The sequence below is a fragment of the Leptidea sinapis genome, chromosome 43 (genome assembly GCF_905404315.1).
Source record: "Leptidea sinapis chromosome 43, ilLepSina1.1, whole genome shotgun sequence".
NCBI classification, from domain to species: Eukaryota; Metazoa; Arthropoda; class Insecta; order Lepidoptera; family Pieridae; genus Leptidea; species Leptidea sinapis.
The window spans coordinates 4712493-4784581 of NC_066307.1; the positions used below are offsets into that span (position 1 = coordinate 4712493).

Sequence of the window (72089 nt, forward strand, 5' to 3'; positions counted from 1 at the left end):
TGAATGAACAATTGTGTTTAATATAATATGCAGGATGTTTGTTAAAGTGATTTATTAAAACATAAAACAAAGATATCGATGTTCCTGGTGGGAATCAGCTATAGCCGCTTAAGGCGACACTAAATGCTAGCGACCTTGAGCGATATGATTTCACGGCTGCCGACCCACCAGCTATCTAACAAAGCCAATATTTTCAAAATTCTTGGGTGTAAAACAGTTTATATGCTTACAATCCTCGTTATTTACAACTAATCTGAATAAATGAACCTACACAAAAAAGTACAGGTTATAAGAATAACTTTTCTGAGAGAAGTACCAAATTATGCGTCACGCCATGCCAAAAAACTTGTTTAACTTCAAAGAAAAGTGGAAGTTCGAAAAGGCTCGGCAGTGGTAACTATAACTAATAGCAAGCATTAGCAACCTACAAATAAGACTTAAGGATATGTGTAACAGGATGTAACAGGAAGTAGTGTTCATAGCTCCAAATGAAAACTTTCACCACAAAACTTGTCTAAAAACACCATGTTTGCGTGTTTTCTGCTTACTCTTCGCCTTAAGTAAGACCTGGGATACCTGTAGGTTTATTTGAAGCTTCTTTCGTTAAAAGAAAAATAATTGGTGTAAAATACATCCATCCAAATAGCTGGCGTGTAGTAATGAAAATAAGATGGTCTTGTTGTAGGATATATAAATTTGCCCTTTTGATAATATGTATAATATATGTATAGATATATATATCTCGGAGATTTTATTTGGATTTAAAATCGGGCGTCACGGTGTTGGTATCCTCCATGTTGTTTTAAGTCGATCAGTGCGCACAACCGGTGCGGGCGCTAGCTTGAAGACGAATACAACTTCTCAATGAGCGCTCTACTGATGGACAATAATAACTTCTATATATATCTAATAATAATTCAATCACGTTACCGACAGTGACAACTTCAAACACACTTTGAAAGATAACGTTCGCCATCAGTTTAGCCCAATACACAGAGTAGAATATAATCATACAGGCCATATTACTTTTATATTCTAATTCTCCGACATATAAATATACTAACGGACCCGACAGACGTTGTCCTGTGCACACGTGTTAAATTTGAAAAATCGGTTCAGACTTTAGTAGATCACTAACATACGCAGGCGAATTATATATGGACTGTATTGAGAATCTAAAAAATCATCAAAATCGGTCCAGCCATTTAGGAGGTAGTTCAGTTGTGAATCTGAACCATCCTAGAATCCACTTAAACACACACAGAAAAAATCACTCAGCTGTTTAGGAGGAGTTCACTGTCAACACATGTACAGAAGAATTATATGTATTAAGACTAGGTGACCCGACAGACGTTGTTCTATAGATAATAAAAAAATACTGTTTGATAGGAATTTGCCAATAATATTTCAAAACATAAAGAATTGTTTCGTAAAAAATGGTCACTGTTGTTATAATGAAATTGTTTCACAGAGGAACTGTCAAACCGTGCGTCACTAAATTCTCTCATAGAAAAAATGTCCATACAAAACAAATATTGAAAATAAAAATAATTAAATATTTTTTTAATTAATAAAAACTATCCTATCTCTCAAGTTGGACTAAACTGCACTCCATGAAGTAATCCCCATTAAAATCGAGGACTATTAAATTTAGGAGTCCATCGCGGACAAACAACGTGTCAGGTAATTTATATATATTAAAGAAGATATAGCACAAAGATGGTGTTGGAAATTTCATTCTTCATCAACCACTAGATAGGTACAGACTCCCATTATATAAATCCTAATACCGTTGTGTTTGGGTTTCTAAGTTGTCGGGATCAAAATTCTATTCGGGTCTAAGGCATATATTTTCAAATGAATTGGATTTCAACTTTCAATAAGCGATTTAAAATCCTAATTTGAATAAAACTATTTGAATTTGAATTAATTTAAGATTATCGTTGAGCGGAAATATTACTCCCTACACTATATTTATGCTAATAATTTTATTATATTATAAAATGCTTTTTAATAATATTTTAATAATAATTCTTTATTTGCATAATGTGTGTATACAAGTTAACAAAATAATTCTATACGAATCATTTACACATTAGCCAAAAAGGGCATGCAAATTACATTACCTCCATGTCATTATATAATAATAAAATTCTAAGATTACAGCACATAATATTTCATTGTTACATTATATTAGCATCTACACAAAATATACATGTCATATACATATTATGTAGTCAAAGTTAAACACAAGATTATAAAAAAAGAAAATCACAAATTTAAAAAGTCGGATACAGCATAAAAATTATAACTAATTAGCCATTGATATAATTGAGTTTTAAAAGGACCAATATTCAACATTTTAATAGCATCGGGAAGTTTATTAAATATTTGAATACACATGGCATGACAATGTTTAGTAAACAAAGTAGTCCTGGGTGCTTTTTTGTAAACAAGCCTATTTGGATATCGTTGGTCGCGGTCATACATTTCCTGGGCAGTGGTGAAAAGATATTTATGTCTCTTTACAAAAATGCAATGCTTCATTGTTCTTCGAATTGCCATGACTTTACATTTAGCATCTTTATCCATTTTAAGTAATACATGATAAGTAATTTGATATCGTTAAATAAAACTAGAAAGGTATCTTTGATCTCATATCGTTCAATAATAAACTCTAGATCTGAAAATGTTCCAAGATTTTAAACAAAATATTCGATACATTGTTGCACATGTTAAACTCATCACGCTTAAAGGTTTTATTCGGAGATTTAGCATAAAACCGATTTAGCTAAATGGTATTCAAAATATGTTATTACGAATATCAACTAAATTGGTTCGCTATATCTATGCTTTACTGTCTGTCGATAGCATATACTCTAAAATAAGCATATGAAGTATTTTAATCTCCTATACAATATGTATCTACGAGTAATAATACATAGAAAGCATTGTCGATTGACGTTCGTAGAGAACATATTACATGCATATCTCTATAATCATCATCATCATCATCGCCGGAAGACGGCCACTCCTGGACAAAGGCCCAGAGATCTCCACGACGATCGGTCCTGCGCGGCCCTCATCCAATGTATTCCGGCGATATTGACCAGATCGTCGGTCCATGTACTGCCCCAACGGCCATCTGTCCGCAGAGCTATGTGCCCTGCCCACTGTCATTTCAGTTTCGTTACGTCGGTGACTTTTGTCATCCTACGGATTCAAATTCAAATTCAAATATTTTTATTCAAAATAGGATGTGACATCACTTATTAAAAGTCAAAAACTACCACCCATTCCAAAATGAATGCCTCAGACCAGAAGAATGGGCGCAACAAACTCAGCGGGCTTTTTTTTTTCTTTTCTTTTTGATTGCCCTTGATTGATCTCTTTGATTGCCCTCTGAGCGACTATGAGCTTTCTCATCAGGCCCATAGTTACATACTTATATACATATAAATAAAATTGAGGACCTGTTTCTAAATAGAGAAAAATATTTTTACTAATGTAATATTATGATTGTTTACGCGCAATTAAATTTTTGTGTGTCTATATTTTTGTTTGTTCCGGCAAATATCCGATTTCACTGAATAAATTTGGACAATAGAAAATTGATGAGAGTAAATATAAGTTATGAAAATCTGTACAGGCAAAGTTCGGAGGACTTTTTGTAATATAGCGAAGAGTCAATTAATTGGATATTGTTAATATCCTCATCGTTTTTTTTGTTGATTTTCTGGGGCAGGGCCTGTCATACTCACTTAAATGGCACTGCTAGTGGCGTTGTCGTAGGGTAAGCCATTACCCGCCCTTTATATGCGTTCGAGGGAAGCACGGGTTGGTTAATTTTTCAGAAAAAAAAATTATGTCAATTTTCTTGAATTTTTGATCTTTCAAGAATCCTGAGCGGTACTGTATTGTAATGGGCAGGGCGTAACACTTACTATCAGTGGAACGTCTTGCTTGTCTAATAACCGAAGAAAAATAACGAGGATTATTATCAATTCAACCGTATATATTTTTTAAAGTCAGTTCGCAGTATGAACCGATTTTAATAACCTTTTTTTATCGGAAAGCAGATATCCGAAGGGTGGTAGAATGATAAGGAAACCAAGATCTGGTGATGGAATCCCAGAGAAATGGGATCCATCAAGAATCGTAGTGGTGATTAGTGTCGTTTTTTTATTAAGTATTTTAACGCATATTTAATGAAGGTCTGGAGTCGATCTGAGGGATCTGGGTGGATCCAAAAGACAGTCGAGGAAACTCTTCAATAATTTACAGCAATAGCCTGGTGTTTGGGCTTTAATTTTTTTTATTACTTATAATAATTTATTTTATTATTTTTATTTGTTTTGATGAGAACTTTACATCTGGATGGGGTGTGACTATCATTAAGGGTCTGATGTTTTATGGTTAATACTTTAAAGCAATTCCCTCAAGAGTTTTTACTCTACTCAGTACCACTCAGGCAGCAACTTTGAGCGTTATTAAAAATTTTGCATTTAATAAGTAGATTATCGTCACAAAAAAAATATTAAAATATAAAAAAAAACAAAATAAATAGTGCTGCAGGAATACATTTTCTAAAAAATACAGTTACACTATGTCCTTAGTTGATAATTAAAATAAATCATGGTAACAGAAACACTGAAATATTGATACTTATATAGTACGTTGAGCGAACATTCTGAATCCGTATCGATGGCAAAAGGTTTTCAGTCAGGAATACAATTATAATTCGATCTCCACTGCAGTGCAGCCCGACGCTATTGATTTCTAAAAGACTTTCAATTAAAAATAATCAGACGATTGAGTCTCATTCACGGTAACGTCACTCTGTGCTATTGAGCTTGTTGTAATGAATGCAATTCAATTTCACTGTAGTAATTTTAATCAAGAACTTATTTCATTGAATAGCTTACTAATTACTCTCTTGCAAATGGAAAAAAAATCTTGCAATTTTACCTCGAAGGGTTTTTTTTGCACAGGATGCCGGCTAGATTATGGGTACTATAACGGTGCCTATTTCTGTCGTGAAGCAGTAATGTGTATGTATTATTGTATATTGGTCTAATGGGCGCCGTAGCTAGAGAAATTAACTTAACATCTTATGTCTCAAGGTGACGAGTACAGCAGTGCCGATCAGAATGATTGGGTTTTTTAAGAATCCTGAGGGCACTGCCTTGTTGGCAGGGCAGGGCAGGGCTTATCAATTACCGTCACATGAAAGTCCTGTTCGTCTCGTCCCTGTTATAAAAAATGGAGAGCAGACAAGCCTATAGTTTTACTAAATTTCAGGTAATAAGAATGTTTAATTTAATAATGTACATACGAGTATTACTGCCTTTGTATATTATAATGTGTAACATCTGACATGTAATCTACTACTCTACTCTTTTGTCGATAATTTTGCATAATATATTCAGTTTTACCTATCTTTTCAAATCACAATATCTTGAAAATTTTAAATCTAGCCTAGCAAATATACGAGTATATTTATTCAAACAAAACAAATCTTATAACTATATTTACAATACTATAATAACATAAAATTAAAACTATCATAACGTGGAACCGTACCAAGAACATTGGTAAACGCTAATGCCTAGTAAATGTTTAATAAATTAGAAATATTAAAGAAAAATATATTACACGCAAACAGCCCGTTTATTCGCGAAAGTGACAGGAATTATTCATAATGTATACCTCATATAAATATAACCTCACATTTTATACACAACACTGTATAACTTAGGTACGTAAAGAGAAGCTTTCCCCTTCAGTATTTCCCTTTCTCTTTTTCGTCACATTACGTCACGTGCTTACACTAACGCTTTCCCCGATCACACTTTTCGTAACGCTCTCATCACGCATTCACCAGCTTACCCCCCAATTCAAATATGCGTAAAAAAGTTTTACTTCAACAACTCTCATGGGGCAATGAACTATCGTAAGGCCAGGAGCCGCGGATCTACATATCGGTCCCCAGTATTCGAAGTAAAATGAGAGATAATTGATGATTTAGTTAGAGCATCTTGCTGCTAGACAACCGATGAAAACAGGTCAGTTTTATTATTTTAGTGTGCGTGTCAAGCTACGTATTACACTCGCGATTTGTATGTCACTTTGTGTTAGTGTGATCGGCAGCGCTATTGCACTTGACTTCTTGTCATTTGAGACATGGATTCGTTAGAGCAGCGATTCAGACTCAGCAATTGGTGGCTACGGCGGCCTTTAAACCTAATCACAAAATAATGCCTTAACTTGCAGCCAAAATAAAGTCGAGATTTTGTCGGCGGTATTTTTGCTTGGTTCTAAACTTGTAAAAGTTTCATATTTAATCATGTTTTCGGTTTTGCGACAGGTATTATTCTAACTACTACTACAACAATCCTTCCAGTTACGTTAGAAGCCTACTGTTAGTGATCATGAAAATCATTAATTTTCGAAGCCTATCTGCAGCGAGTGAACCTTCATATAATAATTATATAAAATCGATACGATTATATTTGTAACTTTAATGTACGCGAATTTTTGTGCATTGGTACTGCTGGAAACACTAAGGTGTAATGATTGTTTCACTAATTTCAACGTCCTAGCTCATATCAATTTCTAAATTATTACTATAATAATTAAGCTCCTGCCCGTGACTTCGTTCGCATTAATATAGTATCGTGCTCCATCAGTATCTCTAGAATCCTTTTTCTTACTTGTGACATGTATGTAAAATTTATTATGATCGATTGATTGGTATTGAATTAGTAAAATACGTTTTTAAGAAGCAAACACACATTCTCACCTATAATATTAGCAAGGATACTCAATCTTAGGATTAAAACGATATTGTCATTCGTTCATTTAAAAGTAATTTTATTTTATCATCGCACATTGGCTCCGTGTGAATACTGTTGGATTCAATTACTTTTCCAATTTGCACTACGCGAGAGGCTTTCACGGATTTTTGACGATCAATGTTCAATACCCGATGTTTTATTTGTTTACTTTATTGCTGTATTCGGATTTTTTTGGAAAACCATATGGATTTTCTTTTTTCAATTATGTAGATAAAACTGTTATTATTTGTAACTAAATATAGTTTACTAGCTTCTACCCGCGACTTCATCCGCGTGGAATAATTACTTTGGGCAGCATTGTTTATATTTAAATATACTTACTTTCCATATAATAGGTTCCCACACAAACTGCTGTGGCTTATACATTTTTATAAACTAGCAACTTTAGAACTTTCATGTTCATCCCCACACAGTTCGAAATTTCAAAAACGCAAAACAAATATTTATTTATTTCTTATCAAGTGCCTAATACAATGTTTCATGGTGTCATATTCGGTTTTGACGATCTTCCATACTAACTCCACCCCTATGTGAACCCTTGCAAGCTTTTTACTCGCTATAAAAGGCCTTTGTCCATTCCCAAGCTCTATATTAAATTTCATCAAAATCGGTTGAGTGGTTTAGGCCTGAAAGCGTAACAAATAAACTTATATTCACATTTATAATATTAAGTAGGGATGACAACAAAGAGCGTACACTTTCCATCAAGTGGTCCACTTCCATTAATTTCCAAAATAAATATTTATCTTTTCTTTGATAAAGTATTTAAATAACTTGTATGATTAAGATGGTTGTCGTATCGGAGTTTGTTGTATTTCAAATGGACGCTCGAATATCACAACCATATCAGGTTACCACACACAGGGATAAAAATTTAGCCCAATTTCATAAACATGTGATCACTTGGCAAGATATAGTGTAATGTAGTCGGGGATCCAGGATCACTTCGCGTTGCGTAGAGACATTGCTGTGTTATGTTCCTCTTCCGAATTTATAACGGGGGTCGTTCCAAAGAGATGATTGTCCTGATGATCCTGTTATCGGGGACTCTACTTCATATTTTTTAAATTAAATTTATATTTATTTTCATAATAGTTATGAAAATGCTCGCATGATACCCTTATTTATTTACAGTGTGTGCGGATTGATGCTTCAACTGTACTGAATAACTCTTGTGTTTATTTATTCATTTACATACATTTTTTCGACTTACTCGTGTAAGCCATTGAGTAACTATTTGACTTTTTAGTATTTTTGTTGACTCACTCATGTGATTAAAATCATAAGATGATGAGTTTCTTGTCACTTACACTCGCTTATTAAAGCTCTACTTTTCCGAAGCTTTTGTTTCCATTTGCCACTAGCAAATGGTAACAAGAAAAAAAAACTTTTGACATTCATAAGGGTCATTTCTTTGAATCATGTCAATGAATACATTGAATTTGATTATAATTCCCATAAAAGTACTGAAACAATCTTGCAAAGTTAATTTTTGTAAACTTTATGGCTGCTCATAGATATAGAACGCCACGTCCGCACTTATGCAAGTCTAGATATCACGTAGCACTAAAACAGGAACAGATTGTTTCATGGAGCACATGCAATCGGCACTCCTCTTATATCTTCTTCTTTGGAAGTTGTACAAATTGTGGTTAAATATAATGGTATTCCTACGTAGTGACTTAAGTATCCCCCTCATATGGTTAGAGGTTTACGCAGTCCTAGAGATATGTCAGGTTTTAGTCGACGCCCCTCTTGGAACGTACAACTATTACAAGTCACAAGTGCAAACCTTTAAATCAAACTAGATTCCTTCATAAAACACCTGCGACCCGCGAAGTCCAGCACTATCAGTATGTAAATTTACTTGCAAGGAATTCTTTTTTTACTTTTAATGATCCCAATGCTCGTGCCGCTGCATTAGTCGATATAATCCAGAAGACCACAATTGTTTTTTATCCTAAACTTTCTCTAAAACCACAAATATTAGAATGTTAGAAAATGTATTATTGCCACTATGTCAACCAATTCAAATTCAAAAATATATTTATTTTCTCTCACAATAAAAACATAGTTTACACAGTTTATTAAAATCACTATTTAAACGTTGTTATAAATGTGGGAGACCGGTGCTTGAAATAGGTACGAATAATGTATATGTATATACGGTAAGTCACCGGGCCCCCAAATCACATGGTAAATATGTAAAGGATATACAAAAAATAAAGTATATTATAATAAAACTTAATTAAAAAAGAAAACGTATGAAAAAAAAACCTAATTGGTGTAAGTGTGGGTGATGGTTATGTGTAGGTGTGTGTGTTTATGTGTGTGTAGTGACTTGGTGTATGTGTTGTAGAAAATTTTTACTTTACAATATTAAGTAGGTTTTCAGTTTCAGTGTAGTCCAAGTGTTTCAGCCATTCAAATAGAAGTAAAGGAAAGAAGTAAATTAAAAAAAATAATAAATACTAGGCTGGCGCGTTCCTAAAACATTCTCATTCAAGTTAAAGTTCAGAAGAAAAAACTCAGAAAGCTGTGTCGTAGACACTGTCGTGTGTCTTACTTGTACGTATACATATCGATATTTTTATTGAGATTTGTGATAACATTTTCAACCACTGTCTCGTTTCGGATAGTATTACTTAGTGTTGGTGAGTGCTATCCTTTATTATCTTCAAAGAGCAGAGACAATACCTTGATTCTTTTACGTTTGCGGCAGTACTTCACTCTGTCATATTGTGTTTTATCGGTATTGCTAGATTAATTGACTAAATTGGCTGTTAAAAATTACAAAAATATATAAAAATTTCATGCTAAAATACACATTATTTTGTCTATAACTAGCTATATATAACACTTATAGTTTATGTACGTAGTAAATTATTTAGACGTGATATTGAAACATATACGAGATTCATAGCTTATTCAAGTAAAATGTGATCTGAACAGATATAATATGTGACGCAGTGAAAATATCATACAATAGCGCTTATCCCCCTTCTATGGATACTGCTATTTACAGTCTTGCTAAACTTAACGGTTTCTTTAATTCTTAAGATATAAAGTAGTAAATTTAACTTTGGGACATTTTTTATTTAAATTATAAATACCCTGATTTTGTGATTATCGCTTTTCTGAACTGCCTCCCACTTTTAAATTAAATTTAAATAATATGTTATTCACATCAAAAGTTCATAGTCTTTATCTAATACCATGGTATGGAACTTTTCGTGAACGAGTCCGACATGTGCTTGACCGATTTGTTTTAGAAACTGTTAAAACGTGTACTTTAGTTGTACTTTTTTGGTGATTGATAACAGATCACCGTTTTTTAGTTTTGAGACACGATAATCAACATTATGATTCGATTGCTGTACTCAGTGAAGGATCGAACTTACTTGTACCATCGATGCCACGTTGGTGGACACAATCTTCAACCACAATCAGCGGAAATGTAGCCCCCTCTTCCAGTCTACTTTTCCAAAATCCGAGATTTTGGAAAAGTAGACCTTTCTGTTGCTTTAACTTGCAATATTTTCCGAAAACGCTTAAAAAATATACAGTTGCGTCGTATAAACTAAATTAATTAATTTATAATAGCATATTTGCTGTTTTTATAATGTTTTCCTAAGCGCTATTTTCAAATGAAAATATTCATATTGAATAAATTACTAAATTGATACCTGATCATTTTTAAATAATAATAATTAATAAAGTAATATACAAAATAAAATCCATAAAATATAAAACACGAATCGCATAAGCAAACTTTTTACAATAAACTCTTTGGTGAGTTTTAAAGCACGGAGGTTGGTTATCAGTTCGAGATATCACGGGCTGGCACAATAGCGTCGACGATCGACAAACCCCAACTCAATTTGCTTTCTGTCAGTGATGGCAACTAGAGCGGTCGACAAAGCCAAATGGCGGAAAAGAAAATCATCGAAAAACGACGATGACAATGATTGTGCTAGCCTTGCGTGGCTTTTGAACTTTCGCTTGGACGAGATTGTCAACATTAACGTGGCTGATGACGAGCCCAGAGTGCCCCGTGTGAGTGAACCTCCGACATCTGCGAAGAAACCGCCCTACACATATCCGGAGTTAATTGAGAGGGCGTTGAGGGAAAAGGGAGAGCTCACTGTGTCGGCTATTTATCAGTGGATCTCGTAAGTACATTGTCTTTATTTTGAGTTACACGCCCTTACTTTTCTTCATACATATACCCCAAACTATATAAACATATTTTATTAACAAGATGAATAGTTTTCTTTTTAAATAACTAGTATTAATTTCGTGCATTAACATACTTATGTGACGTAGTCTTTTTAAGTTATATCCATCAAGTGAATTTTCATGAAATCTTATTTAGAATCTATTTTAAAATATTTAATTATGGTTCAATATACCTAAAATAAATTAATTAAGATAAATACTATTTTTTTTTTGTTCACCCGAGTGTTACATAATATGTAAAATACCTATTAAAGGATTAAAACGCGTGTAATTATTATAATTGTATTTTTTCATTAGGTTCTAACGTAAAAGTAAATTTTTATCGTTATTTTATTTAACCCCTTATGGTGAAGGTTCAGTTATCACGATACTATGTGAGCTAACACGTGAGCAGAGCACGACTTTTACGCAAAAACCTAATGTAAAAATACAGATACAATTAAAAGCATTTTAATCCTTTAGAAAATATTTTTTTTAAATTCTATTATCATTGTATAATAATATTCTATAAATTTTGAACTTTTAAGGCATAATATGCACTTACATTATAAATAGTCTTTAATAACATTACAAGTTTATATTTGACATTATATCAATTATCTATTTGTGTTGTTTTGTAATGTAATCTATTCTGCTATGCAACGTAGCCTACTAGATTCTGTGCACCAGATGTTAACCGTTCTGTTTCAAATTTTAAACTTCTGTTTATTCAGATGTTGCCGGCACTAGAGCCAACACTTTATTATTCTAAAATAATGTCCGGTCTGTGATAGTTATTAATGTTATCAATGTTGGTACGCCAATTAGTACTCTCGTTTTCTTCGAATGAATCATGCGGATTTTCAACACGCTATATATAAATATATACATGTACCGAAAGACTCAGTGTTGGTAGGCCCCCCACAAAATGAACCGACAATCTGGTCATGGATTGCAAAACTGAAGTGGCAATGGGCAGGGCACAGAGTTCGACGGACAGATGACCGTTGGTGCAGTAAAGTCCTCGAATGGCGACACGTACCTGAAGACGCAGTGCTAGTAGGCCCCCCACAAATTGAACCGACGATCTGGTCAAGATCGCCGGAATACGTTGGATGAGGGCAGCGCAGGACGGATCGTTGTGGAAATCTTTCGGGAAGGCCTTTGTCGAGCAGTGAACGTCTTTCGGCTGATACTGATGATATATAAATGTACCAGTTTGTGAGGTTTCGGACTCTTCTAGATTTAGCATAAGCCTATGGTTATCCATATGTAGTGGTATAACATAGTAGGTAGAGCTACACGCCTAAGCTGAAAACTATTCATAGATAATAATTTCGGCAAAATGATTATTGTTTTTAAGTTTCTCGGAGGTGCAGAAAACAAAATATATTGAATCATTTTTAGCATCCAAGAGGGAATGTAGAACAAAAATGAATGATTTCATAACTCTAAACTCAATATCGACGTTTTCATTGCTGTCATAGTCTATCTAGTATTAATGATCTAAGGATCACACACGTGTTGTAGAATTTAAAAAAGTAATTTATTTAAACTCATACTTCGACGAAACAACTCGACTCAGCTCAGTATTAAAATAAATTGAAGCCCTTGATAATTAGAACACCATAATATAATTCAATGATCAAATGCCACGCAAATGCCTAAGCGGGTAAATCCGCGGGCAGCGACTAGTATATTATAATGTAGTAAGCTCACCGTTGTTTACATATTCAGCACACGCTCATAATGCGATGATTTATGATTCGGCCCCCGTTCAGATAAGCTTCACCTTGTACTGTTGACATTTTTACCTCACCCGTGGGAAATGCGCCCTCGTATAACTTAGAGCTAAAATTGTTGTTTTTAATCGTTTCGCAAATTCTTTATCATTGTTTTTATTCTCATTTATTTCGAGCAAGCACAGTAATTTTAGTTAGTTTTTGCCGGACAATTTATGAGGGTTAAATATTCTTCATTTCGAACATAGTACACAATAATTATAATAAATAAGAATATTGACACACTTACACAAATTCTCTTGCCCCAAACTAGGCTTAGCCTGTACTATGGGTACAAGACAACGATGTATTTAATGGACTATGTTTACTTAAACATACATAAATTGCACCTACCGGGATTCGAACCCGGTACCTTTAGCTTAGTAGTCAGGCTTACTAGTAATGTTTCACAAATGAATAAGTTTAATTGTACAATATTACTTTGTAGACATATTTTTTCGATGAAAAAAATGCCCGCTGAGTTTGTTGCATTCGTTCTTGTGAGGTCTGAGGCATTCATTTTGGAATGGTTGGTAGTTTTTGACTTTCAATAAATGATATCACATCCTATTTTGAATAAAAATATTTGAATTTGAATTTCAAATTCGCTACGCACCACGGTTCATAAACGTACGAGCCGTGCATAGTGTGTCTCATCTCCTGTAGGTACTGGACGTAGATTTTAAGTGTATTTGTTTTAAATTATTAATAAATTAATGAACTAAGTGAGTCATTTTTTATTATTAACGTGAACAGGGAAATTGACTCCCATAGTTCTTAAGCAGGTAAGTGGATATTATTTAAGATTTTACAAGATAGATCTGAAGTATAGGTAGATTCGAACTTAGAAATGAAATGAAATTTTATTTGCAAGAAACATTGTACTTAAGATGTTAACATAATATTATCAATAATTCAATATGTTAATAAATTGTCTAAATACCAACATACTACTGTTATACTGAAAGATGTCAGATTTCACCTATTTTTAGTACCTATGTATAATGTTAACAAGTTCAATGTCATAAAAGTATATTAATTTTCATATATTATTATCAAAAGGCATAAAAGGCATCTATTTTCTCAAAATTGATTCCTTAAGAATTCTTTTTGATGTCATTTCTAATAACTACTAGATACTACTACCGCTTCGGAAACAAATAGCGCTCTGAGAGAGAAGAAGCGGCGCAAGAAACTCAAATCAAATAGACTAATTCATAATAATAATTCATTTCGTAATAAGTTTCACTTTCAATAAGTGAACCAAATATCCAACATTCAATGAGAATATTTGAATTTGTATAATCAAAAATCAAAAATAATATATTCTTGAATGACGGTGTAGATATTATCATTGTATTTTTAGCAATAAAATTTGACTTGATAGATCTAACAAAACTTTAGATATTAATAATATCACTTATCTATTTATTACAAACCGAACTCTATAAATAAAATACAATGGAAGAATTAAACTAAAAACTAAATTAGCACAACTTATTTTATTATTGTAAATAGACATGTTTTTATGTGTCTGACCACAGATAGTGAACTAGCTGTTATATAAGATCAATCCGATTTAGCTGGTTGTGAGTCGCTTGGCTGAGCCTAACAATAGGAGGTGACAGTAAAAATCTGTTTTGAAAAATGGAGTAGATAAGTTGTGTCGAATTTTCTCAAGATTTGTCTAGCAACAGAAAAATTAAGTAAAGCTAAGAGTCGACTACGATCAATATCACTCGATGAAATCTTGAATTGAGCCAAATTAAGATTAGAGTATGACATGGAAGGTCCAATTAAATACATCGTTTTAATTTCAACACGATACCTCCATGAGTTTCCGAAATAAAGGGTCTTGACAGACAGACAGATGGACGAACAACAACGATCCTTTAAGGGTACTATTTTTTTCTTTTTGAGATATGGCACCCTAAAAAGTAATCAAATTAAATTGGAACTATTAAAGTTGGTCTGTAATATACAGAAGAAGAAACATACAGATGAAAAGACAACAACATGCAACAATGCAGTGCCGCTCAGGATTCTTGAAAAACCTCAATTATCCTGAGCCACACTAGCGTTGCGCTCGTCACTACTGATCATTACTGCTTCACGGCAGAAATAGGCGCCGTTGTGGTGGTACCCATAATCTAGCCAGCATCTTGTGCAAAAGAGCCTCCCACTGGTTTGATGAAACATATCATATACAGCATGACATTATAAATACATTTAGCAGATGACCGCTCAAATGATATACCTCCCCCAAAGATCAGTTTCTTTAATGGCTTTAACGCTTTTTAATTTATCACATTAAACCTTGAAAAGAATTTAACGTGTATGACAAAGAGTCTATTGTCCGCATTGTTTGCGACGTGTTTTAAATAACTGTGGGGTAGCTTTAGTCGTAATAGCAATTTCTTACAGTCAATGAAATACTTAGCACGTTGGTATTAAAATGCACCGTCATAATTGTCTTTGTTAGAAATTAAAACATTTTTTAAGTAGAGTTCCCAATTAATTAATGTCGCGTTATTTATGATGTCTTTGAGGCTATTTAGGAATATAACTTGGATAATAGAACATAGCATTATTTGGTTTTCTTGTTAATGTAAATGATAATAAAATAAAAGTAATAATAATATTGTCACAATTCTAATCTAATTATCTTGCCCCAAACTACGCATAGCCTGGACCTATGGTTGCAACACAACTATATATTTAATACGATTCACATCCCTATTGTTATATACATAATATTAGTTATATACATAATAATTATTAATATTAATAATGTGAATGTAAGTTTGTTTGTTACGCTTTCACGACTAAACCACCGAACCGATTTTGATGAACTTTAGTATAGAGATAGACTATAGCTTGATAAAGGACATTGGCTACCTTTTATTGTAAAAAATAAACGGAGGGGTTGAAATAGGGGATGGCAGTTTGTATGGAAATGCGTCATCATCGAAGATAACACCATGATACTTTGTATTTAGGCATTTGATAAGAAATAATTGATAAACATTTGTTCGAGCATTTTTGATACTTTGACCTACATGTGGATGAAATAGGAGATTAAATTGCACAGGGAAATGCTATTAAAGACACTGTCCACAATGACATGGGAAATGAATCATAGAAGAGCGGAAAGAGCAGTTTGTATTTGAAAAGTATCCAAAAAGTTAAAAAAAATCCCAAAGTAACTGTTTAACGCGGACGAAGTCGCTGTACAAACTAGTATAATATAAATAAATAAATATGAACATGTGTAACTCGAAAATATATATCCATATTCATCATATTATAAATGTTTGTTTACACATACTGGGAATCAAACCCGGGACCTCTAGCTCAGTGGGCAGGTTCATTAACACGTGTTTTCCAAACTAGTCTATTTGTAGTGTTTATGTTAAGAGTTACAAATGCAAAGTTGTTCACGATTACAAATTTTAAGTACGGTGGTAGGTCATTGCGTCGCCAACAGCTGAAGTGTGTCTGATTTTTAGTCTTATTAATAAATAATATATTATATCTTTAAACGAGCAATTCTCGTATATATATATATGTATGTATGTAAATAGTCTGAATCTCGGAAACGGCTCCAATGATTTTCATAAAGGGGATTTCGGGGACGATAAATCAATCTAGCTAGGTTTCAATTTAAAAAAAAAGCAATTGTGTGCTTTTATGAAACCACGATAAAAGTGAAACTTCTTTCCACATAATTACTAATTTATATTATGCATATGTATCGAAATTATATATAATATATTATCTTTTAATCAATACACAAACAAAATAGCGTGGAGCACTGGCACAAATGAGTAAATGTCTATACACTACACGGTCAGCTGCTGGGAACTTTAGGCGCCGCCCGACCGTCACGTGACATGCAACACACTGACGAAAAAATTTGAGACGATGTAATAAAAGTTTCACTTTAAAATGTGGTTATATCCGTGTTTTATGAGAAACACCTACAATAACATTAGAATACAAAGGTAAATTTCGCCACTATATACAAGACTGTAATAGCTCAGACATAGACATTGTTAATTTTTATTTTGTTCAAGTTTTGTACATTCTTAAAAATCCGATCAAGGCTCGGTCATCCGGATATTTATATTGCGAAGCGCTGATTCTTAACAAGTTTCGTTCGGTGTAAAATTTTGTATTCTGTAATGTACGTAGTTGTGTGTTACACAAAGATGAAACCGTCTCAATGAAATATATCTCTGTTGATGAAATATTTTATAATAAATCTGTACTCACGAGCGTGTAGTTCTTACAGCGATACAAGACGTGCGCTCATAGGACCACTTTTATAAAAAATATATGGTAAAAAGTGTTATCTTTCCATAAGAGGCAAGCAAAAATGGTATCCTCGACTTATAGATGAAATAAACATTAATGAATATTACTGCTCCAAATTAATGACATTCCTAAAGCGGCTTTATAATTGTGGGTGCTTGTAACAAGCGAATTTATTAAGCACTAATCACCCCCATACAAACAGTGGTAATCACGAATGATAAGAGGCTTATCTGTTATTAGCCGTGTAATCGGATTTACACAGCTTCTACTCGAGGGGCACTTTTATTAATTTATTATTGGAATGGTAAGTTTATATCCTTATTTAACTAGAGCTGATTCTAACAAATCTAATCTAATCTCTTATTAGTATAAGCAAATTTCTATATTTTTTTCTCAAATTTTGGCGGCTCTTCGGTACACTGTAATAAATGCAATATGTATCTCTTATATTGCAATAGCATCTCATGATTAATAGTGTGGTATCTATATATAGTACTAGCTGACCCAGCAAACGTTGTATTGCTGATATTAAAATCGCGATACAAAAGAAACTGTTGATCGTAGATGGGTGAAAATTTGAAGTTGTATGTATTTTTAAATGTGTAAATTGTGTATGTATTTTTAATGTCAAAAACAATTTAAAAAAAAATCGTGTGGACCACCCTTAATATTTAGGAGGATGAAAAATAGATGTTGTCTGATTCTCAGACCTACCCAATATGCACTCAAAATTTCATGAGAATCGGTCAAGCCGTTTCGGAGGAGTTCAAAGTTTAACACCATGACACGAGAATTTTATATATTAGATAATACCTAGTAGGCTTCATAAGATACATAATAGCTTTAAGGGTAAATGTATACACTTCTATAATAAAGTCCCAGCCACTATTCAGGCAATATCTATAAATAAATTTTAATGTTTCATAAAAAAATGGCTCTGTCGTAAATCCTATTTATTACTCCACAGCTTAATATCTAAGTGATCGGACTGCCTGAGACTGAGAGAGATTATAATTATTTTATAGCGATGGAAATGACTGTACATTATTGTATATTTTTATTGAAAAGAGCGCAAAAAAAGGCCGGTGGGAGAGTTTCTTGCGCCGCTTCTTCTTTCTCAGAGCGCCATTTGTTTCCGATCGGTACTAGTATCTAGTATTTTAGAAATGACTCCAAAAAGAATTCTCAAGGATTTAATTTTGAGAAAATAAATGCATTTTTATGCCTTTTAATAATAATTAATTTAACTTAATTTTTAATAAAGTAGCTGAGGGGGTCGTTGAGATTGATGAGAACAATACTCTATATGAACTTCTAGAATTAGGGCCAAATTGAATTTTGCCTTAACTATCAGATGACCGTGATATTTGCAATCACAAGATATTAAGATGGGATTTTTTGAGAAAATTCAAGTCTCCTGGGAATTAAATTGAACAATGTTAAGTTTACCCATTCCTCGGTCTTCTCAAGAAAGAATTACAGGGAAGATACAAGACTGTTTTGGATCCCCCGAGAGAGACCTTTATGGCCAGTATTTTGTTCAAATCCAAGCATAGAACAACGTTTTAATATATATAGTTTTGGGCATAGTTTCAGAAAATATAAATTTATTCATTTAAATTCAGGTCATTCATTGAGACTAATAGACTTATAATTACAGACCTTATTCGGGTGCTACAAGTCATCATATTAAAATATTTCTAAATATTATGTTGGAATTTTTGTTTTTTCTTCTACTTGCTTATCAAATATTTTAAAGCAGGACTTGAGACCAATAATCTTAGAAATGACAATATGATTGACATCAAGTAACGAAAAGTAGCATAGCATACCGCGATACAACTTCGATAACATAACACTTCGAAAATTACTTAAAGAGTCAAGTTACAGTCAACAGTTACAAATCAAGCGTGCCCTGATTAGAATAAAGTCTAACCTGCCAATTCTGACAATATACCGATTAAATGATTAACGCAGGTGTACGTACACCCAATGACTCCGGATATATGGTTAATAGGCAAATTAGAAGGGTCGTGACTCGCGATCGGCGTGGGTGACGGTTCAGTGAGCATCGATCGGTGCCGTGTGGTGACGGGACCGCTCGGCGCCGTATTTCCATCTTGCGGCTTCACACCGACCCCACCGACACACGCTTCGACGAATTTACAGCCAACTTTGCGCTTGCTGGGTCTATTGTACTTTATAACCCCAGTATCATCGAGCAAGACTACCACTATCTCTCCATATGCCATATAACCTAAGACAGTAAATAAAATATTATTATGCGAACAATTGCATTTTTTATCTTATCCCGTAATATTGTTAAAATACCCCCCATTCCTCGATGTATCCTAGGTACTTTACTTGATCACCCCCAGGCTATTGAAAGAGCTTCCTAAGAAGTGCATAGCGTTTTTGACCATCCTTGTCAATGCCACATTGAGAATTTCGTATGTCCCTGCACTCTGGAAATCCATAAGCCTGGTAAACTATATACCGAAGTCTCATCTTATCGCCCTATTAGTCTGACGCATGTACTATTAAAATTGTGGGAAAGGACCATCCTGGCACGATTATCCCCTTATTATTTTATTATTTATTTATACTATTAATAATTTACAGAAAGAATCTCAAAAGCTTACATAGTCCCGCAAAACTGTTTGGACATTTTGTCTGCAGGATCAAGTCTCTTTGAAATACATTAATGCTTATTAGAACTTTGATTTTATACAAGTGTAATTAACTTGCCTAGATATGTAATACCTGACCATCAATTTGGCTTCCGGAAGCACCACTCTACCATAGAACAACTTCACAGATCGTATTCTACAATTAGACAATATTTGGAAAAGAAGGGCTGCTGTTCGGCGGCTTTTCTTACAACGTACAACTTAGCTTTCCACCGGGTTTGGCATAAATGACTACTGTACAAAATTAAAATGTTCCTTCCACACTCTTACTACCTACTGATGGAGTCTTCTCTTAGCGACAGAAAGGTTCAAGTCAAGCTCCGCCACGCAAGTTCTTCCCTTTTTAGCTGCAGGCCGGAGTACCCCAAGGCTCCGTACTTGGTCCAGTCCTCTACAACATATTTACTAGTAACCTACCCCAGTCACCAGAAACAGCTGTAGCAATATTTGCCTATAATGCGGCGTTCCTCAGTTGTTACAGTAATCCACAAGCAGCGACCCGACATTTAAAAGCTCAATGCTACTAATGGTTGGCTGACCAAATGGCGCATTAAAGCAAGCGCCCCGAAGTCTCACCATATCACATTTACCCTAAGATGGAAAACTTGTCCACCGGTCTATCTAGGCTCCAACTCTGTGCCGCAATCAACCTGCGTTAAATACCTGGGATTTTATCTGGACCGTAGGATGTTATGGAAAGACCATATTAAAACGAAATCAATCTTAGATTCAAAAACCTACTCTGGATTCTCGGTAGACAGTTTGCCTTATCCTTATCTAACAAACATAGGGTATATTGCTCCATAATAAAACCGATCTGGACATATGGAATCCAACTCTGATCGACAGCCAGCAAATCCAACATGATATGCCTCCACAGAGCTCAAAACATTATACTAAGGGTACTTTCATCGGCGCATGGGTACGCTTCAAACTCGGAAACCCATGAGAATGTGGAAATTCCAACATATTTGACGAAGTAAAACGATATTATACTATAATCCTTAAGGCTCGTTTGACAACTCACCCAAACCCGCTATCCAGCATGCTCTTACAGCTAAATCTGATAAGAAGACTCAGGTTAACTAAGGTTAGCGAGGGCAGTGGCTCCACCTCGCCAAATCTCAACCTCTTGTAACTCACCTGATTATAGTCTTAAAGTCTGATCGCAGGTCTAATTGAAAAAAAAAAATTAGTTTATAAACAATATTATTAGTATAGTAAACCTCTTACATTTGGAAGTATATTTTAAGATATCTCTTGTGCGCTAACTTTTTAAGATCGTACTATACACGGTGGCCTCATGCAAAGCAAATAAGATGTTAATGTATATAATATAATAGAATGCTGAAGACATTGGAGAAGTGAATGAAATAAAATGTTTTAATGGTAACATTTTAAGACTTGCAATGACTCTTTATTGAAATTTCTGGATTTGATTCATCGTTACAAGCAAAGGCTCCCAAACAAATTTATGTATATATATATATTATGTATATATATTATGTATATATATATATATGTATGTATATATATATATATTTATCAATAACTTTAATTTTTGATATTTGGAAATGAGATCTAATAAATGAATGGCTTTGAGTTAATATTATATTATGCTCCTCCGGTTGCATTATTCAGTAGGCAATCGTATCATTTTTGTATCGTTGTTAACTAATTGTCAGGGACCTAAATTATGTTATATATATATAAGATTATATCTTTAAAGGCCTTTGAACCAGTTACTAATGTTATCTTATTTATGACTGAAGTGGTACATTTATTTCCAGAGACCATTTTCCTTTCTACAAACCGAATGATGAACGCTGGAAGAACTCTGTGCGACATAATTTATCGATCAACCCCCACTTTAGAAAAGGTGCCCGAGCTACACAGGGCGCTGGTCACCTTTGGTCAATCGCTGCCAGCGCGATTGATCTGCTGCCGTTGAGGAATGAAGAGAAGACTGAAACAACAACACACGTAGAAGAAATGCACTATATTGAATGTCCCAAGGTACGTGGATGTTGTTTTTATGTAGTATATTTTAAAGGTCATTACGTTATATACAAATATATAATGACACGAGAGTGGGTCAGGGATTGGAAATAATACTCCCCTTATAGGAACGAGTCTTTATTTACGTTCGCTTTTTCTGAACTTGCACTTCGCCGGTCTGCCGCTGTTCCTCTTGTGGGCGGCGGTACCTTCAACGCGTCACACCGCACCGAACACTAAGTCTCTTCTATCTTCTTCTTCTTGGGTCACTTCCACTTTTCACTACTTCTTCTTTTCTTCGTTTTCTTCTTTACACTTTCGAGTCAGAACTAGAACTGCCGTAGGCCACGCTTAGTATGGCTTATATACCCCCGGATCTGTTCCATTTTCAAAATGATTCTCCCATTCCATCTTTAAATTTAAATTGTACTAGAAAATTCTTTTAACTATTTTTATCCTGCTTACACATTTTCCATGCCTTTTTTTTCTGTTCGATTTGATCCTGAACTTACTAGAAATTTCCATTTCCATTAACTATACGAAACCCAAAAAATTCCATACACTGGTAGTTGTATCGAACCCGGGTCTACAGCGTCTAAAGTAAACACTTTTACGCCAAAGCTACGAGTATTGCTGACGGAGCTGTTGAAATTATCAATGTCTTGAAGTTTGACAACTCTCGTCATGTACGATGCTGCACTATATGAGGTTTGACAACTCTCGTCATATAACGTCGAAGCGTTGCTACGCGACAATATTAAAAAAAATGTATGCAAGTAAATTCTGATCAGAAAACTTTTTATCACGCAGAAAATTATCCAAATCACGAAAACAAATGGTAGTCCGTTGGAGCAAGGTCTGGCGAATACGGAGGGTGACGAATGGTTTCTAATTTTAGTTCCTGTAGCGTGAAAGCGGTTTCTCGTGCTCTATGAGGTTTCGCGTTATTATGGAGCAATAATGGTGAAGATCGATTCATGAGTCGGGCTGTTGCACTGCTAGTTTTGCTATCATTGTTCGGGAGTTCGGCATAGCAGACATCTGCCGTTATTGCTTGACCAGATCGGAGAAATCCATAGTGAATTACACCATTCTGAGACCACCAAACAGTTACCATTACCTTTTTATTTGTAAGCTTTGCTTAAGGACACTGTTTCGGCGATTGACCCGGGGTCAACCATTGCATTTTTCGCTTAAGGTTACGCTACATTGATATTGCGAGCTGTTTGTTCCGCGTCGGAACTCTTATTGTAAAATCACTAGAATTTCCGAAGTGTCCATCTTTCTTGTCTAAGCTAAAAACAACAAAGTCTGTAATCGAATGTTACAAATTTTTTAAAAGAAGAACTACATAGGTACCATGTGAAAAAAGTTTCATTCAAAATCTCAAATCACGAAGGTTCTATGTCAATTTGAAGTACCTATTGCAGTAAAACGGCAATTTCATACTTAATCCCTATTACAATCCAGCCATATAAAGACTTTTACTTGAGAGGGAGCGCGACGCGTCTACGCCGGGCGTATTTTCCGCGCCTTCTGTAGACGATGCGATCAACTGGCATACTTGGCGCAATGCACAGGACAGAGGCCTCGTACCTCGTTTATTTTACATATTTAGTATTCTAAATATATGATACAAAAAGTAATGTAATCACGGAACAGTTCACACTTGTTCTGACGAACCAGCAAGAAATTAAAAAGTGTGTAACAACGTAATGTTTCTTTGCCCAATAATAATTTCAAACTTAGATTTCCATAATATTCAAAATGTATTAAAAATACAAGTTGTATATACGAAATGGATTAGGAATGGAATCTATTGTTTTTTCTATCAATGTTCATTCATCAATGACCAACTTATAAACTAAAACAAAATTCTGTAGATTTTATTTCATTTATAATTGATGGCCGTTTCCACTAGTGTTTGCCAGTCATGCCTCTAAAGCGTCAATTGAATATTTAACAATCACACCCGGCTTGTGAATTCTGATTGTTTCGTGTCATGCGTGTCACAGGACTATTACGTTATCCTCACTGAAATTGCTATAATTTTAATTCTTACGCCATTGCTACAAATTTTATGTCAATGAAAAACAAATACGTTAATTACTCTTTACTACAGCTATGCTTCGATATACAAGAAATTAAAATTAGTACAATTTGTTTAGTGGAACAATGTATATGTATTATTATACATAAGCACTATCTATGATAAATTTGTAATATATTAAATTACCTTCATTCGAGCGATTGCCAATTCCGCGTCCATCTGGAGAGCAAAGCCAAATTGGCTTCGAAGAAACTGGGCGTCATAAATAGAGCACGGCAATACTTCAAGCCGGCCCACATTATAGCGCTATACAAAGCGCAGGTCCGGCTACATATAGAGTATTGCTGTCATCTCTGATCTGGTGTACCCCAGTATCAGCTCTATCCATTTGACCGCGTGCAACGCAGAGTAGCTCGAATTGTCAGGAACAGGAGTGTTCTGTGAACTGCTGGATCGCTTCATTGTGTGTCCTCTACCGCATTTATCACGTGGAGAGTTCCAAAGAGCTGTTTCACCTGATTCCTGCCGAGTTCCACCTTCACACGACACGCCAAAAGTTAGGATATCATCCTCACCATCTGGATGTGTGGCAGTCCTTCACAGTGCGGTTTTCAAGGAGCTTTCTTCCACGTACTACGAAGCTGTGGAATGATTTTCCTTGCGCGGTGATTCCAGGACGATACGACATGGGTACCTTCAAAAAATGCGCGTAGACTTTCCTTAAAAGACGGCAAGACCCTTACGCTTTTAAAAAAAAATTACAATTGCAATATAATATATTGACTTTAATTTCGAGTATTAGGAAAGTTAAAAACTAGAACAAAAAGAAGGTTCTGTCTTGTTTTGTTTTATTCATCACTATTATGAAATATAACATATTTTATTAAAATATATTATTATTTAAATTATAAGTAATTGTTATTAATTACTGATATTGATATTTTTATTCCGAGTATAGAGGATCCGGAGGTAATAATTTTTATTAGGTTGCGGTGTGTTATTTGCTAAGCTTGACAGACTGCAAACAGGACCGGTAAATTTAATTGGCGAAATAGGTGTAGTGGTCCGTGGATATACTGCCCCGTATAAATACTGCACAAATATTATTTATACTACGTTTGCATAAGCCTAAATTCCGTTTCCAGGTGATCGTATTAGACGAAGCTGCGATTGCTGCTGCCAGTATAATTCCAGATAATGAACTGTTCAGTGGAAGTACAAGTGAGTAAAGTATAGATTGAATATAGGTATTAGTATTTAGAATTATATACCGTTTTTGATGCAGTTCAATTTATAATTTTTTACGTGATTCATTAGCTCATACGCCAATAATTGAGATTTGCTCTTGGATTCATGGTTACTTGATGGCTATTTACTCAATTTGTTATGTTTTTAAAGTGATAATCTATATATAATTGGGATTAATCTATATATATATATAAATGAATTGCTGTTCTTTAGTCTCGCTAAAACTCGAGAACGGCTGGACCGATTTGGCTAATTTTGATCTTGAATTATTTGTGGAAGTCCAGGGAAGGTTTAAAAGGTTTGAATAAATATGAAAATGCTCGGAATTAAATAAAAACAACAAATTTGTTTTTCCTTTGATGTGTCCATACATAATTTCTATGAGAGAATATATTGACGCACGGTTTGACAGTTCTGCTGTGAAACAATTTCATTACGACAGCAGGGTGCATATTTTACGAAGTAATTTTTGATGTTATGATATATTATTGACAAATTCACATAAAAACATTATTTTATTTATTATATACAGAGCAACGTCTGTCGGGTCAACTAGTACACAAATATAATTTGAAAACAAAATTTTATGAACGTTGCGGAACCTTCAAATTTATGCGTTTATTGGGGTTGAGCATGTTATCAGCTGTAAATAAAGTAGATCCTGTCGATGAAGCTACAACCTCAGAGTTGAAACAAGTACCTATACAAGATTTTATGACGATACGTCACTCGAACGGTTAGCTCAGTACGGAACGCAAGGGTTCGAGTCGCGCAACGTTCATAAAATTTTGTTTTCGAATTAAGATTTGGAAATTTATGCACATACAGCTAACAGTTTTAAAAATTCTTTGTCTGTCACCAAAACAGATAAATAGATAACTTAGCATTATAAAATAATCTCTCTTCATGACGAGAGATGATTTATCAAAAAGTGCTGCAAGAGCCGAAATTTATTAGAGTCGTAAAGTATAAACTGTAAATTCCGAGGTTCGTTATAATATCGAATATGCTATTAATATAAGACATATGTATATATACATACATACGTTCTATCAAAGACTTACTCAATACTTGATTGCCAACAAAGCACATACAACAATTAACAATACCATTCTTATTTACAGTGTTCCTCAATCCAGTATCGGCCGAGCAAGTTGTCCGGGAGTGCGGTCTCATAACTAGCATTTAGATATTGAAGTGAATTTAATTAGGTTTTTAGTGTACTATAGTTAGTTATACGTAGGATAATTAGATCTCAGATATGTGTGATTATAGCTATATTATGTTTAAATAAATATACTAATAGTGAAAAATTGTATCTTTGCATGTGTTTCTTGTTGTACCGGAATTATATTTAGCCCCATCTCATCATAATATATGTGTCATTAAATATACAAGAAAATTACCTTATAACATTTAAGAAATTGTAACTTTAAATCTGTTTCTCATAGATTAAAGTTAACACCTAAGTTTGCTAGTAATATGCTCTGTTTAGTTTTACTTTTAATAAACGGCAATGTTTGTTGAAATATATTTATCTTCTGAATCTTCTTAATCGTGTCACTCTTGTAAAACACTCTTGTCAGAGTGGTCGTGGTTGCGCTGACGAGGTACATTGTGGGGTGTTCGGTGGGTCAATATCCATTCTCAGGGTAGATCTCCTGGCGATGTGCTTCCATTTCTGACGGTTAGAGGCGTTGCGAGTACACTGGACTATGGTGGACTCAGTAGCCTTTGTGATGGCGTCTATACACCGGGTTGTAGATCGACCGTGTGCTCTCTTGCCTTCCACCTGGCCCTGAACTACCAGTCTCTCCATCGAGTTTTCATTTCTAGAGACGTGACCAAAGAACTTCAGTATTCTTAGTTGCACAATTGACGATAGTCTGTCTTTAATACGAAGCTCTTTGAGGATGGATACATTGGTGCGAAATGCCGTCCACGGGATCCTTAGGAGGTGTCTCCAGCACTCCAGCAGTGCCGTGAAGCAACAATGTTTAAGCGCCGCTACTTCTCTCTCAGAGTGCCATGTTTTTTGTTCCCAAAACGCTAGTAGTGTCTTATATATTAGAAATGACATCAGAAAGACTTCTAAAGGAATCAGTTTTGAGAAAATAAATGCCTTTTATGGTTACAAGGTGGCTGCAGATAATGAATCACACTTAAAGTAAGAAACTATTGATCCCTCAAGATTGAATGTTAAATGATTACACAGCTGCTGTATCAAACCTTTACTCGAGACACAGTTTAATCAAAATAAAGGGTTGCTCATTATCAAGGAAAGTTCTTAATGAAGGCCTTTCAATTAAAACTTTCGCCCTTTTTTGGTTATCACCTCACTTAGCAACAATTGAGTTAATGGAACCTAAAACTTCAAATTATATTATACGGTGATGTTACATAGCGTTTTAATGAAGTTTTAGTGACTATTTATTTTCATTAATAGTGGTAAAGTTACAGCATAATTCGACATGTTAATGAATTATAAAATTATAAATTTAAATCATAAATTAAGCAGTGATGTATTACAAGAGACTTGATCCTGCAGACAAACTGTCCAAACAGTTTTGCGGGACTATGTTAGCTTTTAAGATTCTTTCTGTAAATGATTAATAGTATAAATAAATTAAATAATAAATTAAATCATTGTTTTATCTTATTAAATACATTTTTGATTATTACATTAAAAAGCAGTCGTCTTAGTTGATTTGTTAGCGTAAGAACCAGTTTATTTTTTTCAATATTACGTTTATTCAGAAATTGGATAATACATTTCATTATGATAATCATTAAATAGGGCGATCATTTTGATATCGGTTTTGGTGCCTGTATGACTAAATCTTTTACAACAGGTGATAAACTTTCTGGAATGATGCCATGTGAAAAGGACAGAATTAACTAAAACTTTAATTCGGTATCACAGGTTTTACGTGTTAAATGGTACATGTATGACAACAACTTTCTTAGGACCGAACAAAATGCAATTTTCACTATATAAACGAAAAATTCACAAATTTCAGACGTTCATCATAACATTAAGAATGACAACATGACATCATGTCGGAGAAAAATAAGCGTATCAATTACCATATTATGTGAATTTGATCTTCAACAATCGGATAATATTCAGAAAATATATCTACTTTACGTTTTACATAAAAGCGAGCAATTAACGAAACTTATCGATAAACGATGCAAATATATTCTGATAAGTCTGGTCACGTCCTTGATTTAAAATAGAAAAGGCGATTAAGAACAAATTAAACCAAATTACTTCGGTGATTAGAATTTTAAAATATCAACAAACTTTGCCTGAATCAAGAATTAATCAATATTGATTAAACTTCATTTAAATTTTAGATTGTGAGGGTAAATTTGAAAGACTTAAAAGCATTTACGTTTAGAGATCTAAGCGCTTATTAAATATTACGTAGTACGAGATGCCTTGATTAATTGTATATTATATTTTAAGCTATTGCATAGCTTCTATTGCGGGCCTTGAGCGTGGAGACCGAATCCAGAAATTCCGTAACGAAAATAACCTAACACTTACTAAATCTTTATAGATATTTCTATGTCTTTTTGTGCAGAAGGTCTCAGCTTCGAGCCTGCGGTACCAACGTCTTGATTTTTTTTAATTTCTTTATTTTTTTTTATCACGTTTTTTAATTTTTATTATTATGACAAGCATTTTTATTTAATTTCACCTGTCCCGTTGTCTGTCTGTAATCAGATCTTGCAAGTTAAATTTTACTCACTTCCCGTATGCTTTTTTTAAATAAATTTTATCAAAAAAATACTGCATAAATAAAATAAATAAATAATTATAATTGCATAAGTTGATCAAAAATGCTATGCAATAGCTTTACCGCGGCAGTCCCCGAGTGCCACACGTCTTTTTTTTACTCAGACTAAGACCTACTTACTTTTTATGGCTCCACGACTAATTACTGTTTATCAATAAAGACATTTTTCTTAGGTATTCATGGATATTATAAGTTTTTTTGGAGGCAAACGATCAAGTCGTTCCACTGATGAAAATTAAAAGCCAGCCACTCAAAGATCAAGAGATGCGTTATCGGTAACCTTACAGAATGGTTGAGAGAATGCTCTCTACTTGAAGTTGAACTCAACATGTCTGAGGTCCAGTCAAGCTGTAAAAATATGTTTTTTAAATAGCTAAATGGAGGCTTGCTGGTCACGAAGATCTTTGTGACGTAATAAAAATGATGTAAGTATCTATTTTTTTTATGAATATCTCAACAAAATATATACTAACGGCCGTTTTCAATAACCTATCTATCCTCAGTTTACTTACGGCCGTTCCCAATATTCAGTCTGCCTCCTACTTGAGATAAAAATAATAAGTATCGTTGACTTTTCTGTCCCAATAAACTTATCGACGGTAGCTCGACTTATCCGTACACGCTGTCTGTCAATGGGAGGACGCAAGGAGGACGTATAGCTTACCAGCGATAGAAGTTTGTATGGAAATTGCAAATCACGCGTCTCAATATAAGGCGATAAGTATAATTTATCTGGTACATTGGGACAGCTTCAGATTATTGACAGCTAATTACTGACAGTAGAAAGTAGTAATTTATCACTATCTGTAGATAGTATATTGGGAACGGCCGTTAAGGTAGACACATCTATCCCTTTACGCTTACTTACATTTTAATAACCTCTCGACATAACGATAATATGACATAACACATAACTGTATAACATGACATAACAATAGATAGATAAGGTCTTGTCATTAAACGGTGATAGCATATATCCCCAATTAGAGGTACGTTGCTTATAACGGCCGTAAAACTTGTCTCGACATTAAAAAAGCGTGGCTTTTGAATTCATTTAGATCAAACTGACAATGTAATTTTACTTTATAAGATGCTATGAAAAATACTTTCATAATAATTATAACTACTGACATTAAATTACTTACGAAAAATATTGTAATTTTATTGAAGATTATCATCACGTTACCTTATCTTAAATATTTATATTTTTATAAATCCACTTTGTGACCCTTGATGAATAACCTTATAAGCTTTGATTAGCGAAACGTGTACCACTCAATTAAAATTAATATCAACGTAATAAAATCGAGTTTCGTTAAGCATCAACAATAACAAATTATTAAAATTTATGCTAAATAACATAATTTAGCATAAATATTAATAATGACGACCTGTATAGCCGAGTGGTTAGCGATCCTACCTACTAAGCTAAAGGTCCCGGGTTCGAATCCCGGTAGGTTGCAAGCATTTATATGATGAATATGGATGGTTGTTTCCGAGTCATGGATGTTTAAATGTATTTATGTATGTTTAAGTAAGTATATTGTATAAAATATATCGTTGCAACCCATAACACATGCTATATTATATGCCTAATTTGGGGCAAGATAATTTGTGTAAAAAGTGTGTCAATATTATATTATTATATTTAGTAAAATATACCTATTTAAATATTATATAGCTACGAATGTGATAGTTTTACCTCCACGTTGGTTAACTTTAGGCATAAGAAGTATCATTTAAAAGAAATGCCATTAACATCTAATATATAAAATTCTCGTGTCATGGTGTTAAACTTTGAACTCCTCCGAAACGGCTTGACCGATTCTCATGTAATTTTGAATGCATATTGGGTAGGTCTGAGAATCGGACAACATCTATTTTTCATCCCCCTAAGTGTTAAGGGTGGTCCACACGAATTTTTATTTTTATTTTTTTGACAATTTTTTTTAAATTTTGTTTGATTATGAGTCAGCCAAAATACATACAACTTCAAATTTTCACCCATCTACGATCAACAGTTACTTTTGTATGGCGATTTTAATATCGGCAATACAACGTTTGCTGCGTCAGCTAGTAACGTATAAAAAAACAAGTCTCGCAACTTAGTTTTTCTACATTAAAAAGATGTGAGATCCATGTAATACCACGTCGGTCAATTAATTCTGTCCCTACTTGAGGGTCTTTCTGTCTACGTATTACGTAATTAGCTAACCTAACAGCATCTTATAGTGAGTATATCAAATTAAAAAATCTTTTATGTAAACAGATTGACTTAGCCATTCAGGCTTCCAGTTTTATCAATAACGAAGTTATACGAGGGCGGCACTGAAACTTTCGGGAATCAAGTAAGTGACACAACATTACTATTTAAAAATGTATTTATTGCTTTTAGAAGTATTCTCCGCGAAATTTGACACATTTTTCCATACGATGGAACCAATCATTGAAGCAACCATTCCATTCGGAAGTTGGGTTCTCCAAAATGGCCGTTTTGTAGGCGTCCACAGCTTCTTCAGGTGATGAAAAGCTCTGACCACGCAAATTATTCTTTATTTTAGGGAAAGTATAGAAATCATTAGGGCTTAGGTCGGGGTTGTACGGCGGATGGTCTAATAATGAACGAACAATTTTTGTTGGCTTTAACTCATTTTCGAACACCCAAACTCGTGACTGGTTTTTTGTTTCGGGTTCGTACGCGTATATCCAGAATTTGTCACCTGATGCGATGTTGTATACAGCATTTGAGAATCCTGCGTGCAATCTTTCGAGAGTTCTGATGCACCAAGTAATGCGAGCCGCTTTTTGCTCTTCACAGAGCAAATGGAGTATCCATCGGGAAAACAACTTTTTACACCTAATTGTTCATGCAAGATTTTTTGTATTTGACTCATGCCAATGTCTAAAGTTGCCTGAATTTCGCGGTATGTCACATGTCGATCTTCCTTAATCAGCTTACGCACAGCATCAACGTTTTCTTTGGTGACTGCAGTTTTTGGACGACCTTGACGGGGATCATCACTGAGCTTAACACGTCCACGTTAAAATTCAGCAAACCAGCGATAAATTGTGGTTTTGGATGGGGCTTCATCACCAAATGCAGTAATCATCCGGTCACTGTTTTTGTGTTAAACCACTTCGAATGTCATAATAAATCATCGCTCTAGAATTTTCTCGAGTCAATTCCATTTTCTCAACGACTAAACAAGTTTGACAAGACTTTGTGACAAGACCGAGAATCTTTTTTTAAATAAATAAATGGTATTCGATTTTTACACCCAAGGAGATTTCAATTAAAAAGATTCTAATATGACAGAAACAGTGGATATATTCCATTCCCGATACTTTTAGTGCAGCCTATGTAGGGAGTCGAAAGTGGCCTGAACTGCTTAGAGTAAGATAAGTCAAAAAGAATGAGGTTAGGATATTATACTGTACCTATATGAGAAAATAAAATTAAAAATTATGTAATTGAGGCACTCAAGGCACTAAGTAGTTGGGAAGTATTAGTTTCAGTCCCTAAAATAATAGAATACATATTCTTATAATTCATTTCAAGCTTACACAATTTATTTATGTACTCAGCAAACGGCATGGTATTTTCATTTTACTGTTGCCTCTAAGCAAAAGTGACTAAATATGTTTTAACTTTTGAAGGTACGTATCTACTTGATCTTATTTATTTATTATTTCTTTTTCAATCTGTAAAAGGCTTGAGCACAAAAATTTTATTGAAACATGTTTTTTATTGTAAAATAAATTTTTAGAGTTCTGAATTTTTTTAGAGAGGTACCATACCAGATATTAGGAACAGAGTGACCGCTTTCAGGCTATTTAAATAATATATTGTATCGAAATTTTATAAAAAGAAAAACTCGCTTTCTTGAGCCCACGTTCTGAGGTCTGTAGCACTAATTTCCGAATGGGTAATTTGTTTTTGACTTTTCTATAAATTATTTCATATCCAATTTTGAAAAAAAAAATTTTTTGAATTTGAATTACGAGCTACAGCGACGTATAGTCGTATAAACAGATTATTTTTTTAAGGAAAACTCGGGTTTCAGAGTTATTTTATAAAAATAAAAAAAAAACTAGGCAAAGTTTACTTTGTTCGATGATATATATATGAAAATATGTTCATACAAAACAAATATTGAAAATAAACTAATTATGGGTTCCAAATCGAAATAAAAACTATCCTATCTCTCAAGTTGGACCAAACTGCACTCCATGACGTAATCCCCATTAAAATCCGTTTATTAGTTTAGGAGTCCATCACGGATAAACAACAATGTAGAGAAAACTCGGGTTTCGGAGTTATTTTATAAAAATAAAAACTAACAACTAGGCAAAGTTAACATTGTTCGATGATCAATGATGCATTTCTTATAAACACGACTTATAAGGACAATAATTATTTATCCAGGGATTATAAAACTGAAATTGAAAATTTGATTACATTCTCTAACATTTTTCAGAAGAAGTGACTCAGCATAGCTGATGGCTTAATTCCTACTAATATATGTGTAAAGCGCTGTAATTTTGAATACTAATGTTCGTTTGTGTATATATTTATATTATTCTAGCTGCCCCGACAGCCGTTGTTCTGCAGATAATAAAAAAACTGTTTTATAGGAATTTGCCAATAATATTGCATAACATCAAGACTTATTTCGTAAAAAATGCTTCCTGTTGTTACAATGAAATTGTTTCACAGCAGAACTGTCAAACCGTGCGTCACTAAATTCTCTCATAGAAAATATGTTCATACAAAACAAATATTGAAAATAAAAATAATTATGGGTTCCAAATCGAAATAAAAACTATCCTATGTCTCAAGTTGGACCAAACTGCACTCCATGAAGTAATCCCCATTAAAATCCGTTCATTGGTTTAGGACCGCGAGGTTCGCGGACAAACAACGTATCACCAATGATATTATAGTATTAAAAGAGGTAGATATGTCACTAGCGCGCCGAAAATTAATCCCCAAAATTGAGTCAATTGGTTCCTTGGTCGTAGTCACTCTCTCGATACGAAAACGGTACACACGCGTTTGTTGTTGACAGAATTGCTTACAATTTGATATAGGCACAACATTAAAATGCCGTCTTGTGTTATGGGAAGATGCACTAATTACGACAGTAACAAAAATCATAGAATTACATACCACAGTTAAGAAATCATGAATTATAACATTTTATTTGATTTCATTATTTCAAAATAAATATGTTGCCATGACAATGCCGATCGTTGCCAAGCCGATCATAGATTAACGTACAGAAATAACAAAATATTGATGCTGTCTGTCGCGGGATGATCGAGGTAGAATATTTTAGGAAATGATTTAAAAAAGTTATTGTTGCAGTGAATGTAATAATTTTTAATAAAAAAGTGCGTATATAGGTAGCTGAACTATCAAACTACTAAAACAAGTTTTAGGGTAGGTAGCGGATGTAGACAGTGAGTGCTACTTGTTTACGTAGGAGTTGTTTCAGTATATCCCTTGCTAACTGCAGAAGAATCAATGGATCATTTTCTTCTTCTCCCACTACCTTATTGTAATAAACCCTCAACAAAAAGACATTCATAAATAATATAAGATACAAAAAGTAATAATTATAAACTTAAAAATTTTTGGGAGCCTTACTGTAGATATCTTTCGGTTTGGTTTTGGTGTCTGTATGTCTTTTTATTATTTTATATATAAATAATTAATATCATCAATGTGGCTATATATTATAATCAATATTAAATTATTTTTTATAAAATCAATGACGCATTATCTGCCTAATTTCAATGCAGTTTTACTACTTTAAAGCTTTGACTACATGAACTAATGAATGAATCGTAATTTAGGCATAAATCACGGTGTACGGTAAAAAATCATATCTGATGAATTAACTGTATTTTCTCTATACAAATACGAAGCAATTAGCAAAATAGAGTTATCTCTTTTTCGCTTGCGATAATTGCATTTATTATCCTTCTTTGACGTGTAATTGTAATGTAGTGTGCTATTGCAATGTTAAATTATTCATGTGTGCGTTAGTGTATCATTTTCAAACACCGAATGTTGTCTACGTAACCTATCTATACTTTTAAATATCATTGCGTGTCACGTAATTTATATATATTTAGATAAACAACGTCAATGTCAAAACAAAATGGTTACTTATTTTTTACTTTTAAGGCTATATTGGTTTTTGTAAATTAACCCCGGAACTCGGGTTTTACTCAACAAAAATAATTGCTAATATAATGACAAAGTCACTAAAAAAACATTTGAATTTGATACAACATCGTACGCGTTCATACATCAAGGGGGATCTTGGTGGATCATGAAATACCTAAAACATTTTATCTCAATTATTCTTAACACTTTATCGTACGACAATTAATTAGATGAAAATTGTTTTACATTGAATGGAGTAAAATTTATAAAGGAATCATCTCTATACATTCTATGTTTTTTTTTAATGAAAATAAGGGACGAGACGAACAGGACGTTCAGCTTATGGTAATTGATACGCCCTAGCAATTACAATGCAGTGCCGTTCAGGATTCTTGAAAAACCCAAAAATTCTGAGTGGCACTACAATTGCGCTCGTCACCTTGAGACATAAGATGTTAAGTCTCATTTGCCCAGTCATTTCACTAGATACGGCGCCCTTCAGACCGAAACACAGTAATGTTAACACATTACTGCTTCACGGCAGAAATAGGCGGATTTGTGGTACCCATAATCTAGCTAGCTTCCTGTGCAAAGGAGCCTCACACTGGTCAATAATATGTCTCTTTAACTGTAGCTAAGCTCTCAAAAACTAAAAAATATTCAAAGTATCAACAAGCCATCGGAAAAGTAAGGTAAGAACAAAACATATCTATTATTATGTTATTTGCCACTTATTACTTCAACTTCACCGAACCAAAGCGACACCGCGGTAATAAAAACTTTTTTCATTATGCTCGTGTATAAAGAGCTTATTGAAAATAACTGTCTCGAGAACTAACTTTTTATCTGCTTGTTATAGACATTTTTTTACAAAGTTTTAAGTCGATAGATATTGCCTCAGAATATTCTTAAAAACTTTAATAATTGTGACTCTAATATCATTCGATTTTTATTTATTTATTCTTAGTGATACATCAACAACATATACAAAACAGTAATAATTTACATAACAGTTTATCTATATAGAAAAAAGGAATTGCTGTTCGTTAGTCTCGCTAAAACTCAAGAACGGCTGGACCGATGTGGCTAATTTTGGTCTTAAATTAATTGTGGAAGTCCAGAGAAGGTTTAAAAGGTTTAAATAAATATGAGAATACTTGGAATGAAATAAAAACAACAATTTTGATTTACCTTTGATGAGTCCCCCGTCGTTCAGAAATCAAATTAAAATAATAGTTTAAAATGAATAACTAATTGGAATCTTTATATCTTTCTAAATTTCTCAGGAGGTAAAAAATAAACTTAATTTTAGGTTACATTAGTAGGTAGATTAACTACAGTTGTTAACTATCCATCAGAGTATTTTTATGTAGATTGATATTTTTTAAGTTTTGTCACAAATTAAATTTCTGAACGCAAACATTTGACAACAAAGTATATGTAGATGATAAAACTTAAGTTTTGTCAAAAAATAAAATTTCTGAACATAACCGCATCACAAAACAAAACAAAAAATATAGTTTATCAGAATCAGAAAGCTTTAAATTGATTAACACACTGTATCATAACTGTGTGTCTGTCAATAGCAAATTGAATCCTTATAAATAGCCAGTATTATTTCGTTTCTAATCGAAAATAATAATAAAATTTCATTCATACCGAGCACTGTTTTTTATTTGTTATAATAAAAAAAAAGGATTCCTATTGTTTGTTTTAAGTTTATTTTATACAAAAGTTTAGGTCTTTTATTTATCGATTGAAGCAGTACGTAGTCTGCCGAGTCAGCAAGTTATTTAATAAAAATATAAAGCAAAGCTAGTCCTGAATGGCTCATACTAGATTATTATCTGCTTCTTATTTACCTAGCACTGTAAAAGTTTATTTGTTAATGAATTTACTTTTTCATTGTATGTTTTGAATGAGAAAGGAATGTTATATGATATACTTTTATTAATAATACTAAAATATATAATATTAAGAAATTCTTATAGTTATTCTGGTGATCTCGTAGTGATTGTTTTTACATCATGTAGATTACCTAATCATATAAAGTATTGTTAATATAATTCTCAAAAAATAACCTCCATTAGATTTGATGTGATATTTTTTTTTATTATTATTCATTATTCAACTACGATATTTGCATGGGAGAATTTATTGTAATATTGTCGTCATCTTCTAACAGAACCTTTTTTCTTCCTAATACTTTTGTATCATCTAAAGAAGAAGGTAGTTCAACATTCTTTGTTTCTGGTAGTAAGTAGCACAATACTGTACCCAACAATGCCAAAACACCGAAGATAATACCCGAAGTTGTTTCATGAAGATCATTTACGAGCGGTGCGGCTATTTGGCCAACTCTAGACAGAAATGATAAAAAACCTAAGGCAGAGTTTCTTACTGAAGTAGGAAAGAGCTCCACACCATATAAAAATACAATGATAAAAGACATAAAAAAGAAACAGTTACAAATACAAGCTATGAGCACTCTCAACCACGATAAATGAAATGGTATGCAAACGGCGATGACCATAAACAGTCCTGAAAAAAAAATTGTAGACATTAAAAACGTTCTTCTATTTAGCAATTTCAGTAAGAATATAGATGCGATGGTTCCCGGTAGCAGCATAGCTCCTGACACAGTAACATTTATGTGTATATTTCCACTCATTTTACCAATCATTTGTGAAACTCCATAATATCCAATTCCACACAGAAAATATACAACAGACATACAGCCAAGGTTAATAGAAAGTGTTTTATGTTTAAAGATCTCCCAGAATTTCATGTGCCGCCTCGATTTATTACTATGATGGTCTAAGAATTCTTCAATCTGTTCTCTGATATTTTCACATGGCTTTCCATTACTAAAAAAATATATTCTATTATAAAAAATATCACAAAAATTATCAAAAATGTAATGATTCTGAACTTACAATTTTCCATATTTTTCCATAACATCAACGGCCTTATCTATATCATCATTATCCATTAACCATTTAGGTGATTCCATTGCCAACCACCAGACAAATATAAACAGAAATATTGGAATAGAAATAGCCAATTGAAAGTGATCAAAATGACGCCATAAGTATGAAACAACTGGTAGCGTGATATGGCTTAGATTAATTGGCACATGATACAATGCAGTTATTACTTCTCTATGTCTTAGACCGCAGTATTCAATACAAAGTACGTATCCTGTTATTATAGCACCGCCAGAACCAACTCCTTCTAAGAATCTCATTAAAGTGAATGCTGCTATAGTGGGCATCACAGTCAATAGACACCCAGTTACACCTAGTATAGAACAACTTGTCACATACATCTTAAGTCGTCCGAACCTGTAATTGTGATTAAGATATCCGATATTTATTTACAGAGATGATTAAAACGATGCAATTTAAAAAAGTATATTACCAAATATTTAAATTATTAAGATGATTCAATAATAACAAAACATAAATAATGATGCATACTTATCAGACAGGAACCCAAACACAAGTCCTCCAATCAAAAGACCAAGAAAGTTAATGCAATGCGAAAAATTGATCAGCCAGTACTTATTACAATGCAATCCGAATTTCGACTGCATGGTTTCAAGAAACACACTTCTATCCCAGATTGGTACATCGCACGGACATAAATTCTTTGTTGAATTTTTCGATCCATCGTGGCAAATATAATCAATTGGTGGCGAAAGGAAAATCAAGTTCAATATGTGCCAGAATATTGGAAGTTTGCTCGAGAATAACAAAAAGAACAAAAAGTAGTGAAATCTAGTTATATCGTTAAACTGTTTCTCAATTGGATTGTGCAATTTTGGATGCTTTAGTTTTGTCATTATCAAAATGTATTATCTTTGGCGTCTATAGTGTGTAATCGGGTTGGTTATGATTAGTCACTTTTTAAATCAAGAAAGGTGTGAATATCGTACCGAATCTAATGAAGTGTTAGAGCGGTTTAGCACTACGATCGATCCGAATCCGACCGTGAAAACACGGTCTGAAGTAGTTGTAGAACTATTTCTATAGTAGTTGACGCACTAGATCCAGCTTGCTTCATCCGATTTATGTCCGTCAACCGTTAGAAATAGTTCTACGAGTACAACTCTGGACAGTATTTGCACGGATACGGATCGTATTCGAATCGGACGTAGTGCGAAAGCGCTCTTACTTTTGGACATCTAGTCATTGGAATTCATTGAGGTGTTCTATAGATACGCGTAATTTATTTGTGTATTAATGAGTGTATAAATCAATCTAGTAATCAACCATTCTACACAATAATTAGTTTATTTCGTCCTCATATCATCGTATTATACACTTCAAGCTCGAATACTATTTTCATTATCTAAATCCGGATCCGTATCATATAAATTGTTGACGAACTTTCAACAACGAAGCTGCAAATGAACTTATTTCCGCATTGGTTCCGAGTCAATATGACATACAAGATATCTTCAAAAAAGCGTTAACACCTGTCTTAAAGGCCAGCTCCTGTGATTCCTGTGTTGTAGCAAAGAAGTATGGACAGCGATGACCACTTCAAATTTGTTAACTCGTACGCTTTATCCTATCCTTTAAGGCTAATTATAGAAAATTTTCTATTTAATAGCCTGGCCATTATCACACAAACATTTTTTTTTTCAATTCCTTTGAACTTTGTAATACAATTGTTTTGATCATTTCCCTTAGTTTACTTACTATCTTTTGATGTGGAACTTTATCAATAGCGTTAGAGAGTTGCGGTCATTAAAATATAAAAAAATGTTTATTATCATTAAAATTGTCAATAATCACAAATTTATCCATATCTTTCTATTTAACAAGCAGATTTGTTAAAATCTCCCAAAATTATAAAATGGTCACCAGAATGAAGTATCATTTCAGAGAAGATAATTTCAAAAATTCGCATAACGCGATTAAATAGACATTTGAATGTTGCCATTAGGAAAAAAAAAACATGTAGTAGTGGCTTCGCAAAGAATATCTCACATTTAATTTTATAAATCACAGCACAACTACAGCTCTTCTTCAAGTGCGGTTATATCGCATTCTTGAAAATATTGGGGCATAAAACAAAACTGTATAGCAGTGTTTTTTATTTGTTCTCCTAAGAATATGTACGCAAATTCATTAATCATTGTTTGAAATTATAAGGCGTGAAATCGTAAATACAAACTAAGCAACAATTTTTATTGATCATAATAATAATAATAGACATAAAAATCTTTGTATAGATGGGTGATACATTTCTTTTATATAACCACCCACACTTAATCCAGCTATAATAGTAGATTAATAAACGTTCCTTAACATGGCAATATCTCGAGAACCATTCCAAGTTGCGGTTGAGATGACCCCAGACATAATACTATAGCAGCGGATTGAGATGGCATTCCCGATGTCCCTGGTATTTAGGGTTGGTTGTTGTGGTTAAATTTCAAATTGCTCAGTTCTAGAGCGTTATGCTTTGTTTGAGTGAGCTAAGCGTAAATTATTGCAATTTCAAACGTTACCTTACTTGCTTTTTATCTTGTCCGGGCTATCATAAATGTAAGCGGCCTATTTTTAGTTTGTTGTTCTCACATATTTAAGTATTATCATCGATCACTGGTCGTATTCTGTTTTTATTTGCAGGTATGATATTTACATCGTAAAGTAAACATAATAAAACCATAAATTGAAAGGATCATATTTTGAAGGGTTAAATATCATAGCTAATTTGAATATGTTTTAAATTTATTAAAGACTTCGCCGCTATCTCTTCCACATGTACTTGTTAAAAGAAAGAAATGGAAAATAAGTAATTTGTCCAGAAATATTTGTTGGGGTATTTGAGAAATTTTACCATTGTCATTGATTATATATATATTTATGGAAATGGAGGACAAACGAGCGTACGGGTCACCTGGTGTTTAGTGATCACCGCCGTCCACAATCTCTTGCAATACCAGAGGAATCACAAGAGCGTTGCCGGCCTTTAAGGAAGGTGTATGCGCTTATTTTTAAGGTACCCATGTCGTATCGTCTCGGAAACACCGCAAAAGGAAGCTTATTCCACAGCTTTGTAGTACGTGGAAGAAAGCTCCTTGAAAACCGCACTGTGGAGGACCGCCAAACATAGAGATGGTGGCGATGATCCTAACTTGTGGCGTGTCACACGAAGGTGGAATTCGGTGGTAGGAATCAGGTTAAACAGCTCTTCCCAACACTTCCCGTGATAAATGCAATAGGAGACACACAATAAAGCGATATCTCTACGCAACGCCAAGTGATCCAGCCATTCACAGAGCACTGGGTCCCCGACAACTCAAGCTGCTCTACATTGCATGCGGTCAAATGGATCGAGCTGATACTGGAGTGCACCAGACCAGAGATCACAGCAATACTCCATGTGCGGCCGGACCTGGGCTTTATAGAGCGCTAGAATGTGGGCCGGCTTGAAGTATTGCCGTGCTCTATTAATGACGCCCAACTTCTTTGAAGCCAATTTGGCTTTGCCCTCCAGATGCCAGTTTTCCGATACTAGGCGGGGATTTAAGGGAAGTGTTGTCGAATAGCGTTGATACGACAAATGGGGTTTTTCTAGTAGTAAATGCACAAACCTGGGTCTTCTGGGGGTTAAATTGGACAAGTTTCAATTTACCCTTCTCAAGAGAGGACTCGATAGAAGACACAAGTTTCTCTCGGCACTGGTCGACGACTTCCCGAGAGAGACCTGCATGGCCCGTTTATACGGCATCACCAGTGCTGTCGTCTGCATAGCAATGTTTGTTGGAGGTGTCCAAATTATCATTGATATGCAGAAGAATCAGCGTGGGACATAACAAACGGCCTTGGGGCACTCCAGAGTTCACGGATTTGGGATTCGAGCAATAACCGTCGACAACGACCTGTTTGCTGTGCCCAGTGAGGAAGCTGGAGGTTCACTTGCATAAGCTCTCGGCAAGCCCAAATGATGGAAGTTTTGAGAGGAGCGCCTTGTGCCATACACGATCAAAGGCCTTCGCTATATCGAAGCTAACTGCCAGGCCTCCCCCTTGCTTTCAATAGCCGCCGCCCAACTATGTGTTAGGTATACCAGAAGATCACCTGCCGACCGACCATTGCGAAAGCCGTAATGTCGGTCGTTGATCAACTGGTGACTCTCTAGATATACCAAGAGCTGGCGGCTGATTATGCTCTCCATGATTTTGGAGAGCAGGGAGGTAATAGCAATAGGCCTGTAGATTGCCGGATCCGAACTGTCTCCTTTTTTTGGATTGGATGGACAAAGGCTCACTTCCATGAGTCAGGGACTACGCCTTTTGAATAAGAGTGCCAGAATAAACGCGTTAGCACCGGCGTCAACTCAGGCACTGGGATCATCCGAAGGGAAACAAACCTTGCCCCAAGGGTAGGATGCTAAAAGGAACGCATCCTATCCCAATCTGCTGACTTGTAGTGCGAAACGCGGCGGGTCGCTGGTGGTCTGCGGCGTGGGCGTTGGATAGGCACTACACTCCTGACCAGGCAATGGTCGGACGTTACAAGTGGGGCGTCGACAGTGACCTGGTAACTATCAGGATGAGTAGTCAGCAGAAGATTCAATAAGGATGGCGTGCGGCTGTCTACATCCGTGAGCCGCGTTGGCGACTCAACCAATTGGGACAGACCATACGCCAATGCGAAACTATACACAGATCGCCCTGCGTAGTCTGTGGTACGTGATCCAAGCCATATATATAAATGATTTTTTTTTTAAAGTAAATACTTCAAGTTAAAATTTAAGGTATAATATTAACCTTCCATCTTTCCGTTCCTAATATTCTGGATCTAAGTGAAAATATGACAGCTGTCGATATAGCTTTGATTCGCTATAATAATGATGATTTCTTCTCCTATTTTAAAGTTTCATATTATGTTCAAATCGAAGCATCTCTAAAACACATACATAGCTTACATGAACAGGTTGATAACTATTATCAAAGAACCTAGGGACTTAATTAAGGACCTTGGTAAATGAAGGTCCGACATCGCTACCTCCTGTTTGGTTTCTCCGAGAGTCTTAGCAGATACACAAATGTCCAAGCACAGATAAAGTCTACCACCTGCCATCGCTGCCTCCTGTTTGGTTTCTCCAAGAGTCTAAGCAGATAGAGAAGTGACTAAGTTTAGATAAATGTGTGATGACATTATCGCGAGACCGTATCGCCTGTCCCTTTACGCGTCTTGAATTTTGAAATCTTCTAATAGTGGCAACAAAAATCAAACTATATTTATTTAATTAAATTATAAGTAAGACCCATTAATATCATTTTAGTTATTATTATTACATTTAACCATTTACCACCACTTCAGAAAGGAAGTGCTGTGAAACTCATTATCACTATTTTAATCATCACCATAGTTCCTGTATTTTACAAAGTGTATAATGATGATGATGCATGATGAACCAAAATAAATATTCTAAGGAGTTATCTAGTTCTGTGCAATATGTATTTGGTAGATCATAATTTATAGATATACCTACATACTGCGTTCTAAAAAAAATGAAATCAAATTATATTTTTTTAGAACGTGCTAGTTTTGTCGATCTTTTCAACATGACTACGACTTGTACAGTATGGTGAGTGGACGTATGTGCGAAGTGATTTATGCGGTGTGCACACCGAGGGAGCTGATAAGGGGATATCCGGCGTAAAGCTCACGCTCGTGTGCACCGCACTTTACAAAATATTGGCTGGATTCATTATTTGTTGGAATTTTAATTATAGCTCTTGGTAGTCAGACTGAAGCCTTACCTAGGTAGTTAGGTAAATGTAACGTTATTGGAGAAGGATTTATGAAAGTATATTGACTGTACGATGTCATTGGCAAATATTCATAAAAGAGTTAGAAATATATTTTGACTAGCTTTTACCCACGACCTTGTCCGCGTGGAGAAAATTTTATTTTTTAGAATACCTTGCAAATAATACACATACAAACTGCTGTGGCTTACTATAAATTGCTTATTTCAAATCATTTTTAAAAACCTCTTTATTTGTTTTTCCATCCTTTGCTAAAACACAAAAATTTTTCGAGTTTGATACTCGCCTCATAAAGTTTCCCATGTGAAAAATATTTTTTTCTTAAACTATCTACTTCTGTTAGTTATTTTATAATAGTAATAAATAATAAAACTTTATTTCAAAGTAACTACAGACTCAAATTAATGATAGTTAGACTTAAAAACTACGTTATTACTAAAACATAATCTGAAGTAACTACTTATTACTATTATTTGAGTCACTATTTCCCCATACCATTAGAGATAGAGCAACAGTGACTCATATATTTGCAGTCTAACCTGCTACCAATGATCTTCAGGACACCGTTGCTGCTGCCCCTCATTCTGCGCACCAGGGAGCCACATCTTTTGCGCATCGTTGCGTAAAAACAATCTTCTCGCGCTGTCGCGAACATCCCCTATGCACTACAGAAACGAGGCAACCCCAGTAGCACTTTTACAGTTTTGGTACAGTAGGATCTTTGCGTATACCTGGCCCATCTGGTATTTTGAAGCGTTAAATTTTCTTACTTTTATCTCTTATTTCAACTTTACACAAGTCGAAATTTCAAAAACGCTAGAACAAATATTTATTTTATCAACAACTTCAATACAAAGTTTCATCGTGGCATCTTTGATATTGAAGAACTTTCATACAAATTTCCACCCCCTATTTTGATCCCTCCAAATCTCTTATTAATCTTTTCATCACATTCGCTTCAGTGGTTTAGTCGTGAAAGCGTAACAAACAAACTTACATTCATATTTATAGTATGAGTGGGGATATATATACAAAAAACAGGATCTTTATTACACAGGCAAACGTGGAATGCACTGAAAAGGGACTTCAACTCAAGATCATTGTGAAGAGGTCTTGATGTATAAATAACGTCGGAATCGTTGAATACAACTCAGAGAACATCATGAGATTGACATCATATGCCAATTTCTTCCGATGTTTTGAAAGGTTACGTATGTGTCAATCCAGTTATTTTGTTTTTGAATTTGTAGAAAGTATTCAATGAATCCATCTAGGCAGTACGGTATGGCTTACTTATATTTTGTAAACCAAGATTATTGTACGGAACTTGCTGATTTTATTAGGAATCATGATGGTAGTTTCACGTGCTTCGCTCTCCGATAACAAAAGTCGCGTTTGGGTTGACAAGCGGACAGAGGCTGTTGGTTCTTGCGAGTTGGTCGCTAGCACTACTTCTGTACAACTTCAATCTGTTCAACTACAGACTCATATCCTTGATATCTCATGCAAGTAAGGTGATGCTCCACATAATTAATACAAGGCTGTTGGCCTACCTCTCAAGGCAGATTGCACCCGAGCAAGCCGGATTTGTTAAGGGAAGAGGCACTCGTGAACAAATTCTTATATTGCGTCAGATTATTGAGAAGGCCAGAGAATTCAATACAACCCTTTACATCTGCTTTGTGGACTTTCGCAAAGCATTTGACACGGTCATATGGACACACCTTTGGAAGATACTTGCGGAAATAGGTGTACCACCCCATTTAATAGTTCTGTTGAGGAGGTTGTATGAGCACGGTATTGCAGCGGTACGAGTGGATGATACCCTTTCAAGCGAATTCAAGACTGAAGCCGGTGTACGACAAGGATGCATCTTATCGCCATTACTCTTTAACATCTACACAGAGTATATTATGTGCATTGTGTTGGAAGATTGGAACACAGGAATATCTAAATAACCTCAGATACGCTGATGATACTACCCTTCTCGCACAGACTAGAGAAGACATGGAAAATTTTCTAAGCCGTCTAGAAGTACCAGTCTCCAATTTGGACTTACTATTAACCGCGACAAGACGAAGGTGATGATAGTAGACCGGGCCGAACAAATTGGAACCAACGTACCCTATATAGCCAACTGTGAAGTGGTACAGAACTATATTTATCTTGGTTCTACTATATCAAGGACTGGAGGATGTGGCGACGAGATCAGATGACGGTGCGCCATCACCAGGTCTGCAGTGGAACAACTGGGAAAGATTTGGAGGGACAGGAGGATTACCAAGAAGACTAAAGTCAGATTGATGAAATGCCTTGTGTTTCCAATATTTCTCTATGGAGCCGAGACTTGGTCTTTGAGACTGCAGGACCGCCGTAAAATCGATGCATTAGAGATATGGTGCTGGAGACGCCTCCTAAAGATCCCGTGGACGGCATTTCGCACCAATGTATCCATCCTCAAAGAGCTTCGTATTAAAGACAGACTATCGTCAATTGTGCATCTAAGAATACTGAAGTTCTTTGGTCACGTCTCTAGAAATGAGAACTCGATGGAGAGACTGGTAGTTAGGGTCAGGTGGAAGGCAAGAGAGCACGCGGTCGATCGCCAACCCGGTGTATAGACGCCATCACAAAAGCTACTGAGTCCACCATAGTCCAGTGTACTCGCAACGCCTCTAACCGTCAGAAATGGAAGCACATCGCCAGGAGATCTACCCTCAGAAAGGATATTGACCCACCGAACACCCCACCATGTACCTCGTCAGCGCAACCACGACCACGCTAACAAGAGTGTCCGACTAAGAAGACTACTTCTGTAAGCCGTGTTTACCCCGAGTGATAACCTGTGGTCATCAAGTTTACCACAAGCTTCGTGACTCTCCACTAGTGTTGTAGTTCAATGCTAGTGTCTACGTTTTCATTCATATAAACTTTGTAAGCTTGCGATTGCCAGTGTGGGGTTCACCTTGGAATACCAAAACCAGGACCGTTGGAGCTACTGTGCCGCCGCCACCTGAGTGACGTGGGAGTGTTCAGAGGTTAGTGGAGAGCATTTTACTTCTTTCCCCATAATTCTTGGTTGATTACAAGTGCCTACATAAATTCATTTATTAAACAAACCAAAAAACAGCGACTATAGGAAATCTTAATACAGTCCCAGACATTAATACTGAGCATGAACAATTATACTATGAAATGAAAATCTGCCAATGCATCTTCATCACCTCTGGTATTGCCAACATACTTGGACAGCAATATACACTCAACATCAGATAAGCCGCTTACAAAATAAAATGTTATCATATTTTATGTTATTTCCCATAATCTATATAGATAGATGATGTATATAGATACATAAAAATGAATTGCTGTTCGTTAGTCTCGCTAAAACTCGAGAACGGCTGGACCGATTTGGCTAATTTTGCTCTTGAATTATTTGTGGAAGTCCAGGGAAGGTTTAAAAGGTGAATAAATATGAAAGTATTCGGAATTAAATAAAAAATTGTTTTTCTTTTGATGTGTCCCCCGTCGTCAGATATTTGTTTTGTATTGTTTGAATTTATTGACGCACGGTTTGACAGTTCTGCTGTGAAACAATTTCATTGCAACAACAGAGAGCATATTTTACGAAATAATTCTTGATGTTATGAAATATTATTGACAAACTCATAAAAAACATTATTTTATTTATTATATACAGATAAACGTCTGTCAGGTCAACTAGTTAAATATAAAAAAATCCGTATATTATAAAAAAGTAATCTGTTACAAAATCTTAATAACAGAAATGATATGACTAATTACGGATATAACTGGTACGGACCCTAGTCATCTCGATATTTTCGAATGGCGGTGAGACTTGGACACTGAAAGCTGCAGACCTTAAACGCATTGACGCCTTTAAGATGTGGTGCTAGAGAAAGATGCTCCGTATACCCTGGACAGCATTTCGGTCTAATCTCTCCATGAACTCAGGATCTCCTCGCGATTGTCTTTTGAATGTCTGCGCAGAGTTTTGGAATACTTCGGTCACATTGCAAGGAAAGACGATGGAAACCTTGAGAGGCACATTGTGGTCGGCAAAATAGATGGAAACAGGCCTCGTGGATGCAGTCCAAAGCGATGGTCCGACCAGATTCGCTCCATCCTCGATTCTGCGGTTCAATGCCTTTCACACCGCCAGAGACAGGAATAGATGGAGAGCGACCATACGAGAGAAAGTGATACAGAAGGGTGGTCACGACCCTCAGTACTGAGGATTACGACGCAGGGAGGAGTAGGATAAATAATTACAATAAGATGCAACAAGTACCTTAATTACAAGAAAATAAACTTATAATTGCAGAAACTATACTTGTAAACATAACTAACTAACTAACTTACAAACATCGCAAAGAATGCTTTTGTTATACACAATATCTTAACAAACTAATTTTATCTACGGTAGAGCGGTGCGGCTCTGTATAATACCTTTTAATTAAATTATTTATAAGCCGCAAACAAGTTGCATTTACTGCGCTTAAGGGGTCCGTCAATAAAACATTGTTCTTGTACAAAGACGATCAAGTTATTATTTAATTACAGCATTCTTAATAACGTTTCATGAGTAAATTTAACATTTGTATATATTTGTAAATTTGTTTTAAATAGTATGTGACTTTCGATCATGTTTACCGTGTGATTGCAAAAATGCAAACGATGAATTTTAATTTATATATTTTATAAAAGCTGACCCGACAGACGTTGTTCTGTAGATAATAAAAAAAAATACTGTTTAAAGGAACAATATGTCCATACAAAACAAATTTTGAAAATATAAATAATTATGGGTCCCAAATCGAAATAAAAACTATCCTATCTCTCAAGTTGGACCACACTGCAGTCCATGAAGTAATCCCCATTAAAAACCGTTCATTAGTTTAGGAGTCCATCGCGGATAAACAACGTGACACGTAATTTATATATCTTAAGATTATACAAAATAGTCAAATTGTGAGTACAGGTATTTAGTAAGTATTGTTTTATATATTGTACATGAACATTCCTTTTTTGTTATTTAGTTAAGTTCACGTTACAGGTTTCATCATGCTCGCTTAAATGTCACTGGTTGTGGCGGTCGTCCTCTTCCCTAAAATATGGTCGAGGGAGGCGATGGCTGGCCTATGCGTCATGCTTGTGAATGGGCGCTATATTTTTATAATCGTTAATAAAATGCTCGCAAAATAATTTTATTTTTTACGGTGTGTGTGAATTGATGCACTACTGTACTCAATAACACATTTTAGTTACGTTTAAATTTACTTTCTATTTCATAGGTTTATTTCAGAATTATATAGAAATTATTAAAAAGGTTTAGGTGTGTGATAAGTGGCCAAATAAAACCTGCACACAGTCCAGTAAAGCAATTAATGACAGTTTAATGAATATTTTATTGTTATTTCTTGCAGAGCAAATCTTAAGTAATTGGAATGAAAAATTGGACGAAACATTCATATTGTAAATTACGTACATATTAACCGGAGACGCTATCGATAGTGATACTAGTACGTAGCTTCAGAACACGAAGGCTTTAGAGGAAGCGGTCACCATTGTCTGCAGCCGTAAGCTTTGTGTTAACTTCCGTTGCTTGCTGATCTTTTCGGTCTATGCCACAAGAGCTAGCGTTTTACACAACAAATTAAAAGCTATATGGTAATAGAAACCCAACCGCAAGCAATAATTTAAGCTAATGTTACACTTCCACGTTGTGATAGTTTTACACATTTAATTAGCTTTTAAATTGTAGTGGCTGTATGGTTCTGTCATCGAGTACCTGTTTTGATTAAACTTATTATAACAATATAGACTCTTTAGTTTTATTAGTTATTTTGGTCACAGTTGTAACCAAAATTTCTTTATAATATTACGAGAATAGTTATGCTAGTTCTTTGAACCTAAATTTGAAATATTTTTCTTAAAAATAATTAAATGTGAGCCCAGTGAGGCATTCACTAAAGCATCCTCCTGCTCCTCGCGTCGTATTCCTCATTGCTGAAGGTCGCGATTTCTCTGACGATACAACTTTTTGACAATAGTTCGCCATCTGTGTCTGTCTTTGGCTACGTTCAGTGCGTCATGAATTCCAGTATCCAGAGATGTGCGGATTTGGTTTGATCATCTTATAGGGCTGCGGGACCTTTGGGACGTCGTCCGTCTACGTTCCCAGTAACCATCAGTTGTTCGAGGTTGTGGCCATATTTTCTGGCGATATGTCAAAAGAACTTTAAGATTCTACGGAGGCAGATAGATGGATGAGAGGTTTTTACATCTAGAGTGTTATGGATGGATTGGTTATACCATCACAAGCACCAAATCTCAAAGGCATCAATCCGATCTCTGTCGGCCTTCGTTAGTGTCCACGTCTCAACCCCAAAGCTGAAGAAACATCATAATACTCGCTACTCGCTCGAAACTTGTCACCCATCAGTTTTCATAAAGGCCGATGCTGGCTAAATGTGTCGGCGTCCGCGAGGAAACTATTATTACACGTTACAGCCTTCGACGCTCCGATACATCGATATGAGGCTTTCATCTTACTGTTGTCGTACTTCAATAGGACGCTTTGCGAAATAGAATTCAGTTTGTTTCTTTAAAGCGGTCTTTGAAAATACTGTGATTTATTTAAGTGCTTTAAAGGGGTGGATAAAAAGTTTAAAACATTTTTTTTTTAATTCTGGAAATGTCATCAATAAAATTTTATTTGTGTAAAAAGTGTAAAAGTTTTTTGTTTTAATAGTAAGCGGACAAAATAGCTCACAACTAGAAGACAAATGAGTTTTCCACTGAGAAGTAACAACTGTTGCCTTGGGCAAGTTTGACGAGATGAAAACCAACAAGAGCAAAAATAGAAAAAAAATATACTGGAGGAAAATTATTGTTTGATTGCTCACTGATAATAAAATGGGTTCTGTTTATTTTATTTTAGTTTTTTTTTTCAGAACTACGAAATCCGTGTAAAATTTGTGTAACACACAGGTCTTCATATTTCCATAAATACTACTAGCACTCCTGGTAACGTGGCTTTAAATATTATTATGAGAATATATAATGACGTCAATAAAATTTTTTTCTTTCTTTCTTTCTTTCAAATATAAACAAACAACGTACTTAATTAAAGTGTAATGTGATACAACATAAATGAATAAACTATGAAGGAATAGAATAAATGAGTCATAGTTTTTAAAGAAAAAAATATCTATAATAATTGTTAGACTCTTAAAATAAAATTTAGGAAATTTAAAACGGCCCGTTAATATCTTGTACTTAGTTTACCAGATATTAATGAATTCACCTTTTGAATTATTTTTAACCGACTTCAAAAAGGAGGAGGTTCTCAATTCGTCGGGGTTTTTTATTTTTATGTTTGTTACCTCGGCACTTTCGATTGGGTGAACTGATTTTGATAATTCTTTTTTCGTTTAAAAGCTGGTGCTTCCCGTGTGGTCCTATTGAATCCGTGTGGTCTATATCTGACAGTGGTATCCATGAGAAAACCATAAAAGTCTTAAATTTGCTATATTATAATTATTGGATAGGATATACATCAAAGGTAGTTTGGTGAGAGTTTCGTTACGTTCTGATTATGGCATCCATGACAAAGTAAAGGATCTCTTCAATTCTAAGAAGCAAATTAACAATACTCGGCTGAATAAATTTTACGCTATCCGGATATTCGAGTTACCCTCAGGCTCTTTAATTATTAATGTTTATTGTACGATATTACATTGTAATCCATATTTTATATAAAAAAAAAGCCCGCTGAGTTTCTTGCGCCCATTCTTCTCAGGTCTGAGGCAGTCTCATTTGAATGGGTGGTAGATTTTGACGTTCAATAAGTGATTATAAATCCTATTTTGAATAAAAATATTTGAATTTGAATTTGAAACCTACCGTAACGTCGTTATGGTCAAGTAATTGTCGTTACTTGACCTCCTTGTCGACATACAGTAAGGATGTGATCTGTGGAAGTATTTGTGTCTGTAATAAATTGCAATGCGCTTACGTTCATTGCTTCATTGCAAAATTTAGTAGACCTATACATATTTAGACAAATTATTAGTAAGTGTACTTCAGATTTACTAAAAATAAAAAAATATACATATTTAATCAAAATAAACTCAGAATAACGCAGTAGAAACTGCTATAAAAGGCAAGCAATAGCAAAAAACAAAGAGTTTTCAAAACACAAATAAACCATAGAAACAAAACAATACTTTTCATGTTCCGTAACAAAAAGGTTTTACAATTTAAAAGCAACAATGAGTTTGTTTGACGACAAAGCGTTACTTTACAAGCTAATTAATAAGTAACAATACTCGGTCTGCCAATCATAAAAGAAGAGTTTATGAAACCCATAGAGCGCGCGTGGACTCAACACCTATTATAGTACAGTATTGTTTTAAGTTTGCCTGTTGAATGTTTTGATGGTAAAATATACTTTATAGTCTTTGCTATATTTTAAAGGGCCGCCAAAGAAACTATAAATAGCTCTAAATATTCAACAGGTTCTATATATTAAAATTTTTTCGAACTTTGTAATGCGACAGAAAATTATTTGAATTATATTCCCCTTTTCTCCAGTTTTGATTTAAAATCGATAATTTACAAATTTTCACTTTTTTACTATTTTTTGTATCCATAACAAATAAACAATCATATCAAAATATGATTGTTTTGTACTTACTGGTGACTGAGAAAGACTTCTATTTGGTAGAACTAAAGGATTAGTTAGCGATCACAGTTAATTTCTCATCCAGGAGGATGAGAAATTAATTGTGATCGCTACTGAGTCAACATATTTTATTTGGAGGATATATTAAAATTAAAAGTTAAATAATTGCTTGTAAAAAATCTAAGTCTTTTTCCTCAAATGAGATAATATCTAGACTGGTGCACTGCATTTTTTTGATAAATTTGTTTTTAAAGTGAGTACGTCTTTACGAGGAAAAGGAATTTGGTGTTGTTGCTTCAAATACCCACATCCAAAGTTTAATAATATCAATCGATAACTAAATAAACATATACACACAATATAAAGACAAAAATATAGGCATAGCTAACAGATCCCCGTGCAGGGCCTGTATGATGACGGCGGCGCATGTACTTTTGCATTGTCCAGATACCACACCTTACCGGGACACCCCAAGCACACTTCCGGAAGTGCTTAGGAAGGAGAGAAGGTTTCTGAGATTTCTAGAAGAGGTGGGCTAGCAGTAATAACAAATATATCCCCACATACGCGCAGTCTTCTAGTTGCGGAGATTAGCTCATTTATACTAAACTTTAATAAAATTATTACTTTCAGTGAATGCTGGTGAATTAATTTATTGTTTTGGGAAGAGATTCCACTGTCGCTGAATCACACAACTTTCACAGCGTATTTATTTTGACTTGGAGAATCTATGACGTTCGTATTTCAATCGTTAGCTTTTGTTCAGGTATAGATCTCAAGCATAGTTGTTAGCAACTGAGCTTAAAAATATAAACCTATTGTATTCAAGTAATCTGAATACAACATTGGGTTTTATAAATGTGGAGACAATTTAGAGTGATATAAGATATATTTTTTATAAAACGGCGCAAATGGGCGGGCAAATGCTTACGTGAAGGGTAGTGGAGAAGCAACCGCTCATGGACATCAGCGATACCAGTGGTCAAGTGTTGCCGGCCTCTAAGGGAGTATGCTCTATTCTTGGAAGTCCCTAAGGCGTATCAGTTCGGGAAAACAGCAATATATAGTAAAAACTTAATAAAGATAATAATTTAACAGTCCATACTCCTCAAATAGCGTTGTCAAAATATTATACAGATCTTATAAGTATGCGAGTACATGAAATACCGCGGCAGTATGAACATCTACACCTAGGGTGATATGTATAACGCGTATGGAAAGAATATATAATTAAAATATTTAGAACACTAAAATGCCTCATTTTAATGTTAAAAATGATTATGTCACACATAGGCTTGAATAAATTTTATTGAAAAATTATATGATAATTTATTGAAGTAGGCGTTACTTTGTGGAAATCCATAATTATACAACAATTCGACACGTGTTTCACCTCTACCCTGCCTATGCCTCGTGTAGAGGCGAAACACGTGTCGAATTGTTTAAAAACAACTATTGGCGGAATTAACACTAAAGAAAACTTAAATCATTTGTATTATATGATAATATCGATATTATATCTCTACACATAATCACGCGGCTTTGTGTGTGTTATTTAAGTTGTGTGTAGTGGGTTTTTGTTACATTTAGAAAATAGAGATAAATTTACAAATTACTTATTCATACATGAATAGTAGAACACATTGAAACATTTTAAATATTTCTAAGTCATATACGAGTATTATAACAATTTAAATTTAACTTAATTTGTATTAACCATATTTCGTCACTTTAAATAAATACAATAAACTTAAAGTCTCTATTTGGAGGATACACGCGCTCTATATGTTGTAATCTCTAAAATGAATAGTTGCCCTGATTCTATGCATGTATCAATCAAAAGGAGCTTATGTGTCTATCTGAGAGTACAATAGCCTACAATCTCTACTGGATATTAAGTTTCCGGATATTATTGTAATGAAACATTAAGGCAGCAACACATGGAAGCCTGTAGCGTTTTAGAAAGATTACCTTCTGAAACTTATTTGCTTATGTCATCATTGGATTACATAAGTATATGAGCCTTATTAAAACAATGACAAAAATACGGCAAATTTTATCAATTTATGTAGACAAATTTTACTATCAAAATTTGTCCCAATTAGGTCATAAAGGTTCACCAGTGGGAGACTCTTTTGCACAGGATGCCGGCTAGATTATGGGTACCACAACGGCGCCTATTTCTGCCGTGAAGCAGAAATGTGTAAACATTACTGCGTTTCGGCCTGAAGGGCGCCGTAACTAGTGAAATTACTGGGCTAATGAGACTTAACATCTTATGTCTCAAGGTGACGAGCGCAATTGTAGTGCCGCTCAGAATTTTTGACTTTTTCAAGAATCCTGAGCGGCACTGCTTTGTAATAGGCACGGCGTATCAATTACCATCAGCTGAACGTCCTGCTCGTCTCGTACCTTATTATGATAAAAAAAGGACACCTCCAAAACATGTGATGCAACTTCCTCCATTTTAATATAAAATAAACATGTCGTTATATAAACGTTTTCCTCCCTTTTTTTCTTGTATTTTTAATAGTATATAATAAAATATATATAATTATATTGACACACTTTTAGACAAATTATCTTGCCCCAAACTAGGCATAGCCTGTATACATACTATAGCACAGGTACAGGTTGCAAGACAACGATATATTTAATACAATGTACTAACTTAAACATACATAAATACATATAAACATCCATGACTCGGAAACAAACATCCATATTCATCATTTGAATGCACCTATCGGGGTTCGAACCCGGGACCTCTAGCTTAGTAGTCAGGGTCACTAACCATTCGGCTATATGGGTCGTCAATAATGTAGAATGTTTCTACAAATAAATCGCTTCCGCTTATCACTGTGAAATAGGTTTATAGAACATACAGTTTGCGGAAATCGTCATTCAGTGTGGGACATTCTAAGCAAGATAACAACGACGGGAGGGAAATTACATCAATAATTGAGCGGCCACACTGCCCACTGGGTTATTTATAGACGGTGTTTAGAGCAACCCTGAATTACTCATGTGTTGGTAATTATTATTGTTGTATAGACAAAAATATTTTTTAATAATCCCAGCTCCGGTAGCAGCTTCGCCTACAAGAACTTCGAAGGTTTATTTACACTTTGTTTACATAAACTCGAAGTAGTCATCACTTAACAGACTTTAGTTGATTAAAATTTCAATCGAATCAGTTTGACATTCATTTTAACAATCAATCTTTAGAATATATTTTATGCATGAAAATTTCCTCACTGGAGAAATTTGCATGCATAATAAATTCGTTTTTGGGAATAGCGGGAATAGATACGACATGGTTACCTTCAAAAAAAGCGCGTACAACTTCCTTAAAGGCCGGCAACGCTCTTGTGATTCCTCTGGTGTTGCAAGAGAATGTGGGCGGCGGTGATCACTTAACACCAGGTGACCCGTACGCTCGTTTGTCCTCCTATTCCATAAAATATATTTATATATATAGATATTCCATCAATATTTGTTCATAACAGTGAATTTTTACCCGCCTTATACACTTTTGCATTGTATAAGACGGGTGTTTCAGTATTCCTGAAAATTCCGACGTCTTGAATGGCCTCTTGGTACGCATTCACCTACCTCCTCTTAAGGGCATTCTAAATCGAATATTCTTAAGTTAATCTTTGATTGACGGAATAAAAAACAAATCACAATGGGACAGGTAAGGACTCTATGACAGACACGTCATCAATTATATATTCGAGGTTAGTTGTAGTAGGTTAGTACATTTGATATTAATTGTAATCATTATTTTTGCTGCTACAAAATAACAGGTTTGAATTCTTTATAATAATAATATAATAATGTTGACACACTTTTTACACAAATTATCTTGCCCCAAGTTAAGCATATATAGCCTGTGTTATGGGTTACAAGACAATGATATATTTAATACAATATACTTACTTAAACATACATAAATATTTATAAACATACATAAACACATTTAAACATCCATAACTCGGAAACAAACATCCATATTCATCATGTAAATGCTTGCACCTACCGGGATTCGAACCCGGGACCTCTAGCTTAGTAGGTAGGATCGCTAACCACTCGGCTATACAGGTCGTCGAAATGCCTTTTGATGGTCTTAAATTTTCCGAACATTCAGCAGTGTAATGTATATTTTTTTTACACCATCGGATAAATTCAGTAAAGATTCCAACGTATAGAAAGCACACAAACTTTTTGAAAAAAGCTGATATTGTGATGAGTGAATTTTCGATTGAAAATAAGGGTTCTTTTCCTTATATAACTATTATCTAAACTTCGCCATTTAACTTATTGCCATAGGACTTGTAGTTTTGCCGGAAATCGAGATAAACCGTTTTTTACCCTAAAACAACCCCCTTTTCCGTAATTTATTTTTCCTTTCATTTTTGTCATATTTTTCTTCCTTTTCCAATAAGTTTCATCCCACCGTTATTTTTTTTCATTTTTTATCATTTTCAAAGGCTTCAGCACTGGTCTAATAATGTATAACCACTGACAATCTCACAAACTAACTTTCTTGCAACTATATAACTTACTTTCTTTTGTATAATAATTTTATATATCGTTATTATTAATTGGATAATTGTATTTACATATGGTCAGCACAGAAACGTTCACTGTCACATATACTATAAATTAGTAATAAATGTCCTCAAATAAAATATTAAGATAAAAAAATCAACAATGACGATATTTTCGATTGATTATGACCAGAAATATGTCGCTGTAATAAACTGGAATATTGTTGTATTTATTGTCTGTCATTGGTTGGCAAGCAATTGTTATGTATGATGTTAAATTCTATAATATTTCGGTTTTATTAATCTGCACGTAATGAATTAAGGTGTTGATGAACTTTGCTTACCTGCAAATATCAGAGCTGATGTTGTTAATTAAAATAATTTATCAAAATGAATAAACAATAAGAGAAAAAGAAAACAGTGAAGAGACTTTAAATTATGTGTCTACAACTGTAGTGCAAGTAATACAGTTCCGGGGCTTTGAAAATTATGTGCCGAATGCAGACTTTGAAATATCCAACTTGTATCCAGTGAGCGTTGTTCTAATGTTTAGTAAAAACAATTGACAGAGAAACACTTCAATGAATATTGTGAAACTATTTACTTTAGATTTCATCAATTTGTTCCAAGGATCGATTACAAAAGCATACTTTTTGATATTTAGTAACATTATCAGAATTTCTTTGTGTCTTTACAGTTGAAGTTGTTATAAATTTAAGATCAGGCACATGTTTCGTCTTGACAGACATGCATACTTGTATTTCAGTGTTTTCGTTTTATAATTATTATTATAAACGAGCATAAATCAATAATTACTTTACATTCAAGTTGGCCAACGTAACGCCATACCTAAAAGACCCTACAATATGTATAGAATTAGAATAATGAATAATAATAATTAATAACTAATAAAATGTTAATATAAGAGATAAGGATATACTTATAAGGACGTAGTAAAAATAACCTCAAAACAATTATAATATTAAGATTGGTGCCAGTTACCACTTTGTTTGATAATATTCGTGTATTATCCAGCTACTTCTATGATATCATTAGTAATTTAGTGAACCCCTCCTTCTAGTGCCTGTAGTAAATGTTAGACCATTGATCATCTTATTGCGAGAAAACTCGAGAATTGCCACAAAGTCAAATTCAAATAAGCTTTATTCAATTAGGATTTAACTAAGCGCTTTTGAATACTCACTATAAATATTTCTTTTGAATAACTGAATTTTCCATATGTAGGAAAAAGACGGGCGCTCAAGAAGAGCGTATAAGAAACTCAAGGGCCTCTTTTTACAATGAAATAGATTATTTTACAATTGCTGTAATATGCGTAACAAATTAGATTATAAAAGCTGCATCAAATATATGAATCGCGTTCAAAGTTAAAAGCGTTTTAAACATCAAATATTTCATAAAAAAGTAATAGAGAACTGTACATAAATACAATAATAAATACAAAATTATAAAAATAATGCTCACAAAGTAAGCCCACTAAACGATTCTGTATAATGCAATTACAGTATAATTCATATAAACCAAAAGAACACAATTATATTATATATGTTACATTCATAAGATTATATTATCCTAAAATAAAGACCAGGAGCATTTATCTTGCATACTTCTTTATCTTCTATATATTGTTCAATCATAAGGTAGCCTTTTTGGATAAGACGATTCATTATATTTGTTTTAATTTAGCAGGACAAATCCAGCTAAATCATTTGAAATTTTATTTAAGAACTGTAACACTGAGACTGATGGTAGTTTTGTTTTGAATACCGTTTGTTTTTCGTATTAAATGTATTTTAATTAATATAAATTTATTCGAAGCGAGAAAACAATAGAAATGAAAGCGGAAATGATATTCTATATTGTAATATTTTGTTTTCTTCCTGTTTCCCGGATGTGGCGTAAAACGGATGTCCTCTTGCCATTTTCAATTTCAATACCTACATACTTCATCTTTCTCTTTTAAGTCAGGCTAAGGTTTGAGGTTGGTTTATGAAAAAAATAGTAAAACTATGTTTTTGACAAATTTAAGATAATTTGTACATATCAAGTTACATAATATAAAAACAAAAATAAAATCTGAAAACAAAATTTAATGATCGATGCGGGACTCTAACCTACTCTCGTTTCGTGCGAGTGCTCTCCCAACTGAGCTAACCGTTCGAGTGACGTATTATCATAAAATCGTGTATGCTTTGTTCAACTCTCAGGTTGTGGCTTCATCTACAGGATCTACATTTGATAACCTGCTCAACCCCAATATTTGCATAGTATTGTACCCTTTCATTTGATAGGCATATGCATAGTATTTTATGTCTTTTATAGCAATCTGGTTAGCAACTAGATGGCATAAAACGTAGTATTTTGACACTAAAATTAATTCCAAAGGAACCAAGAAAAAACAACAAAAATTTTCGGAAAGTCTAAAATGGATGAGAATTTAATTTATGTTTTATTCTTACAAAACTATTATTTAGCCTCTATCATTTAGATTAATAAATTATACTAATCTGTTTCGATTCAGAAGTCTGTCCATTCACATTTTAATACTTAATTAGTCTTGAATTGTAAAGAAGTATGTACAGAAAATCAAAGGTGTTGATAACATGTGTTTGTGAGAACTTCAATATTGTTTTTAAAGTATATACAAACACCGTTCATTAGTAAAAAACTTTGTTACTTTGGATGTGCACTCAGAGGGCAAAGGCGGAGGGATTTTTGGTTCTTGAAAAAAATTTCGTCAAAATAATATGACAAACAATTTTTTTTTATTAACGAATGCTATTCTATACACTATTAATTATATGCGTTTAAGCGAAAGACTACACTTCGTTTAAGAAAATAAATTACTTTTATGACTTTAAAGAAGTAAATGAACTTGTGGTATTTTCAAGCACTTCCTAGAAATAATATTTCACACTTTCACAGAGTTACGGATGATTTATTTTACCAATACAACAGATCGTATATCGAGTTAAAAACATACATTATCGAACTCCAAGTGGAAATTACTAAAGTTATCCAATACCGGTCTCCACAGGAATTACGATCTGGAACACAGGCCACAAATTGTCAGGGAAAGTGCGAAAAAAGAAACGCAACTCATTACAATAACAACACCGTTAAGTTGTGGTCGGGAACAATAAAATGGCTGCGACGATTTAGCACTTCGATTAAGGCCATGAACCTAGCGTTAAAGTATTTTTTATGGTTAAGGAGGACAAACGAGCGTTCGGGTCACCTGGTGTAAAGTGATCAATCACCGCCGCCCGTATTCTCTTGCAACACCAGGGGACTCACGGGAGCGTTGCTGGCCTTTAAGTTAGGTGTTTTTTTTGGAGGTACCCATGTCAAATCATCCCGGATACACCGCACAAGGAAGCTTTGTATTACGTGAAAGCAGAGGATTGCTACACAGCCAGATGGTGGGAATTCGGCGGCAGGAATCAGGTAAAACAGCTCTTCGGAACACTCCACGACATGATGAGACACACAATGAAGCAACGTGTCTGCGCAACGCCAAGTGATCCCGTCGTTCACAGAGCACTCGGTACCAGACAATTTGAGCTGCTCTGCATTGTACGAGGTCAAATGGATCGAGCGGATACTGGGTTGCGCAAGACTAGAGATGACAGCAATTCTCCATATGTGGCCGGACCTGCGCTTTGTAGAGCGCTAGAATGTAGGCGGGCTTCATATTGCCGTGCTCTATTTATGATGCCCAGCTTCTTTGAAGCCAATTTTGCTTTGACCTCCATATAATCGCGGAACTGGCAATCACTCGAGATTTCAAGACCCGTATCCAGATACTAGGCGAGGCTTTAAGGAAGGTGATATCTAAGAGCAGTTATTATATGACAAATGGGGTTTTTTATAGTGGTATACGCTCAAACTTGAGTCTTTTGTGGGTTAAATTGGATAAAGTTCATTTTACCCCCTTCCGCTACCTTCATAAGAGTGGATAGAATACATTACAAGTGTCTCCCGGCACTGATAGACGATTTTCTGAGAGAGACTGCAGGTCAGCCTCTCTCTCTAATTAAAATCAACGTATCTCACAGGTAATACATATTAATAAATTTAATTACATTGTTTAGTGCAATGACCAAGTCAATCTATTTCTTTACAACGTATCATATTATTTATTGATATGGTCATTATAAGGTGTTGCTAGATGAGCTACTTACGTAATTAATGAAATCAGAAGGACCCTTAAGTTTAGACTGAATAAATTGACCGACTTGGTATTATGTGGATCACACAATTTTTACGGAAGGTAATAGAACGGAGGTGCGAGACTAAATCATACTTTTAATATTATAAATGTGAAAGTTTGTATGTCTGGATGTATGTTTGGACTTCTTGAACGCAAAAACTACTGATTGGATTTTGATTAAACTTTACAATAATATAGCTTACACACCAGAATAACACATAGGCTATTTATTATTTATAAAACTATCGCGTGAATTATACTTTATATAGCAAAACAACGTTTGCCGGGTCAGCTAGTATAAACATATAAATGTTACGCTGGTTTAGAGGCCTCGTTGAAGTTGCGTATGTAATGAAAAAACTGTTGCCGTTTAGCGAAATGTTCGCGTGAAGTACAAAGTTTTGTTACTATTTCACAGTTAGCCCCAATAGTCAAACTATTTTAGTTGTATCTTCTGAATTGTGCGTGACTTATGGAGTTCTTTTGATAAGACTCGTCGTGCGATGTATTCTGGGAGGCAAAATTTTATGTTTTTGACCTAATTTATTATAATATAATATATTAATATTGACACACTTCTTACACAAATTATCTTGCCCCAAGTTAAGCATATATAGCCTGTGTTATGGGCTACAAGACAATGATATATTAAATACAATATACTTACTTAAACATACATAAATTCATATAAACATACATAAATACATTTAAACATCCATGGCTCGGAAACAAACATCCATATTCTATCATATACATACATACTACCGGGATTCGGAGCCGGGACCTCTAGCTTAGTAGGTAGGATCGCTAACCACTCGGCTATACAGGTCGTCGAATAAATAATATCTATAATAAATAATATTATATCGAAAAAATTAAAACTGTTGCAGTATGTAATCGATTTCTAGAATCACATAATCAAGAATTTTTCTTACCCCAATGCGACGTTTTTGATTTAAAAATAAAACTTGGATATACTTTTTGGGTTGTTGTCCTAATACCTATTATACCTTAATAAGTACATAAATTTAATGTGTAATTTTATTGTTCCAATATATACATTATATAGTTTTTTAAGCTCTATCTATTGCACGATCAGAATAGACCTTAGATAATCAATACATGTAAATAGACTGTGACACCTGTGAACACGCACTAAAACAATGTGACACACATATCGCGACTGTTAGATGTAAATTGTTATACATACTAAAGCAATAAGCCTGCCCTGTTATCATGCGTTCCCATTCCATTAAGGGTATAAAAATCGCTTTATCAACCTTAGCTTTATACTTGGACTATTACTCCAAATGAGTAATAGTCTATACACTACACGGTCATCTACTGCGAACTATAGGCGCCGCCCGACCGTCACGCGACATGCAACACACAGACGAAAAAAATGTTTTTATTTGTTTTTTGCGTTGAATTAATCGATATTCTAGCACGTTACGACTCCACTAATACCAATCAATTGTAATGGATTATTGATTAATTGTAACTATATCATTTTGTCGTAATAACTTGATTGTCTTTTAGGTTCCTAATCTAATATTTTTCATTTCATTTTACTTAGTACTTTAGGAGAACTCTAAAAATAAGTTGATTATTAAGTTGTAAAAGAATATGCAATTAGTTTTCTACTTTTTAGCATTTTATAAAGCTAAAAGAAAAAGTAGTTTTTTTAAGTCGGTTTTTTTATTAACTTTTTGTTAATCTGGAGTACACTATATAATTTGTCTGAATATGTATAGACGTACTATATCTTGCAATGCAGGAATGAACGTAAGCACATTGCAGAAAGTTTAAAATTCTGCCACAGATTGCACCCTTACTGTAAGTCCTTAAGTAGTTCTATCGCTCATCGTATTCGACTACTTACATTACTTGACCATTACTACGTTATGGTAGGTGACTCAAATGTGATCCTCGAGATTTTATTGAATAAAGATATTTTGATTCTGATTCTGAAATATCCGGATAGTATACAAAGGTTCGGCTGAGTATCGTTAATTTGCTCCTAAATAAAGAATCATCGAAATCGGTTGGCGTGATATTCGTCCATTTGTCGCGCAAATTCTTAATGCAAATATAAGATTTTTATGGTTTTCTCATGGATGCCATTGTCAGATTTGGACCAAATTAGGATTATATATACATACATACAATATTATTAGATTGTTTACTACGATAGCAAAGTAAAGCTATGTATTTAAAACATAAAATATTTTCAATATTCATAATATGGTCACTCTAAGATGTTGTTTGGTTTGCTAAATGTGTAATAAACGAAGAGAGACTAATTAAATTGACCGACTTGGTATTATCTGGATCTCAAACCTTTTTATAGTAGAAGAACTCAGTTGCGAGATTGTTTTTTTTTTACAAGTTATGTTTTAATGCCATTCCTTTAAAGGGAACTGTTATCGATGAACAAAAAAACTGTTGAACTCCAAAAATAACAATAATTGTAACTAGAATTAGATTAATAAAGTAGATTGTATAAAAATACGGAATTATTTTAATACTTTTTAGTGCACCTTATATCTATTGTTTTGGAATAGTGCTTTTGAAGTTGGTTGTATTTTTGTTATTTTTTTTTATTTTATGATTTTTAGTTAATTTCAAGTACACTAACAATTTTTGTCTAAATATGTTTAGGTACACTAAATTTTTCAATGCAGCAATGGTCGTAATGTAAAATGAACGTAAGAGTAAGACTACGACAATTACTAGACCATAACTATATTATGGTAGATGACTTAAATATCCGGATGGGATGAAAAAGATTCGGCCGAGTATTGTTAATTTGCTCCTTAAAATTGAAGAGTTCCGTTACTTTTTCATGGATTCCGTAATCAGAACCTAACCAAACTACCTTTGAAGTATATCCTCTCCAATTAAAAAAAGAATCGTCGAAATAGTGATTGATGAATCGTGTAAATACGTATGTATAGCAAATTTAAGACTTTCATGGTTTTCTCATCACTAAATTACATTGGGACCACACGGGAAGCACCAGCTTTCAAATAAAAAAAGAATTATCAAAATCGGTTCACCCAGTCGAAACTTTTAAGGTAACAAAAATAAAAAAAATAACATACCGACGAATTGAGAGCCTCCTCCTTTTTTGAAGTCGGTAAAAAAGCGATTCAGTCGATTGAATGAAATGTGCAGTCATTTATAGATTGACAGATGACGGGGCTATAATCTTGTTAAAAACGGAGATAGCCGAAATCCACTACGTTTTATGCAATTGTTCGCTTTCAAGCTTAGCCGGATTATACTTCGCCGCCAATCGCCATACTGTAATTACTACTATTTCAAACTTATGTCAAATAACTGCACGTAAACTGCAACTAAATTTCAATTTTTACTTAGGCAGTCCGGCTTCTTATTATGTAGTATATATACATCCTCTTTAAAAAGAATGTCGAAATCGTGTATGCTTACAAATTATTCAATCAAAAATGTGGAGTCTTCTCATCATATAATAAATTCACAAACACTAGTACAATACCAGTTGAAATAGCTGAGCTAAGATGCAATTTACTTAAATACTCAGCGGGATGGTATTCCAACAATATGACGGCTTAGTTCATTCTCAGAGCGTCAGCTTTATTTATAGTTTTATATGGAAAGTAAATTGAAGTTTACATTCCATCCGCGGCAGTGGAGTCCTCTGCGATTGTGAGATACCGGAAATGCTTTCTTGTACCAATATTCCCGTATAATACTTGTTCTATTTTGACTTCGGTATTTCTTTGTCGTTCGAGAGGTTTTATTCTTTGTGAGTTCAGGAGTATAAGAGCCATGAATAAATTAATTATTTTTTCTACATTTTATATAGCTGGTTAAATAATTATAATTCAATCTTCTTCAGTGAACTCAGAATATTAATAATATTTATTGAGCAGATGTTATTTTTCTAGAGAATCTTTGAACTGTAGAAGACAATTGTATAAAAATATATTATTTTGGAATAAGACTAACATATTGTATGTTGTAAATGATAGAATTAAACTGAGTTCGAAAATACTTCATCCTAGATTTAAAGTGTGGATAATACAATATTGGTGTTGTGACACTTTTCCAATACTGTTTAGTTTCGCAAAATGCATTACAAATACTGACATAAACTGCCATGCCACTTTTTGTTACATTTCGTTGTAAATTGTTATGATAATAAAATATATTTTTGGTCTTATGAGAAAAAAACCATGACTACTCTTAATTTTTTTGTTATTATCATAACTTGAAATAAAAATTTGTCTTTACTCGTAAGAACGTTTTAAAGTAAGAACCAGTGAACGCATATAAATCATGGAAGCAGTCTTGTCATACTATCTACCGTTGATTATTAGCGCAAAAAGTTACATAATATCACACAATACAGTAAATTATCAATACATAAAAAGAGTGTTATTGGTATTGAGTCGAGGTCGATTATGAGTTGCTTTTTCAGTTATTTGGTTTTGTAAATAATGTTATTACAAATAGAACAAGTCGTCCAGCATACAGTCATGCGCATTCAGTCATGACAAATAACGGTAATTGGTTCGCGCGTTGTATGTCATGTGGACGATACATGCGTTAGGGTATGAGGACTAGTCATAGTAAAATATTGTATTTTTTTAATACTAGGTAGATAAGTGTATTCCAGAATCATTTAGAATACTTTATTTATTTAAAAGTGTGAGGTTCGGGTGTTTCGTTGGTAAAAATGTTTCGTAATTCAATATTATTAAGTATCGTAAGTATCATTTAAAAAAAAATGTGATTTTACCTGATTGTGCTGCGTGGAAATTTTTTTTCAAGCAAATATTAGTGCAAGTGTTGATAAATATAATATGCAAACAACAACATAACAATTATTTACTGACTCACTGCAAAAATTGTCTTGAGTTATTTGTTATAATAATGTGTTAAGAAAAAGTTTAATTGATTATTTTTGATGGCAAAGGACAGGTGCTGAATAAAACACGATAAAATAAATATGGATAGTCAAGATATTTTTTTTATATATTCTATATAAAATAATAAATAAGTTTACAAACAACAACCAATATTGTAAAAAGAAAAAGGAGAGAACCTCAATGCTACAACACTGACAATACCTTTATGTTTGAAAAAATTGACGCATTTTTATACGAGAATATCATTTCTGTTGCGCAAAAAATCGTAGGTTCCTTTAATTTTTAGCGAGATGAGTGTAGCAAGGAGTAAAATTGTAATGTACTAGAAACATTCGATTGATGTTATTGTCAAATTATTTTTTTATGTTAAACATTTTCTACTTTTCACTTTCATAATATTACGTTATAACCATTCGGATCGATAACAAATTGGAGACGGGTACGTCAAACCCCCGAAATCTTTTATGGATATCAGCTTGTGATCATATAGCTTTTTTTTTGCAAACAAAGGCTCTGTGCAATCTGTACAATTTAATTTAGTTTTATTGCTACAAACTCGGACATGTAGCCAATTATTTGTTCAATTATCTCTGGTAATTGACAGTTTGTGTCTAGCATAGTTGCAAACACATCACATTTATTTTTTCATTATTTGTCTGCACGTTATTAGTTTGTCTGTCAAGAGTATTTTCAAACATAAAGCCTGACGTTGTCTGGTTCATTTGCCGTAAGGAGAAATAACTGCAATTGAGGATAGAAAAGTCTTCAAAAGGAATGCAATTCCCTTTTAACAGCGTTTTTCTATGTATGCCTTTGATTTGCATTACATTGGGATTTTTTTGCAACATCCGTCCGTTTAGCGGTAAAAAAAGTTCCAAGTGATCTTGACTAAACTTGTAGGCTAGATTAAATAATGTAAGTTTTCTTTCTACAACCAGATTGTCAAAAATGCTTCAAACTCTGTTAGCATACAAACGCTACGTCCCGAAAACCCAGTTTCAAACTTTGTTTGAACCACTCGTTTTTCAGTAGTCGAACGATTTATAATTTTGCATCTAGTACATACACATTTTTATATAGGAAGAGTTTATATAGGAAGACGACCATAGAAAACCGTCCCACAAGAAGGCAAAATCTAAAATGAAGCCTGTTTGTAACTTAATAAAATACTTAATGTGTATAATTAAACGTTAGTAAAATGTGCTACCATACTATGCATAATGCCATCCATCTTATATAATGTGATTTATTGTATTTTTCAGATTTTGGATGATGATCCGTATGATTCCTACACCACTTAATAATACATGAAGGCATGTTTAATTAAATACTCCTTGTTTGTTCTAAAAATCTCGTCTGCCAGGGATTCAGTCGCGCTCACTCGCCTAACTGAACTGATCCGCGTGCCGGGACTGTGTGTAAGCCTAGTCTACTTCCGGATAGTTTTAGTTGCGCTGTTTTAAAGCATCAGAAATGCTTCCATGTTTTATATGCATATGTTTTATACATATTCAGTGGTTTTTTGACAAACAAAAAGTTTGAATTATCAATCAATTCTACCAATTACAACCAATAATCAAATATATCGAATTTTAAACAAAATCAGTAAAAAATAAAATTATTTTTTCAATTAAACATTGACACTATTATGACAATGACTTATTTAAGTAAAGCTTAAATAATAAGCACTAAAGTTAAAAACATTCATAAAAGTAATAAAAGATCATTCTATGACCATCTTCCATCCATTGTGAATTTACGTACTAGATGTAATTTTATAATTTTTAAACCAATGGGTTTCGGGATGAATTAAAAATTAAAAGATATTTAGATTTGAAATAATTCATCACTAAAATTATATTTGAAGCCTAAAATTATATTCCATATCTCACGGCTTTTATACATTAAGAATAACAACAGTGATAAAAGCCACATGATTATTCATTTATAATTTACTGCTCATAAAATATACAATGCTTTTATTAATAATGATACTCTATTTCATAAATATATTTTATTTTTCTTCCTTTTGATGCATAATTGAAAATAATATTATAGTACTTTCAACAAAAAATATTTGTTAAGGTATCATATCTGTAGTGTTGTGCTACTAAAATATTTACCACACAAAAAGCATATTGCTGTTATTTTTCAATAAGTGTAGAAATATTTGTTGAACACTGTAGATTCTATCGATGGAAAATATTTGCTCTATCTATTGTCTATTGATCGGATACAGTATCGTGTTGTTTTATATATTTCAACTTGTTTTTGTTCGTTATATAATCGTTTAGTTGTTTGTTCTGCTGTTGATAGATACATTTTTGTTGAATCCGTAATGTCTGGTATATTTTAATCAATATGTAGGTACTGGTACTGTGGTTAGTATTTAGGTAATCTATTATGAAAATAATTGATTACAAACTGAATGTTGATTTTTGATGTTACTTCTATTTTATTAACCTACTTTAAAAAAGGAGGAGGTTCTCAATTCGATTGTATTTTTTTAATGTTTGTTACCTTTAACTCCCGTCTGGGTGAACCGATTTGATGATTATTTTTGTTTGAAACCTGATGCTTCCCGTGTGGTCCAAAGATTAAAAAATTAACAATATTTGTTACTAGAATTACATCAATTAATTAGATTGTATAAAAATACGCAATAATTTTTATACTTTTTAGTGTATATATTTTATCTATTTTTTTGTAGTAGTTTTTAGTGTTATTTTAGTTTTTATTTTATTTTTTATTTTTTCTTATTTAAGTTTTGACTGAACGACTCAGAAGCCTTTAAAATACATTAAGAAAAAATTAGGCCCTAATAAATTGCATCTCCTCTGGATGTATGATGAGCAGGCCCTAAATAGATACTTTTGTTTCGCATAAGTTCACTTCAATAGAGGATGATTGATTTGTTCCTATTAGTTATAAAGTTGAAGATTTTAATTGAATTAGAAAAGGACTAAGAGTGTCTGAATTTAAACTTTGAAAATGGCGTTTTGTATAATATAATTCCGTTTATTTTATTTCTACAGATTTATTAACAATTATCTCAAACTATCAAGCTCTATTTATTAAATATCACAAAATTTTGAAATCTAAATGGTGGAATATAAGTTCCATAATCTAGAAATCCCTATGCTTCTATATGTAAGATATTTTTGAGGAATAGAACAAAGGTTTTTTATATGGGATAAAAAGGCATTCCAGGGCTGGATCAATGTACTCCCTCACAATATATGAAGAACAAGAATAAAGATACAGAAGAGTAACTGTTACTCTAGTAGGAGCCTTGTAGGAATAAAGTGAATTGAAAAACAGTGTGTTATCGTTATGTGGGATTAGGCGATATTTCCGTAACTATTTGCAGATATCAAAAAACTGTTATCAAAAGAACGTTACCTAATGAGTAAAATGACATAAATAACTTTTTAAGAATCAAATGAGGAGTATCCAAAATTTTGATATAAAACACTTCCATACAATATGTCTAATACTGAATGAACCACATCAATGTAGATGTGGCGTTCAGGTAGATGCTCTTCGGCTTCACGGGTTATCCTGCCTAAAATCGGCAGGCCGTATCATTTGTCACGCCAGCATTAATGAAGTCATCCGCAGGGCATTTGCCGCTGTAAATATACCAGCTGTTTTAGAGCCAAATTGTATTACCCGCCGCTATGACAAGCGTCCTGATGGAATGACGCTGGTGGCTTGGGCATGGGGAAGGGCGCTGGTATGGGACGCGACTTGCGTCGACACTCTGGCTCCTTCTCAAGTTACGTCAGTTGGTGCTGGGGCTGCTGCTTCGACTGCTGAAGACAACAAGCGTCGCAAATACGTTGGTCTCATTGAGTCACCACAACGGCGTCTATTCCTACCGTGAAGCAGTAGTGTGTAAGCATTATTGTGTTTCGGTCTGAAGGGCGCCGTAGATAGTGAAATAACTGGGCAAATGAGACTTAACACCTTATGTCTCAAGGTGACGAGCGCAGTTGTAGTGCCTCTCAGAATTTTTGGGGTTTTTCAAGAATCCTGCATTGATCTTCCCTTATTTTCATAAAAAAACAGCCTATATAATATTAAAGTAACTTTATGGTATTTATCGCTATTCTCTATAAGACAAAATATAACTCAAAAGTAAATTTATGTTATTTAGATCGTAGACAATTTCGAAAGTTCTGTGTCACAAGTAAGTGTAAAAGCAACAGAGACAGTATATTCAAAACACGAAAATGCTGCATTCCGCAGTCGAAGGCGGCAAAGGAGAGGAAATAGTATGTAAACGCAACACCCGCATCTCAGTGCTTTGTTTACACCGGGAGAGTTACTGGCTCTAGTGGTATCGATACGAAATAATAATTCATTAGTTCACGATAATGTCATTAGCTTTATTTACAAGTAATGTTTGTCACATTAAAGACTTACATCAGGTAATCACTAATTAATGATCTCTTCAATATATATTGAAATATATAATATATTCATTGGACTTATTGTAATATATATGAATATTGTAAGACGTGCAATATTTTAGTGACTTCAATCACCGTTAGACAAAGGTTTAAAGTTAGGTTTTCTTATTATTTAAGCGTTTTATGTGTTTTTGTTTGAATGAAAAAAAAATATATATTAATATTTTAATTAATAAGTGAGTGTTAAGTGTGTTAAGGAGTGTTCCGAAGAGCTGTTTAACATGATTCCTGCCACCGAATTCCACCTTCGCACGACACGCCACAAGTTAGGATATCATCCCCACCATCTGGCTGTGTGGCGGTCCTCCACAGTGCGGTTTTCAAGGAGCTTTCTTCCACGTACTACAAAGCTGTGGAATGAGCTTCCTTGTGCGGTGTTTCCGGGGCGATACGACATGGGTACCTTCAAAAAAAGCGCGGCTCTTGTGATTCCTCTGGTGTCGCAAGAGAATGTGGGCGGCAGTGATCACTTAACACCAGGTGACCCATACGCTCGTTTGTCCTCCTCTTCCATAAAAAAAAAATAGGCAAACTGGAAAATGGTGAACCGTTTTCCAGTTTCTCCTAAATAAGCCTGAATCAGAGGAGATGAAATATATTTTTGGCTTATGAGAGCATAGAGAAGCTAGAAGGCGTTTGAGTCGTGGGATGAGAATATTAAAATATTCTTATGATAAAGAAAGACAAACGTGAACACAGAAGCATTGCCGGTCTATTAGATGGCTGAGCAGAAAGGCTCACTATAGAGGAACGCCGCACATCTATAAATTCAAATTCAAATATTTTTATCCATGATAGGATGTGACATCACTTATTGAAGTTGAAAACTACCACCCACGACAAAAAGAAAAGAATTCGAAAAGAATACTTTTCAGTTTCATTTCAATATATTAATTTACATGTATAATACTCGACCAAGGCGGAAGATTACAAGAGGCAAGCGCGGCATAGAATTTTAAAAGTGGTGAACTTATAATAGCCGGTTCCACCCGTTTATTCCTCGCGCGGAGTTACGCCAAATGAGTTCTGCTTCTTTGAATATATTCATGTTTGGATAGACGGAGTGCTGTACACTTTTAAAAATAATTCATCTTTAGGTGATTTCTTTTGTTAGAAATGATTTGAAATATATATTTAATTTTAAAAATTATTTTTTAAGTTCTAAGTCTCAGCATTCTCCTGGATTTTTATGACCAGCTATTCTTTTAGTCGTGGTTTATCTAGTCCCCTTTTTAGTCTTCCCGGCCTCTCTTCTATTTTACTT

General features: G+C 34.1%; 2 protein-coding genes across 2 annotated transcripts; one reads left to right on the forward strand and one right to left on the reverse strand.

Moving 5' to 3' along the window:
- The first annotated feature begins 10751 nt into the window (after positions 1-10751).
- Positions 10752-27111, forward strand: LOC126977030 (hepatocyte nuclear factor 3-beta-like). Its single transcript, XM_050825686.1, has 4 exons — positions 10752-11029; positions 21654-21879; positions 25057-25132; positions 26284-27111. The coding sequence occupies exons 1-4, from the start codon at positions 10755-10757 to the stop codon at positions 26346-26348; spliced, it is 642 nt and encodes a 213-aa protein (XP_050681643.1). The 5' UTR covers positions 10752-10754; the 3' UTR covers positions 26349-27111.
- A 9609-nt stretch (positions 27112-36720) lies between these two features.
- On the reverse strand, positions 36721-38984 carry LOC126977009 (solute carrier family 22 member 3-like). The gene is made up of 3 exons (XM_050825651.1): positions 38620-38984; positions 38077-38484; positions 36721-38007 (listed from the first exon to the last, which is right to left on the reverse strand). Exons 1-3 carry the CDS (start codon positions 38982-38984, stop codon positions 37272-37274), a joined length of 1509 nt encoding a protein of 502 aa, XP_050681608.1. The 3' UTR covers positions 36721-37271.
- Positions 38985-72089: the final 33105 nt, after the last annotated feature.

What these genes read in the sequence shown, in the direction of transcription:
- LOC126977009 (XM_050825651.1), bottom strand. Translation starts at nt 38,984, where the DNA reads ATGACAAAACTAAAGCATCCAAAATTGCACAATCCAATTGAGAAACAG. An exon ending in TTTGGGTTCCTGTCTGATAA is followed by an intron (nt 38,485 to 38,619) that starts GTATGCATCATT and finishes TCACAATTACAG; the next exon opens with GTTCGGACGACTTAAGATGT. An exon ending in ATGGAAAAATATGGAAAATT is followed by an intron (nt 38,008 to 38,076) that starts GTAAGTTCAGAA and finishes ATATTTTTTTAG; the next exon opens with TAATGGAAAGCCATGTGAAA.
- LOC126977030 (XM_050825686.1), top strand. Translation starts at nt 10,755, where the DNA reads ATGGCAACTAGAGCGGTCGACAAAGCCAAATGGCGGAAAAGAAAATCA. An exon ending in ACTATATTGAATGTCCCAAG is followed by an intron (nt 21,880 to 25,056) that starts GTACGTGGATGT and finishes TTCCGTTTCCAG; the next exon opens with GTGATCGTATTAGACGAAGC. An exon ending in ACTGTTCAGTGGAAGTACAA is followed by an intron (nt 25,133 to 26,283) that starts GTGAGTAAAGTA and finishes TCTTATTTACAG; the next exon opens with TGTTCCTCAATCCAGTATCG.